The sequence below is a fragment of the Hyperolius riggenbachi genome, chromosome 12 (genome assembly GCF_040937935.1).
Source record: "Hyperolius riggenbachi isolate aHypRig1 chromosome 12, aHypRig1.pri, whole genome shotgun sequence".
Lineage (NCBI taxonomy): Eukaryota > Metazoa > Chordata > Amphibia > Anura > Hyperoliidae > Hyperolius > Hyperolius riggenbachi.
Window position 1 is genome coordinate 152462870 of NC_090657.1, and position 72089 is coordinate 152534958.

Below are 72089 nucleotides of genomic sequence, written 5' to 3' on the forward strand. Positions count from 1 at the left end.
GGTGGCGCACGCATGTTGGAAGCGCCATTGTATGTGCTCCCTGGCAGTGGAAACACACAGACAGCAGGAGGTAAATTTAGCAGCAGGAGGAGGAGGATGAGTGTGTGGCAGCATGCAGTCAATGAGGCAGGCAGCGTGACATAATAGCCCTGGTACCTAGCGGTGATACCATGGCTGTAAATAAACACAACAGGAGGTCCCAGACAGCGGTCGTGCAGCCCACATTGTGTCCAATACACAACTGGGACAACACAGTTTTCAACCCGGGCACCTCAGAAAAATTAAACCTTTTTTTGTAATGGTTTTGTAGTTTTGGTTTTACAACCAATTACACAGATATATAGCTATTTTTTGACGTAATAGCTGGTGGCAGAGTGGCAGCAGAAGGTAAATCTGTGTACCCTGGCGGTGGGAAACACAGACAGACAGCAGCAGCAGCAGGAGGAGGAATGGAGGAGAGTAATTATGTGAGCAGCTATTGTTTGACGTAATAGCTGGTGGCAGTGTGGCAGCAGAAGGTAATTCTGTGTACCCTGGCAGTGGGAAACACAGACAGACAGCAGCAGCAGGAGGAATGGAGGAGTAGTGTGAGTGTGGCAGCAGGTAGGCAGCGTGACATAATAGCCCTGGTACCTAGCGGTGATACCAGGGCCGTAAATAAACACAACAGGAGGTCCCAGACAGCGGTCGTGCAGCCCACATTGTGTCCAATACACAACTGGGACAACACAGTTTTCAACCCGGGCACCTCAGAAAAATTAAACCTTTTTTTTTTTTAATGGTTTTTTGGTTTTTGGTTTTACAACCAATTTAGCTATTTTTGGACGTAATAGCTGGTGGCAGAGTGGCAGCAGAAGAAGGTAATTTTGTGTACCCTGGCAGTGGGAAACACAGACAGACAGCAGCAGCAGGAGGAGGAATGGAGGAGTAGGCGAGCAGCTATTGTTTGACGTAATAGCTGGTGGCAGAGTGGCAGCAGAAGGTAAATCATCTGTGTACCCTGGCAGTGGGAAACACAGACAGACAGCAGCAGCAGCAGCAGGAGGAGGTATGGAGGAGCAGTGTGAGTGTGGCAGCAGGTAGGCAGCGTGACATAATAGCCCTGGTACCTAGCGGTGATACCAGGGCCGTAAATAAACACAACAGGAGGTCCCAGACAGCGGTCGTGCAGCCCACATTGTGTCCAATACACAACTGGGACAACACAGTTTTCAACCCGGGCACCTCAGAAAAATTAAACCTTTTTTTTTTTTAATGGTTTGTTTGGTTTCGGTTTTGCAACCAATATAGCTATTGTTTGACGTAATAGCTGGTGGCAGAGTGGCAGCAGAAGAAGGTCATTCTGTGTACCCTGGCAGTGGGAAACACAGACAGACAGCAGAAGGGCAGTACACAGCAGCCCACTGTAGGTGTAAAATGTGTGGCTGCAGGCGACGTAATAGTCAAAGTGAACCAGGCTGGCTTAGTGAGCAGGAGCCAGGAGGTGGTAAAGGGTGGTAAGGCACATTAACGATGGTTCCGGCAGCCAGTTCATGTCCCCCTCTCGCCGACAACAGGGGCCAGGAACTCGCCTTCCACCCACGCCTGGTTCATCTTGAGAAACGTCAGTCTGTCCACAGACTTGTGAGACAGACGTGAGCGTTTCTCGGTGACCACGCCACCAGCTGCACTGAAGCAGCGCTCGGACAGCACGCTGGAAGGGGGGCAGGACAGCACTTCCAGGGCGTACTGCGCTAGCTCGCTCCAGATCTCCATGCGCTTGACCCAATACTCCATGGGATCAACAGGGGCATCGCTGTCAAGCCCGCTGTACGACCCCATGTAGTCAGCCACCATGCGGGTCAGGCGCTGGCTGTGACCGGAGGAGGATGCTGCTGCATGCATCTCCTCTCTAGTCACTGCTGCCGGAGCCTCTACAGTCCTGTAGAGCTCGTGGCTGAGAGACAGCAGGTCTGTGGGGCGCTTGCTGCTGCTGGATGCAGGCACCTGCTGCTGCCTCTGTGCTGGCTGCTGGACAGTGGGGGTGGAAGGCTGGGGGAAGGCTTCCTCCAAGCGCTCAACAAGGGCCTGCTGCAAGCTCCTTATTTGTTGCGCTGGGTCTCCTCCTGCAGGCGGCAGGAACTGGCTCAACTTCCCCTTGAGGCGTGGGTCCAACATCATGCTGATCCAGATGTCCTCCCTCTGCTTCATCTGGATCACCCTGGGGTCCCTGCGCAGGCACGCCAGCATGTGCGCTGCCATTGGGAAGAGGCGGGCCACGTCTGCTGGCACATCGACGTCAGTGCTGTCCTCATCCTCCTCCTCTGCCGCCTCATCCTCTCTCCACCCCCGCACCAACTCAGCTGCGCTGTGCTGATCCCCCTCATCAGCAGCCAGGTCAGGGACCTCCACCAAGTCCTCCTCCTCCTCCCCCTCAGAGGTGGACTGCGCAGCTGGTTGCCGCTCCTGCTGGTCCAAGGCTGCCGCTCCCTGTTCCAGCAAACCATCGAGGGCCCTGTTCAGCAGAGAAACCAGGGGCACCCACTCGCAGACCATAGCATGGTCCCTGCTCACCATGTTTGTGGCCTGCAGGAAGGGAGCCAGCACAAAGCACACCTGCTGCATGTGCCTCCAGTCATCATCGGGGACGATGGACGGGATGTTGCTGGTCTTGTCCCTTCTCCGAGCTGCGGAAACAGTGGCCAGGGCAAGGTACTGGTTGACAGCGTGCCTCTGTTCAACCATACGCTCCAACATCGCCAGGGTGGAGTTCCAGCGAGTCGGAACGTCAATGATCAGCCGATGGCGTGGCAGATCCAGCTCCTTTTGCACGTCTTCCAGGCTCGCACAGGCTGCAGCCGAGCGCCGGAAGTGACGCACAACATTCCTTGCCGTTTCCAGCAGTTCGCCCATCCCCTGGTAGGTGCGCAGGAACTTCTGCACCACCAGGTTCAGCACGTGGGCAAGACAGGGGATGTGGGTCAGGTTTCCCCTGTCTATGGCAGCAACCAGATTGGCCCCATTGTCGGACACCACCTCTCCGACTCTGAGGCCTCTGGGGGTCAGCCAAATCCTCTCCTGCTCCTGGAGTTTGGCCAACACGTGGGCTGCCGTCAGCTTGGTCTTGCCAAGGCTGACCAAGTGCAGCAGCGCTTGGCAGTGGCGGGCCTTCACGCTGCTGCTGAGGCGGGGGGTTTGGCCAGGTGTGGCGGAGGATGGCAGAGGATCGGAGGAACCCGCTGCAGTTCCCCTGACCCTGCGGGGTGGCACCACCCACTGTGTTGCTGCTGCTGCTGCTGCTGTGCCCGTTGCTGCTCTCCCATCCTCACCCCCTTCCACCAAGCTGACCCAGTGGACAGTGAAGGACAGGTAGCGGCCTGTCCCGAAGCGGCTGCTCCAGGAGTCCATGGTGACGTGGACCCTTTCACCAACCGCGTGCTCCAGCCCTCGCTCCACATTGGCCATCACAAAGCGGTGCAGTGCTGGAATGGCCTTGCGGGAGAAAAAGTGTCTGCTGGGGAGCTGCCAGTCTGGGGCTGCACAAGCAAGCAGCGCCCGCATGTCGCTCCCCTCCTGCACGAGCGTGTACGGCAGGAGTTGGGAGCACATGGCCCGTGCCAGCAAGCCGTTCAGCTGCCGCACGCGACGGCTGCTGGGAGGCAGAGCCCTAACCACCCCCTGGAAGGACTCGCTCAAAAGGCTCTGGCGTGGCCTTTTGCTGACACGGGAATCACCAGACACAGCGGAGGAGGCCACTGAGGACTGGCTGCCAGAACAGGCCTCAGTGTCGGCGGCAGGAGTTGCAGAGGGGGGAGGAGCAGTGCGTTTCCGCACTCCTGCTGGTGCTGCTGGAGGAGCAGGAGGGCGGGTGGCTGCTGTTGCTGCTGCTGAAGGCTGTGCAGTGATGGGTGTGGTGCCACTGCCAGCACCAGATGCCTTCAGCCTCTGGAACTCCTCATGCTGGTGGAAATGTTTAGCCGCAAGGTGGTTGATCAGCGAGCTGGTGCTGAACTTTAAGGGGTCTGCACCTCTGCTCAACTTCCGCTGACAGTGGTTGCAAGTGGCGTACTTGCTGTACACAGTGGGCATGGTGAAAAAGCGCCAGATTTGTGACAGAAACATCCCCCTACGGCATGGAAGCGCTGCTGCCTGTCTCCCTGTGGTGGTTGGGGGGGGGGCTTGGGTGCGGCTGGTGGTGGTACTGGCTGATGCTGCTGCTGCTGCTGCTGAGCCTGAGACACCAGCAGGCTGTGGGTCGCTGCCAATGCTTGCAATGATGCGCCTCCTTGCAAGGCCCACAAGCGCATCCTCCTCCTCCTCCGAGCTGCTGAGGACGACATCCCCTGGAGGTGGTGGCACCCAGTCTCTGTCTGTCACCGGGTCATCAACATCATCCTCCCCCTCCTCAAACATGTCCTGCTGGGATGATGACCCCCCAAACTCCTCTCCTGATGCATGGATGGGCTGCTTGACTGTCGCCACAGTCTTGCTGTCCAATCCCTCATCCCCCAAAGTGCCCATCAGCATCTCCTCCTCAAAATCGCCAACAACAGCAGACAATTGACTCATCATGCCTGGGGTCAAAAGAGTGCTGAATGAGAGGTCGGCGACTGACGGTGAACTGGCCTCCTCCCCAGACCCTGCTGGGCGGCTGCTGCGAACAGGGGTGGTGGTGGTGGTGGTGGTGAGGGTGGAGGCCTCGGATGCAGAGCTGATGGCGGGCTGCTCATCCTCCGTCATGAGTTGCACCACAGTGTCTGCATCCTTTTCCTCAATGGGACGTTTCCGACCCGGCTGGAGGAAAATCGGAGCAGGTGCTACACGCTGCTGCTGCTGTGTCTCTGCAGCGTGAGTTGCAGATGCTCCTGCTGGGCGGCGCCCAAGGCGTCCACGGCCAGTGGCTATGGGAGGAATGTTAGCCACTGACGCTGCTGCTGCTGCTGCGGAACTGTGCATGGTGGCGCGCCCGCGGCCGCGGCTTGCCACAATGCTGCTCCCTCTCCTCCTGATTCCCTTGCTGCCCTTCCCCTTGCCCAAACCGCGCTGGCTGCCACTTCCAGACATCTTAAATGTTTTGGGCGTATAGACAAAAGTTTTGTAAAAGGGCGGGTGAAAAGTGGGGTACTTTAATGGAGTGGGTTGGTTGGTGAGGTGACTGAGTGAGTGTCCCCTAGTACAGTAAGTAAGTAGTAACAGTCAGGAAGTACAACTAGCAGTTACAATAATCAGTAGTAATCACAAGTAAATTTAGTGTGTGTACACTCAGACAGTGAGTGCACGCACGCAGGAGCTAGTAGCCTATGAACACAGTGACTGAGTGTCCTAGACTCCTAGTACAGTAAGAGTAAGTAGTAACAGTAAGTAGAACTAACTAATTACAATAATCAATCAGCGATCAGAAGGAAATGGAGTGTGGGTGGTGTGTGTACACTCAGACAGTGAGTGACCGCACGCAGGAGCTAGTAGCCTATGAACACAGTGACTGAGTGTCCTAGACTCCTAGTACAGTAAGAGTAAGTAGTAACAGTAAGTAGAACTAACTAATTACAATAATCAATCAGCGATCAGAAGGAAATGGAGTGTGGGTGGTGTGTGTACACTCAGACAGTGAGTGACCGCACGCAGGAGCTAGTAGCCTATGAACACAGTGACTGAGTGTCCTAGACTCCTAGTACAGTAAGAGTAAGTAGTAACAGTAAGTAGAACTAACTAATTACAATAATCAATCAGCGATCAGAAGGAAATGGAGTGTGGGTGGTGTGTGTACACTCAGACAGTGAGTGACCGCACGCAGGAGCTAGTAGCCTATGAACACAGTGACTGAGTGTCCTAGACTCCTAGTACAGTAAGAGTAAGTAGTAACAGTAAGTAGAACTAACTAATTACAATAATCAATCAGCGATCAGAAGGAAATGGAGTGTGGGTGGTGTGTGTACACTCAGACAGTGAGTGACCGCACGCAGGAGCTAGTAGCCTATGAACACAGTGACTGAGTGTCCTAGACTCCTAGTACAGTAAGAGTAAGTAGTAACAGTAAGTACAACTAACTAATTACAATAATCAATCAGCGATCAGAAGGAAATGGAGTGTGGGTGGTGTGTGTACACTCAGACAGTGAGTGACCGCACGCAGGAGCTAGTAGCCTATGAACACAGTGACTGAGTGTCCTAGACTCCTAGTACAGTAAGAGTAAGTAGTAACAGTAAGTAGAACTAACTAATTACAATAATCAATCAGCGATCAGAAGGAAATGGAGTGTGGGTGGTGTGTGTACACTCAGACAGTGAGTGACCGCACGCAGGAGCTAGTAGCCTATGAACACAGTGACTGAGTGTCCTAGACTCCTAGTACAGTAAGAGTAAGTAGTAACAGTAAGTAGAACTAACTAATTACAATAATCAATCAGCGATCAGAAGGAAATGGAGTGTGGGTGGTGTGTGTACACTCAGACAGTGAGTGACCGCACGCAGGAGCTAGTAGCCTATGAACACAGTGACTGAGTGTCCTAGACTCCTAGTACAGTAAGAGTAAGTAGTAACAGTAAGTACAACTAACTAATTACAATAATCAATCAGCGATCAGAAGGAAATGGAGTGTGGGTGGTGTGTGTACACTCAGACAGTGAGTGACCGCACGCAGGAGCTAGTAGCCTATGAACACAGTGACTGAGTGTCCTAGACTCCTAGTACAGTAAGAGTAAGTAGTAACAGTAAGTAGAACTAACTAATTACAATAATCAATCAGCGATCAGAAGGAAATGGAGTGTGGGTGGTGTGTGTACACTCAGACAGTGAGTGACCGCACGCAGGAGCTAGTAGCCTATGAACACAGTGACTGAGTGTCCTAGACTCCTAGTACAGTAAGAGTAAGTAGTAACAGTAAGTAGAACTAACTAATTACAATAATCAATCAGCGATCAGAAGGAAATGGAGTGTGGGTGGTGTGTGTACACTCAGACAGTGAGTGACCGCACGCAGGAGCTAGTAGCCTATGAACACAGTGACTGAGTGTCCTAGACTCCTAGTACAGTAAGAGTAAGTAGTAACAGTAAGTACAACTAACTAATTACAATAATCAATCAGCGATCAGAAGGAAATGGAGTGTGGGTGGTGTGTGTACACTCAGACAGTGAGTGACCGCACGCAGGAGCTAGTAGCCTATGAACACAGTGACTGAGTGTCCTAGACTCCTAGTACAGTAAGAGTAAGTAGTAACAGTAAGTAGAACTAACTAATTACAATAATCAATCAGCGATCAGAAGGAAATGGAGTGTGGGTGGTGTGTGTACACTCAGACAGTGAGTGACCGCACGCAGGAGCTAGTAGCCTATGAACACAGTGACTGAGTGTCCTAGACTCCTAGTACAGTAAGAGTAAGTAGTAACAGTAAGTAGAACTAACTAATTACAATAATCAATCAGCGATCAGAAGGAAATGGAGTGTGGGTGGTGTGTGTACACTCAGACAGTGAGTGACCGCACGCAGGAGCTAGTAGCCTATGAACACAGTGACTGTCTGACTGAGTGTCCTAGACTCCTAGTACAGTAAGAGTAAGTAGTAACAGTAAGTACAACTAACTAACAATAATCTATCAGTAATCAGAAGGAAATAGAGTGTGTGTACACACAGACAGTGAGTGAGTGCACACACGCAGGAGCTAGCTAGTAGCCTATAAACAGTGACAGTCAGTGAGTGTCCTACTCCTAGTACAGTATAACTACAATACTATTAGTAAAGGACAGCAGAAATACTGGTATAGATGAGAGAAATAAACAGAGGACAGCTGCCCACAGAGGCAAGGCCCCCCTGAGGCCTAAACCTGTAAGCTTGCAGCAGCTGCCTGTCTCTAATGTAACACACAAGCTACTAACTAAAATACAATGTCTATCTAACTAACAACAATATAGGTGTATATGGCAGGTGTAGGTGAGCAAAAACGCTAGGTAAATGATCACAATAGAGCACTTGCTAAGCCAAAGCACAAAGGAGCAACTCTCTCTCTGTACAAGTCTCAGGCAAGCATGGAGAAACGTAACATGGCGGCCGCTATTTATAGGGTAGGGGCTGGCCAGGGTCCCCCTCTGTGATTGGCTGCCGTCAGAGGGCCTGGGAGCCCTCTGATTGGCTCTAAGGACATCAATCTGGGCTATGACGCTATTCGAGCTCGGTACCGAGCTCGAATAGCGCCGAGTTGCTCGAATAGCTCGAATAGTGAATGGGCTATTCGAGTGTACTCGGATAGCCCATTCGAATAGCTCCAGCTATTCGGAGCTCGAATACCGAGCTCGAATAGCTGAAAAAGAGCTCGAATATTCGAGCTACTCGAATATTCGAGCTCTGCTGAGCACCACTGGTAAAGATGTGCGCTGGACTTTACGTATAGATGGGAAATGTTTTGCACAGAAATCAGACCTTGTCAAACATAAGAGATCACATTATGGTGAGAAGCCAAATCCATGTGCTGAGTGTGGGAAATACTTTGTTTCAAAGTCAGCTCTGTTGTTCCCTTTAAGAAGTAAACCCTCTGGATCCCCCCCCCCCACACACACACATACACCACACTTAAATTAAGTATAGGGGTACTGAAATACCCCTTACCCATTTCCAAAAGGTATCTATTGGGGCAAATCACTTTAGAAAAGTAAAAAAGCGTTTACAAAAAATACATATTTTATGTAAATATTTTGATATGCCCCCCCCTTCCTTTCATGCCACTTACTGGCTTTTTGTACACTTTGTACACCTTTTTTTAAAGAAATTGTGGCTGCAGAGATGCCCTGAAGGTTTTAGAAGTCCCCCTTGTAATGAAAGTCAATGTAGGTCGCCATGAACAATCGTTTTTTATGATGTTCGGCTATCCCTAATCACAGGCAAGTGCCAGCCAGGCTTAGTAATATATGTACCCACTTTTACCTCATCATGTTACCTCAGTTCAGCAACTTTACCAGCTTACAAACCAATACACTGATTAGCATGAAATAGTCCTCTGAATGTAAATTTGCTTCTTTGCACACACACACACACACAAAAAAAAATAGTATATAAGGACACTTATAGCCAATACATTTCCCACATTGAACACAAGTGTCTGATAAGCAGTGACTTATACTGGAAACATTTCCCACACTCAGCACATTAATGTGACTTTTCAATAGTGTGACATCTCTCATGTAGGAGAAGCCGTGATTCAAGGGGAAAAAAAAATTCCCACACTCAGCACACAAATTTGGCTTCTCACCAGCATAAGATCTCATGATCAACATGGTTTGATTAATCCTTAAATATTTCCCACACTCAGCATAGTTTATTGCCAGTGTGAACTCTCTCATGTTTGCCAAGATGTGATTTCCAAAAAAAAGGACTTCTCACAACTAGTGTGTGATCTCGCCAGGGGCGCCTGGTCCACCAGGCCAACCAAGCAGTCGCCTGGCACACCGTGTGGGGCACTGTTGCGGGGGGGGGGGGGGGGGTTACCATGTCCACCCCCCGCCAGATTTTGGGACCACAGGTTTTTTTCACCTGGAGTGACAAAATGGCCCTGGATCTCACACATGCATAGGACTTCTCACAAGTGTGAGATCTTGCATGTGTGACAAAGTCTTATTCCTGGACAGGACATTTCCCACACTAATAACATAAATAGTGCTTTTCCCCTGTTTGAGATTTATTATGCCTGACAAGGTTTGATTTATGCCCAAAATATTTCCAACACTCACCACATGAATAGGACTTCTCACCAGTGTGTGTCCTCTTATGCGTGACAAGAACTGATTTCTGTGCAAAGCATTTTCCCACACATAACAGGACCAGGGCTTCACACCAGCGTGTGACCTCTCATGCCGTACAAGCAGTGATTTATGCTAAAGACATTTCTTTCAGTGAGTACATGAATTATATTATTCCCAGTGTGAAATCTGCCATGTGAAACAAGCTCTGATTTCTGTGCACATCATTTCTCACACTCTGCCCATGACTAGGGTTTATTACCAGTTGAGATCTCACAGTCCTGACAAGAAGTAATTTATGAGCAAATCATTTCCCGCACTCAGCACACAAATGTGGTTTTGCACCAGTGTGAGTTCTCTCATGTTTGACAAGGTTTCCTTTATCACCAAAATATTTCCCACACTCTGAACTTTTCCACAAAGACTTGAAAATAAAAACATAACTGCAAAAAAGTCCTTTAGGCTACTTTCCCATCAGGACATTGCATTTGATGCAACGTTAAGGTCGCACAACGTGCCCATAACGCAACGCATTGTGCACTATAACTTGGACATTATAGTGCATTCTTTAACCCTGCATTTGGTGCGCCGTTTTCGTCGCACAGTGATGGAAAAAAAAAACTGTGCATGTGTATAAGTATAAATATATATATATATATATATAAAAAAAAACATTACTGAGCATGTGCAACACAACTAACGCAGCAGATTCATTGCTAAACGCACAGCATGCAGCACTTTCTAATAATGCCTCATGTTACACACAAACGCAACGTGTGCATTGTGAATGTCACACAGACTTAGTATTGCTGTGCGTTAGTCTGCGTTATAAAATTTTCTAATGTGTGACTTTAACGTCGCAATGTGAAAGAGGCCTTAATGATCTTAATTAACCATAAATGAGCCAACACCAGATTCTCTAGATACCCATCGAAAAATTGAGAACCCCAAATGCGTTGATCTCTGCCCCGAAGACCGATGGACAGCACCGGACATGTTGATTCCATTCCCAGGCCTAGACTTGCTATACTAAGTATAGCAAGCCCCAGAGCAATGACATTCTGAATGCTGCTGCAGAATGTTATTGTGCCAACTGTAAAAAAACAAAAAGGTCTTTTTTCCTGTTCCCACGGCTCTCTTTAACAAACCCTGTGCATTTGGCAATTCTAGCAGTACAGGGGCTTTGCTATAAACCTCATAAGCTTTCGCGTAAAATACATAATTTTGGGACAAATATGTTGCCATTCATCCCATTCCGCAATGCCACTGTCTGGGTATTTGGACACTCTGTTCATCTTTTTTAAAGAAATTATGGCTGCAGAAATGCCCTGAACATTTTCGAAGTCCATCTGCCATTAAAGTAAATAGAGTTCACCGTAAATGTGCAATTGCGTTCCCGAATATTAAATTGTGATGTTCACCCATCACTTGAAATTAGTAGAAATTCTCAGAGTGGCTAATGGGGATATTTTACCTAATGGGTTAGATATCTGTATGTATCTTCAAGCCCTGCTCACAGTGAAACACACAAATTTGCTCACTTTCAGCTTAAGCAATTTCCTACCTTTATCTGGTCAGCAGGCGCCAGTCAGCCAATCAGTTGTACTGTCATACACCCTTTGCCTGCCATACCAAATCTAGCAGGAATTGTATAAATTAACATTTAGGTGGGAGACTTCGGTTGAACTCAATCGTGGATTGCATCTGTTCACAGTGATCAGTTGCATTGCAGAATAATTCTGTATGTTAACTGACTGCCCATACAATTCTTTGGGCCTGTTCACAGTACTGTGCTGTAACAGATTGCGTTATTCTAACAGCCCTCCTAATTTGGGCATTATGCAGGTGACCACTGTGAATCCAGCCTAATAGTTATAGGATAGAGGGTTTAACCAGTTCAGGACCACAGGCTTACACCCCCTAGTGACCAGGCCATTTTTTACAATTCAGTCCTCTGCAGCTTTAAAAGCTTGCTGTAGAGTCATACAACACAAATGATTCATCCCCCCCTTTTCTAGCCGCCAAAAGAGCTTTTTGTTGGTGGCATCTGATTGCTGCTGTGATTTTTTTTTTTTATTAATTTACTTGTCCCTTTTTTTTTTTAAATGTCTATATTATTTAAATGTATGTCTCCCCCCAACATCCAATCATAGAGATCACCTCTCATAAGCATTAAGCATCAGCCTATGAGAGGGATCCGTTTCCATGGCTCTCCTGGGGTATTTTTTGCTTGGTAACAACCTGCTAGCTGCGATCACAGGGTAGCAGGCTGATTGCTGCGGTCGCCTCTCTCCCCCTGCAGGGAACGCGCAAGCGCTCGTTCCTTGCAAATCTCGCCCATCGTGACATGACGCAATCCTGGGTTAGGCGGGCCCAGGAGAGCCACTCTGTGGCCACAATTCTGGGTGAAGCAGTCACAGAGTAGTTAATTAAAAGATAATTGCATTTTTTTCATAATGTTTAATAATTGCTGGGTTCCATGAAAAGAGAAGGACAATGTCAATATTTGGTAATTCCATGACTGCTCAAAGTTTGTTACCTCTTTACCACTCTAAGATGCCTAACCTTAACCCCTAAGATTCCCCCCACAACCCTAACACTAAAGACCCCACTTCCAAACCCCTGATATTTTGCTGCCATAGGTCGGAATGGTAAAAGCAGTGATTAGCAGCTAGAAATGGTAAATAGCGGCTGTAAATGGTAAAAAGTGGCTATAAACCTTGGGCACCTATTGTAAGCTTACCAAGCAGCTGTGACATTGACAATGGATTGAATTGGTCAATGAGATACTAATAATTCCAGTTTGCATGTAAATGTAATGCAAATTCCCACCTTGGAGTACAGCAAGTCAAAATCAGTAGGGAGTGCACATGATTGGCCCAATTTCAGGCTGCATACAATTTACATACAAGATGAAATTATTTGTAGCAGGAAATAAAAGAGAGAGAAACAAATAAGGCATAAACCATTATTTTCTAAGATGTGTTTTATTTTGTATTATTATGTTCCCCGCTGATGACGCTGCTGCTGAGACACAGGCCGCACATTCTGATAGGCGGAGGGCGGGTTCCCAGTACGCCCTCCACAGATGTAAACAATAGTCAGCTGACTCCGGTTATCTGACATTGCGGTGTCAGCTGACGTTACAGCTGGCACCTAGGTAGATGTACCGCTGTGTGATTGGATGTGCGGAGTGTGGCCGGCCACTGATTGGATGAAAGTAGTATTTAAACCTGCAGAGTGCTCCCAGTCATTGCCCATGATAAGCATAGCTGTGGCTAGTTGCTGGGTGCGCATTCACATCGTTGTATTAATGGATTTTGACCTTTGGCTTGTATTTGACTATTCATTTCTGCTGTTATTAACCCTTGCTTTGATTCCTGGATACTCTTGCCTGCTGCCTGGACCCCTCCCCCCCTTCCCCAATAAAAAAAAATTGGAGCAATTTTCTATTTTTATATCCTGTTCAGTTCTTTTTTTACGCTCTTTTAGAGAAGTGTCTGGAATATGTAAGCTCTTGTTCCTTCTGATGATTACGTTTTTATTTATTTTGTCTTAACCAGTTGAGAACCGCAGTGTTAAACCACACCAAAGGCCAGTCTATGTTTTACTTAATTGGCCCCTGCAGCTTTAAGGCCAAGCTGCAGGGCCGCACAACACAGCACATGATGAGTGATTCCCCCCCCCCCCTTTTTTCTCCCCACTAATAGAGCTCTCTGTTGGTGGGGTATGATCGCCCCCCAGTTGTTTATTTATTTTTTATAAATATTTATCTCCTTATTTTTCTATTATTTTTTACTATTTTTTTCCCCAAACAGGTCTATATAGAGTAAAGTACTTTTAAGTAGAGTTGATTTGACCGAGTAGCTACGCATGGGTATGTTAACCCCCTCTCCCATGGTCACATTGGTCTCGTTTCAATTTTGATTCCAAGTAGCTACAAGTACGTAGTTACTCAGTAAAATCAACACTACTCATAAGATCTGGTAACATTTCTAAAGCTAGCCCTACACCGGTAGACAATAGCCTAATATGCCAAGTGGTAGATCCCTGCCTGAATCCATTTATCAAGTTTTACCCCACACGACAAAGTTGCTATATTTCAGCAGAAATCTACTTCAAGGAACCTGAAGCCAGAGGTATATTGAGGCTGCCATGTTTATTTCCTCTTAAACAATACCAGTTCCCGGGTACACCTTCTGATCATTCAGCACCAGTAGTGTCTGAATCACAAGTTCAGTAACACAGCACAGACTGCATTGCAAAGGAGGGGAGCAGAGCATCACCTGTGTATAAATTACAGCTGATCAAGTAAGTAGTAATTGAACCAGAGACTCCCCCCCAAATTCTGCATCATTAGGACAGAGATTGAAACGAAAGGCTTGGTCTTCTTTATTGGAGGTAAAGAACGTACACCTCAAATAACCCCCCCCCCCCCCCCCAAAAAAAGTACATACATCAGTAGTGGGAGGCCTCTGATTGATCCAAATGCTTCCCAGATCCTTCTTCAAACCATCATTTCAACTCAGCACAAATAAATATTTAAATAGGTTTCCTCTGGCTGCGCTCCCAGCTGTTACAAACACATCTGCCTGCAGGCTCCACATGGACAACAATGGCTACTGCAGTGTTCACTCATTAGATCGATCAAATTCCAATTTATTTTGACCTAGAAGTGATTGAATGTATCGTTCAGACAGGCCATGGAGGTGCATTGCATCAAATATTGCAATGCTGCAGTTCCATCCATTTTCAATAGATTTCTTGCTGAAATCCATGTGTGTTTGGAATCAATTCTGATCAGAAAGGGATCAGTCACCTCATTTGGGTGACAATCTATAAATGTTTGGCCAACTTTAGCTGAAACATTTCTGGTAGAAGATTTAGTGACACAAGAGCCCTCATCAGAAATATAACAGCCCCCATGATCCCCACTGTTTTGTGTGTGTGTGTGTGTGTGTGTGTGTGTGTGTGTGTGTGTGTGTGTGTGTGTGTGTGTGTGTTTGTGGGGAGGGGCAGCTCCTGTGTAAATGTAGAGCAGCAGATACATATATTACTGGCTTCTGGTGGCGGAACAGCTCTTCCACACTCTTATTCTCTATGGAAGCGCTGAAGAGCACCACGCAGCATACATCACCATGTGTCATACAGGTGGGAGTCGCATGGTGCTTGTACAGTGAGGTGGAGCTTTCCCATCACCAGAAGCTGGAAATATATGGCTCTACTGTTGCTCTGTGTTTACACAGGAGAAGGCTCCCTTCCCGAAGGGTTAATACTGTTGGGGTTGGGTCGGACCCAGCCAACAAATCTCTGCAGGGGGCCCTTAGAAAGTGAATCCACAGATGTTGCTTAATTAAATTAAACTGAGCAGCTTCTAAGTGGCTCTGTCAAAAAATATATCAAACAAAGCTCCCCCTAAGGGAAGACTACACATGGTGTGGGCTGTTGAAGGAGTGACAAGCATTTACATAACCACCCACCTGTATGGCTCCTCCATCTTCCCTCTCCCAGCCACAGATGCCGGAGATCAGTGTATCCGTGATGATATTACATGACCCCAGGCACTGCAATGCATGCTGGGAGATGCACTTCAGTCTGTGGCATCTGCAGCTGGGAGACGGTGGGGGGACGGTGAACATTTACTTACTTTTGGGGCTCCTTCCTACCCTCTAAATGGTGTGGGTTGTTGAGGGTGTGACAAGCATTTACATAACCACCCACCTGTATAGCTCCTCCATCTTCCCTCTCCCAGCCACAGATGCCGGAGATCAGTGTATCCGTGATATTACATGACCCCAGGCACTGCAATGCATGCTGGGAGATGCACTTCAGTCTGTGGCATCTGCAGCTGGGAGACGGTGTGGGACGGTGAACATTTACTTACTTTTGGGGCTCCTTCCTACCCTCTAAATGGTGTGGGCTGTTGAGGGAGTGACAAGCATTTACATAACCCACCACCTGTATGGGCTCCTCCATCTTCCCTCTCCTAGCCATTTAGAGGGTAGGAAGGAACCCCAAAGGTAAGTAAATGTTCACTGCCCCCCACCACCATCCAACACACGTCACCATAGGAGGTATATAAACCTCCCTGAAGGTGGAGGTTTATTTGATATAGATTTTTGACAGAGCTGATCAGATCCCTTTAATCCCCATACAAATGAGGCACAGGGTCTCTGAGCTCCAGCTACCACCTGCAGGTGGACTATAAATAACCAGCCTGCTCAAAATTTGCAGGAGGCCAACTTCTGGTGGGCATTAAGTTGCATATTTCAGGCACACATTTCCACCCCATAGTCTTACAGGTCCCTCAGTTTCCTCCCAGTCTGTCCTGCAGTGATGTAATGCGCAGAGCACTCCCAGACACGGATGTTGCATGCAGTAAAGCTCGACTCTCACGACTTGGAAGAGGGTCCTGGGAGAAGGAGATTTTAGGTATAATGCGGGTTGTAGAAAGAACGGGGGAGTGACAGGCATCAGGCCAGGTAAGCTTGCCCCCCCCCCCCCCCATTTCTATTATTTGGTATCTGGTATCATTTAAGGATCACTTTTGGTGCAGGGAAATGCAACAGCAATGCAAGGTAATATTGCCTACCACACTTACCATGTGCCTGATCTGCCACTGCCAAAGCTGCCAAAGTCAACATCTCCTTTACGACTGGACTTCCACGGCAGCAATGTAAGTAAATTTCATGATACCAACGTAATTTTTATCTACAAAAAGCAAATAAATATGGATGGCAGAACAGTTCACCAGGTGAACAGTACCTGGTGAATAACGACTCTCTGCATCATAATGTGCATTTTCGTGGTAAAAATTTGCGTTCACATTTACCATTGAAATCAATGGCTGCTCACTTTAGCAGTTAATAGCAGAAGACCCCATATATGGTAAGGTTAAAAAAAATGACATTCTGCAGCAGAATTAATAATATCATTTCTCTAGGGCTTGCTATACTTAGTATAGCAAGTCCAGGGCTGGGTTTGGTTGATGTATGTGGCGCTGTCCGTCACTTGTTGGGGCAGGGATCAATGCGTTCAGCGGGTATCGAGAAGATATGGCACTGGATCATTTCCAAGACTACTGTCATGGCAATAACAAAAGTTAGTATTTATGGTTAATTAAGAACATTATTCCCTATTCATCTTCTGAGTGGGGAAAAGGTTTTGTACATAAATCACACCTTGTCACACATGAGAAATCTCACACTCATGAGAAGCCCTGTTTATGTGCTGAGTGTAGGAAATGTTTTTGGATTAACTTAAACTTTGTCATTCATGAGAGATCTCATACTGATGAGAAGCCCAATTCATGTGCTGAGTGTGGGAAATGCTTTGTTTCAAAATCATCTCTGGGGGCACCCTTTAAGATGGGGACATCCAGATACCCATCCCCATCCCCAGGTGAAATAAGTATAAGGGGTACTGACATACCTCATATCCATTTCCAAAAGGTATCTATTAAGACACATTTCTAAATAAACCATTAAAGAGTTTTCATAAAAAACATTTTTTTGCACATTTTGTTGCCATTGATCCCCTCTGCCATGCCACTGTCTGGGTTTTTGGAAATTTTGTAGACCTTTTTTTAAAATAAATTGTGGCTGTAGAGATGACCTGTTGGTGTTAGAAGTCCACCTGCCATTAAATGGGGCTCACTGTGAACGATCGGTTTGCGATGTTTGGCTATCCCTAATCACAGGCAAGTTCTAACTAGGCTTGGTACTATATGTACCCATGCACCTCATCAGGTCAGGTCAGTTTAGGGACTTCACCACTTTACAAAACCATGAGTAGCATGAAAGAATACTCAGAATGTAAATTTGCTTCCTTGTGAAAAAAAATATGTGTATAAGGACAATTATAGTGAATACATTTACCACATTAAACACAAGTGTCTGATAAGCAGCGCTTATCCTACTTACTATCACCGGAAACATTTCCCAACACTCAGTATATGAAAAGGTCTTTTCACCAGTGTGAGATTTCTTAGTCATGGTAAGGTTTGTTACACTCAAAACATTTCCCACGCTCAGTACATGGATAGGGCTTTTTCCCAGCGTGAAAGCTGCCATGTGAAACAAGCTCTAAATGCTGTGCAAAATATTTCCCACACTCAACACATGAAAAAAATTGTGACAAGTTGTGATTTCTATGCAAAACCATTCCCCCTCTCAGCAGATGAATTGGGATTATCAACAGTGTGGGATCTCTCAGGCCTGAGAAGAAGTGTCTTTATGAACAAAACATTTCCCATACTCAGATCTTTGTAACTTCTAACAAGCTGTGATTTCTGTGCAAAACATTTCTAACACTGAGCACATGAATGTGGTTTTGTAACAGGTGGCGGGCATGTCCGCCGTCTCCGCATGTCAGCCAGCGGCGGTCGCCGCCTCGCTGTCACGGACAGGTCCTTCAGCCGCACACAGGGCACGGGCTACGCGTGCGTGCGCCCAGCGGCAGGACCTTTATGCAGCTAGACAGAGAGTCAGCTGACTCGCCGGTCAGCTGACTCCAGCTAGCTGTCGGATTGGCTGGGCGGCTGGGTGGCGCTGCAGAAGCGCTCCCAGCATATAAGGAGCTGTTTGTCAGTTGCTCCTCGTCTGCTGTCGTGAATACCTCGTGTGCTAGCGCTCAGACCTTAGACTAGATTCCTGGTGTTGATGCTAAGGACTTCACACCAAGACTAGGACATTGCTTATATTGTATTTGATTTCCTGTGTATGATTCTTGGCTAACTCTGACTCTGATCCTGCTTTCTGACTCTGTACTTCTGCCTATCTGCCTTATCTGTTGCTGAACCTTTTGCCTGATTACCGATTACTCTCTTGCCTTACGATTTTGTACCGATACTTACCTCTCTGTTGCCAACTTGATTAGTCTGACCTCTCTACTCTCACCAGAGGGCCCTTGTCTCTGGTGAGGGGCTCTGTACTGTTAGGGCCCTCCAGCTGCTCTGGAGAGGTACAGCTAAGCCTATCAGTACTACTGTTGCACCAAGCACCACATTATTGTAATTCTCTGCTATACTAGTATTATTGGTGATTCTGCAGGTCACCACATAATCTGGTATAGAGTCTGCATTATCGGTGATTCTGCAGATCACCGTATAATCTGACATTTGAGTCGCTACACAGTACCTTTACAGGTTTCTCACCAGTGTGAGTTCTCTCATATTTCACAAGATTTCCTTTGTCACCAAAACATTTCCCACACTCTGAACATTTCTACAAACACTTAAAATGAAATAAAAATGCAAAGTCTAATTAACCAGAAATACTTACATTTCATTACTCCAATAACAGTATCCTCAGAAATGGTCCAGTGCTATATCCTTTTGATACTCGAACGACAGTACAGCAAATGCGTTGATCCCTGCCTGATGACTGGTGGACAGTGACACACATCTATCCCTTTTCCAGCCCTGGACTTGCTATACTAAGCATAGCAAACCCCACAGCAATTACATTTTGAATTCTGCTGCAGAAATTAATTTTGCTGACAGCCGGGTCAGCCAGAGGATATTGGCAGCACGCTAACTTATGATGCGGATCAGAGGATGAACCCAAGGACCTTGTTTACATTAGGATTTAAGAGCTTGATGGGGGGTGGAGTTTACAGTGGCAGAACGTCTGTGCCTAAAAGCTCCCAAGATGTAAAATCAGCCCTGTGTGGGCAGGGAAGAGCAAATGCTGGAGCAGGCTGCTGGGGAGTAAATGACAATAGCGATCATGCATGGGTTTCCAACATACTTGAACACAGTCATCAGGGAAAGCGTACATGTAAAAAGGCACTCAGTAAAAAGGGCACCGGAGATAGCGGCTTGTAGAAGATCAGTAAAATTACTGATTTTCGACTACTTATTAATTATAATAGTAAAATATTGGTAATATTTCCTGATATGTTACTATGACCTAACCTAACCCTACTCTGACACAGAGTCCTCCCTCTACCGATGTCTAACCCTAAGACCCCACTGGTAGTACCTAGCCTTAACCCCTTCCTGGAGGTGACTAGCCTTAACCCCCCTCCCCCTGGTGGTGCTTAACTTTAACCCTTGTGCATAACATTCTCCCCTGGGTATCTAACCTTAACACCGAAGTATCTCCCCACACCCCTAACACTAGAGACCCCGCCTCCTTACCCCAACCCCATGATATATTTGCTGTCATAGGCAGCAATATTAAAAGCAGTGATTGGCTTCTATAAATGGTAAATAGCAGCTGTCAATGGCTATAAATGGTAAATAGTGGTTATAAACCTTGGGTGCCTCTGGGTCGGCACAGTGTTTAACAGGGCCTCCGGAGCCTTTTTTTATCTGCTTTTCTGGGAAAAGAAAGTCTAAAACCATCACAATTGTTTTAAAGCACAGCTGAACTTAGAACTTCCTCCGTGCTTTAAAAGATAAACAATAGCATAATAACCTTTAAAGAAAAACATTTCTCACCAAGCAGCTGTGACATTGACAAAGGATAGAATTGGTCAATGAGATTCCAACAGTTCCAGCTTGCATGTAAATCTAATGCAAATTGTCACTTTAGAATACAACAAATTAAAATCAGTAGGAAGTGCCCAATTTCAGGCTGCATAAAATTTACATACAAGATGGAATGATTAGTATCAGAAGATAAAAAAAAGAGATATTAACAGTATCAGACATAAACCATCATTTTTCATAATGTAAGTTGACACATTGCCTAACGCAGTCCCCTCCACTGTGCTGTCCCTAGAGAGATGTGTTTTTGTCATGTATGTCTTAAGCTAAGTACTCACGGGGGGACAATTGTAGCTGTCGCTAGCACACGGGAGCGTGTGCGCGACAGTTCGGCGACAGCTCGTCGCCAAGTCCCTCTGCATCCACACGGCAGCAGAGGGATTAGCGATGCGGCGGAAGCTGTCGCCGAGGTTCCTCCCCCTGCCGGAAGCTCCGTGTGCTGTGTGTGGGTAGCTGTCGCTAGCCCGCATACACATGCGGGACTAGCGACAGTTCCGGCGAGGTTGCGGCGACAGCTGTAGCCGGCGATTGAACATGTCAATCGCCTGGCGACAGCTCCGACGGGTGACGGTTCGGGGCGCGCACGTCATACACACGGGCGAACTGTCGCCGCAACAGCGCGTGCCATGCGGTTGCGGCGACGGCCGTCCCCCGTGAGTATGGACCTTTAGTGGTGTCTTTTTTCTTACCTTGCAGGTTGCGCGGATAACCAAATCTTCTACCTGGCTGGCCACTGAATGAGAAGTCTGTGGTGGAACTCTTCTGAGTGGCCGGTCATGTTGATTGGTCAATACAGGGACCTATGGAAAAGAGGGAGAGAACTATTATAAATAAGGGCTCAGTCAGGTGATGTCACAGTTCTGTGAGGAGAAATCATCGGAGCAGCACTGCACTAATTGTTATCCCACCATCCTTCCCCTTATTTTGAACGTTTGTCGCATCGCAGGCCCCTTTATGGGGCGTGTGTCACCCGCATTTCAGTGAGCTGGAAGCAGTTGTTTTTTACTGGACTGGGTTTTTGCTCTGGGCTAAATGGCCGGGCAAAGTTGGACTTTTATGGACTTATTATTATAGTGTTTTTATATGGTTATTAACTATATAATTTGTTATTCATGGTATTTATCCCTATCCACCTTTTATAAAAATATTAAACCCTAATAAAGGGCCACAGCCATTTTTAAAACCATTTACTAGTTGTGTGTTTATTCTTCAAACTAAGTGCTAACATTTTATTCACAGGTAGTAAATGTAACAATATCGCAGTACATCACCGTGTATATTATTTAATAATCATATGTAATACGGCATAAACAAAAATTAATTGACATCAACCTGGACCATACCATACAACTGTTACATATAAGTAAGAAGGGTGTTTTGAATTTTGGATAATTAGGCACTGTACAGCAGAGGTGTGTCTGGGGTACAGCTGGCATGGCTTATGAATGACTGTGAGTGATTGAGGAAGGGGGGGAGGCACAAGTCTGCCATACCCCAAGCTTAGTTGCAGTGCAGCATGTATTATATTTGGGAGGAAGTATTTTTAGACAAAAAGCAAAAGGTTCCCTACACCCAACTTGAACTCTTGTTGTACTTAGGATGGCATAGTTCACAATAAACCACAAAAATAATTTGTACAATTTCAGCTTTCTTGCACCAAAATAAAAAACAAATGTTTAATTAGATTTGATCATCAATCATTCAGTCTAATGAATTGCAAAGGCTTGTTTGTGAATCAAACTAATTCATATCAACTAATTCCTCTTGAAGATAATGTGATAGATGGTGTGGCTTTCACATTTTCATCTTTATTTTACATGCATCACATTATCATTATGCAGAATCGGTAGATCTGAATTATTTTGATGGTCAAACTAGCCTGTGGTATTTATTTAGACTGACTGTTTAATGATCAAATTCCGTTGAAACAGTTTTTCTATTTTGGTGCAATAAATTTGAAATTCATTTTTGGACTGCAGCATATCTTGTGGTTTCTTAAAGCGGACCTGAACTCAGAACTTCTCTGCTCTAAAAAAATCTGCAACAGCATAAAAACCTTAAAAGAAAAACTTGTTTTTGTTACAGCTGATACAAATTCTGCAATCAATCTCCAGTGGTTCTACTTCCTGCTTTCATGGAAGCAGACATATTGTTTACATTCTGTGTTTTAAAATGAGTTTATCTGCCTTATCTGCCATGCCAGTTAACTGATCCAGGGGAGGGATCTAATTACAACTTGTGAATAGAAACAGCTGAGAGGGAATTAGAGAGGCTAAACTCTCTAAATACATACAGGGTACATTTCTCTATGTTTTTCTTTTGTCTTGTACAAGAGTTCAGGTCTATTTTAAGAAATATGCTATTTTAAGTACAAGCAGTGTAGCCATCTACCATGACAGATCGCTACACAACACCATGAGGAAACCATGCACGAGACAGATAATTAAAAAGGACGCCGCATGGCCAAGAACATTTTGGCGCCCCGGAGGCTGCAATGTGAATTACAGCTATAGTAATTTGAATGCCTGCAGAAGACAGAGACAAAATTATGATAAAAATTGTGCAACTCAGCCCCCGGCAACAGCTGGAAGCTGAATTGTGTTTTATAACCACTGTACAGCGGTTTGGAGGGGAATAGAAATTACTCCATAGGAGAATTAGAAATTTACTTCACTGAGGGCTCGTTCCCACTGTTGCGACGCGATTTCGGCCGCATTCCGACGCTTGTAAAAACGCATGCGGATGCGTTTCCACATGCGTTTTTACCCGCGATTTCGCATGCGATTTCGCATGGCAGGGTGCCATGCGAAATTAACCATGACACTGCCAGGGCTAAATAAAATTGAAAAAGGTGCGAAATCGCACGCGAAATCGCGGGTAAAAACGCATGTAACAAACGCATGCGTTTTTACTATTAAATACATTAGCGGCGATTCGCACGGATTCCCGACGCAGGCGAAATCGTTGGCTCTTTTGTGCGTTTTTTTCACGCTGAAAAAAACGCACCTCAACAACGCTACAGTGGAAACAGGCCCATCCACTTGCATTACATGTGCGGATCTGCATGCGTTGGACGCATGCAGATTCGCAATAGTGGGAACGAGCCCTGAGAAATTTGCCAAAAACAGGGTGAGCTTTTTTTTACTTTTTCCTGGCGCCCTTTTTACAATTTGCAGAAAGGGGTGGAGCTTACCAACAGTCACTCAACACGATGTGCCTTGGTCATTGCAGCAGCACTCAGGATCGAATGGCGCCTGTTTTACATGCATGAACTGTTAAGACAGTAGTTTTCTCAGCCAAGATGGCCCCAGATGATCGTCTAAGCTGAAGATAGCGGAAAATTGAATACTTACCTAACGGTAATTTTCCTTTCCCAATGCATCCATGGCAGCACTACGGGGTATTGGTCCCACCCCCCAATACCCCACAGGACAATTAACTATAAAGGTGTAACTGCCACTCCCCTTCGTGTCTTGTAACCAGTACTTCACCGAACAATGGGTGGGTCCCTCGTGCTGACATGGATGCATTGGGAAAGGAAAATTACCGTTAGGTAAGTATTCAATTTTCCGCTTTCCCCATGCCTCCATGGCAGCACTACGGGACTTAACTAGAACCCAAAACAAAACGGGAGGGCAACTGGAGCAGGTAAAACAGATTATCACTTTAATTATTCAATTTCAAATAACAGAAGATGAAACACTGGAAGATAAAACTGCTCTTCCAAATTCTAAACTCGTTAAAGTGGATGTATCAACTTGATAGTGTCTAATGAAGGTATTAATAGTACTCCAATTAGCTGCCTGGCATATTTTTGCTGCCGAGACATTGGCATGTGCTGCCCATGAAGCCGCCACCCCTCTGGTTGAATGTGCGTTGACCTCTGCTGGCGGTTTCTTATTTTTTTACTTATAGGCATCTCGAATAGTCCTGGTGAGCCAAGCAGCTATGGTCCTTGAGGAAGCTGCCTCCCCTTTGCGATAACCTGCTGGAACTATGAAGAGTCTATCTGACTTTCTAATTTCTTCTGTGGATTTGATATAGTCCCTCAGTGCTCTTGCCACATCTAGGGGGTGAAGCATTACTGAATCCTCCTGGTTGAAAACAGGTAGTGACCACTCTTGGTTGATATGTAGAAAAGTTGGGACTTTTGGTAGAAATCCTTGAACCGGCCTAATCTGTACTCTATCTTGAAAAAATGTTAGTGTGATGATTTGCTCAGCTGCCTGTGCAGGCAGCCAGCCCTTTGACCATTGTGTAGGTTTGCATGCTGCAGGACTCTGGAAAGAACAGCTTCTGTCAGTTTTGCAGCTTGTGCTTGCAGAGGAATTTGCATACGTTGTCATGCAAATTGCCTGGCCACATTCATTGGAGGCGTGTACTATAAGTACTATGTCTTTCCCACAATGCTTCGCTGTTCATAAGGATTTCGTCCTATGTAACACTCCTGCTGGGGTGTCAGCCTTGCTCTCTGTTTGAACATCAGTTTAGAGTAATTCCTAAATCTGCGCTAGGCAGATTTCCCTAGTGCTGTTAGGATTGTATTATCTGTATTGCCTGTTCTGTCTTGTCTTGCCTGTTTGCCATTGTCCTGTCCCTATGGTGGTTGACAGGAAATGGTTCTGATCTCTGTTCTTGGAGTATAGCTGGTGCAGCGGTTGCTACCAGCTATCTCTCCTGTTCTGTCTCCTGGGATCGCACTAGCTACTTTTTGCTAGCGCTGGGGATCCTTCTGTTCTGTCTCCTGGGATCGCACTAGCTACTTTTTGCTAGCGCCGGGGATCCTTCTGTTCTGTCTCCTGGGATCGCGCTAGCTACTTTTCGCTAGCGCTGGGGATCCTTCTGTTCTGTCTTCTGGGATCGCGCTGGCCACTTTTCGCTGGCGCTGGGGATCCTTCTGTTCTGCTACTCTGTACTTGGATCGCGCTAGCCACTTTTCGCTAGTGCTGTGGATCCTATTTCTCGCTTGTCCCTGTTTTCGTGTGTCTGTCTGCTACGCTTGCTGGAGGCTCGGTGAGGTAACCGTTAAGCAAGCGCTCGCGTCCTCTGTTTCATGTTTGTCTGTTAATGGTTAGTTAGGCGTGCTTGTCTCTATTGTGCTTATCACGTGGAGACCGCGCATAACCGCGTGCACTGTTGCGAATGAGTGCGGTGTTCGCGGTTAGCTAGCATTTGTTATTTTCCGTATCTCCTCATTGTATTATTTGCTGTGCCTTTGCTAACCTCGTATTCTGTTCTGATCTGCCTTGTGTCTTGTCTGGCGATCGCACCTTTCGCGTTCCTATTTCATATCTGCTGTTGTGTGTGTGCGGTTGCGGGGTGGCGACTGGATTGGCACACACACATACAACCTGTCCCTTTGCTCATTCTCATTCGCAATCGCCTCTCTTGCGATTGCGTTCTGCGTTTTGTACAATTCCTGTCTGGCATTTGTGGAGGTACAGAGGATTGGTTCCTCTGCACTCCCCAGCGCCATCTGCCGACAGGAATTTTCCCTCTACGGGTGTGTAGCACCTTTTGCTGGGTTCCTGCAAATTATACGCTTGTGGAGGATTTCCGTCGTGTCAGCGCACACGTTGTGCGCTGATCACGGGGAAAGTTCCACAATCGTTACAGTTAGGTAAGGTTCTTTGTGACTTAAGGCGTGTAGCTCTGACACCCTTCTGGCCGATGTTATTGCCACAAGGAACGCTACTTTCAAAGTTTTGAACCATAGTGGACATTCCTGGATTGGTTCAAAGGGAGCTCCCGATAAGTATTCTAGGACTAGTGGTAGGTCCCATTTAGGGAATATAGATTTTGAGGGTGGACGTAGCCTCATTACTCCTGCCACAAACTGCTTAATTAAAGGGTTGAAGGCCCATTTATGACCTGAAAGAGCAGAAATTGCCGAGATTTGCACCTTGATGGAGTGGAATGAGAGTCCCTTATCCACCCCTGTCTGTAGAAACGATAGAACGTGATGAACTGGAGGTTGCACCGGATCAAATTCTTTATTAGCCGCAAATTCTAAGAAGATTTTCCAAATCCTGTGGTAAGTTTGATTTGTGGTTGATTTCCTTGACTTCAGTAAGGTGGTAATTACTGACTCAGAGCAACCTAACTCTTGCAGTCTCCTCCTCTCAATTTCCATGCCTCCAGCTTGAGCCGAGAGGGATTGGGGTGTAGTATCGGACCTTGGGACAGTAATGTTCTGGTGACTGGGATTGACAGTGGTTGGTCCATCGCCATCTGAAGAGTCATAGGAAACCAAGGCCTTTTGGGCCATGACGGTAAGATTGCTATTAATGTCACTGGTTCTGATCTCAGTCTTTTTAGTAATCTGAGAATTAAAGGTATCGGGGGAAACACGTACCCCGTTTGAAACTGCCACTGGGCTGTCAGAGCATCGTGTGCTTCCGCCTCCTTTTCCGGATATCGGCTCATGTATCTGAGACATTTCCGATTCACTTTCGTAGCCATCAGGTCTATTTCCGGGACCTGCCAGTGTGTACAGACTTTCCTGAATGCCGACTCTTCCAATTCCCATTCGTTGTTGGAAAATTTCGTCCTGCTGAGATAGTCCGGAACTATATTTGTGCAGCCTGGAATGTAGATCGCCGCTAAGGATTCCACCAATGGTATTGCCAGTGTGAAGATTAATTCTGACTCCTCCAAGAGTGACTGGCTGCGTGACCCACCCTGATTTTGGATATAGGCCACCGCAGTCTTGTTGTCCATTTTCAACAGAACTGGTTTCCCCACTATTAAACTCCGTAGGTGACTGAGAGCGCAGAACGCTGCCCTCATTTCCAACTTGTTGGCAGGCCAAGTTTTCATAAATGGGGCCCAAGTCCCTTGTATGACCTGAGTCCCACAGACTGCTCCCCAACCTTTTGTACTGGCATCCGTACTGATCACTAACTGTGGTCTTGGCTGTAATGGGATGCTCTTTTCTAGGTTTGTGGAATTCATCCACCAGTGAAGCTGTTTCTTCATCCGAGGAGTCAGCAGTATAGTCTGGTACAAGTCCTCTCCATCCCACTGGGCCAGAAACCCGACTTGTAGGGACCTGAGATGCCAATGTGCCCATGGCGTCATTGGTATTGTGGAAGACATGGTGCCCAATATTTGCAGACAGAGTCTCGCCTGACACTGAGATGCCAGTAGTACCTGAAGAATTCTTTCCTGTATAATCGGGATCTTCTCTTGGGGAAGACAGACTTCGTTGGTTTTTGTCTTGAATCTGGCTCCCAGGTATATTAAGTCTTGTGTTGGCTGGAGATGACTTTTGGTGTAATTTATTAGCCATCCAAAACTCGTTAGCATGCGTATCAGAATGTCTCTGTGCGCCAGACACTCCTCGGCTGAATTCGCCAACAGTAGTACATCGTCCAGATAGTGATAGGTCCGGATGTTTTGAAGTCTTACAAGGGCTATTATTTCTAGTAGCAATTTCGAGAAGGTCCTGGGGGCTGTACATATGCCGAAAGGCAGGCACACAAATTGGAAGTGTGAATCTCCCACTGAGAACCTGAGGTACTTTTGCATATTTTGTTGTATCGGGACGTGTAGATACGCGTCCTCCAAATCGATGGAGAGCATGAAGTCGTGAGGTTTTACTGACATAATTATAGTATTTAGTGACTCCATCTTGAACTTGTCTAGAGTGATGTATGAATTTAGGTTCTTCAGGTCTAAAACCGGGCGGAGATCTCCCGTCTTTTTCTGAACGAAGAAGAGCCTGGAGTAGAAGCCCTGATACCTTTCCGTAGGGGGAACCGAGACTATAGCTCGCTTGTCCAGTAGGTCCTGTAAGTATTTTCCCAGTATGAGTCTTTTCTCCTGAGATACCGGAATATTTGTAGCTATGAAGTGATCTTTTGGTGGGGTTACCTTGAATGTCCAAAAGTGACCCGAGGTTATCGTTCTTAGGATCCAGGGTGACTTTATATGTTGTCTCCATGTGTTGCTGAATTCTTTCAGTCTGCCCCCTACCGGGCTCTTTTGGACAGGCATCTTGTCAAAAGGACTTTTTGCTGTTTTGAGAGGGCTGCGTGGTCTTTTGCTTTGTAACTCTATTGCCGGTAGCTTGTGTCGATTGCCAGTTATTACGGAAGTTCCGACCCGGACGATATGATCTGGCATTTCTATATCTTGAACCTTGAACTCTTTCCTGTGGCGGGTTATATTGCTTCTTAGGGCGTCTGTCTTGCGGCAGCAGTCCCGACTTTCCGCCGGTAACCCTGGAAATAGCTTCTTCCAACTTCTCTCCAAAAAGTGCTTTCCCGTCGTATGGGATTTTGCACCATAACTGGCGTGAAGTGGGGTCGGCCGACCACGACTTTAACCATAGTGCTCTTTTTCCTGTGACGGAATAGAGCATGGACCTTGCTGTGCCTCGGACCACATCGATGGCTGCCTCTCCGACAAAGTCTGCAGAGACTTTAAGATCTTCCAATTTTAAGATTAGCTCTTCTTTGTCCATATCGTCTAATATTGCTTGTTCAATTTTATCCACCCAGACTCTGATAGCTTTCCCTACTGCTGTTAGTGCTATGGCTGGTCTGCATGCGCCACCGGCTGACGTGTATATCTTTTTGTAGTCTTGATCCATTTTCCGGTCTAGGGAATTAATGAAGGTAACCGAGTCCTCAATTGGTAAGGTTACGTGTTTCGCCAGTCTTGTAACTGCAGCGTCTACAGTTGGGGCGGTATCTAATAGTTTTGTCTGCTCTTGTGGAAGTGGGTATAATTTTGTGAGTCTGTTGCCTAGGTGAGGTTTTTTCTCGACCCTTTGCCATTCTTCTTGAATGATGTTCAGTATTTCTTCCATAACCGGGAATGTCAGCCTTGTTTTGTCCAGGTGTTTGTAATAAGTTTTCTTTACTTTCTTTTTGCCCGCCTCCTCCCCCTCTTCATCTTCCCATTCGAGAGCCTCTCTCACGGCTCTAATAAATGGGTCTACAAGAGTGAAGTCAAATCCCACGTCTATGTCGTCTGGCGCAGATTTGCCTGCCGATGTAGAAGGTTGATCTTGAACAGGGGGAGCTGGAAGGGTAGCGATGTAGTTGCTAACTGATTCTTGCACAGCTTTTTGTATCATATTTGTGACATCAATTGGATCAGTCGACGGTTCCTTCCCAATTTCCTGAAAGCATTTGGCACAGACCAGTTTTCCCGGCATGATCTGGGTTTCCACATGCCCAGCAGAGTTTTTCCTTTTTTCGGTATTCCGGAGATCGGGATCTTTCCCTAGGTTTATAATGCGGTGATCTGCTCCTTGAGCGTCTTCGATAATAGTCCCTGGAGGTAGAGCGGTAGGACCTCTCATTTCTTCTCCACGTCGGGCTGAAATACAGTAAAGATGCCGCATAATCACTCCAGATCATATGTCAGTGCACCAAACTTACCAATCACCTCCTTACCATGATAGTGATCGCTGGTCTGTGAAGGAAGGGCAGTGAGGCATCCATAGAGGTGGCAAAAGACAGCCACACGCTAGAAAGGAGAGATACGAAAAGACTCTTAAGTGTTTAGCTACAAGAAGTTAAAGAGGCTACAGCATTGAGGGCTGTCTAGTACCTGTAGTGCAAATGTATCTAATTTACAGAGGGCTCCTTGCTTCCGGGGCGCAGCCAAAACGTCCTGCTTGGTGTTAGTCTGAAGCAAACTGACAGCACTGTGTGCCTCCGTCCGGCGCTTTAAGTAGCGCTGACGTCATCAGGCCACGCCCCCTCCGTCGCCCCTTTGTGTTTCATTGCGGATCTCCAATAGGAGATCCGCGCTGAGCGGAAGTGGTCACTAACCTTCTGCTTCCTGTGTGTGAGACGCAGAGAGGGCTTCCTGGAGCGCACGCTGATCCCGGTTGAAGGAGGGAGAAGGGAGGAAGGATGCTCACGCCAGCCACCCGCATCGAGTGGCATATAAAACGGCAGCTGATCTTTGTCCCAGGTACACAGTTTAGTGCTTAGGGCTGCAGCCCAAAAACGGACCCCCAAGGCCAGCAGAACGGGGTCCCCACCAGCCAGTCCGATTTACAGACTTCTTGAGGTGGCAACGCAGCAGGGGAGGCAGCCTGCGCGGTAGGCCACCTGATGCGGCCGGTAAGGAGGGAAAACAAAAATTAATCTGCAGGAATCTCCTGCGAAAGTCCTGTGAGGTGAAGGACAGGAAAAAAAGACACGAAGGGGAGTGGCAGTTACACCTTTATAGTTAATTGTCCTGTGGGGTATTGGGGGGTGGGACCAATACCCCGTAGTGCTGCCATGGAGGCATGGGGAAAATAGTTTCCCAACCCTGTCCTCAAGGCCCACCAACAGTACCTATTTTGTAGGAAACCACAAACATTCACAGGTGAGGTATTTAGTGTCTCAGAACAGGTAATAACTACCTCTGTGGATTTCCACAAAACATGCACTGTTGGTGTGTATTGAGGATAGGGTTGGGGAACACTAGTGTGTATATGAAGATTGCATGTGGATGGTAGATTTCCTCACATTCAGGTGAAGCAGAATCACTAGCATTGTGGAAAATACATGCATTTTTTCTGATGAGGAATGTCTATGGGCTGCATGAAAAAATGCATATATGCGTATTTTACAATGTGCATTTTTTCAAAACGCACAACTTGCTGCATATTTCTCAAAAATGCATGTAAAACAAACAATGTTTTTCAATGGAGATACAAAGGACTGCTTTTTAACATGCTTTTGTGATGAGTTTTTTTTAATTAAATAACTAATATACTGCATTTTACTCTATTGAAAAAGGGAAATACAGTATCATTAAAAAGTAAAATTCCGTTTTCTGCACTGTCTAGTGTGCTTGAAGCCTCATGGAATCACCCAGTAACCCATTACTGCCAGCACAATCTATTAACCTCTGATGGCTATAAGATGTACACACAAACCTCTAATCAAATTGAATTAAAGATAAAAGGTGTGAATAACAGGCACCTTCAAATGTAATTAAGCTAATAGGGAACAAATACACTTTATCGTCTGGCCAGAGCTTGCACCAGCTGCTTAGCTTGCTTAAGTTGCTAGCTAGCATTATTATTACTATGATTGTATTTATTATATTTATTATTAGTTGTCTATAGTGCTGACGTTTTTGTTGGTGCTTTATAGAAAACATTCAACAATTCACATCTCTCTATGAGCGCTCAGTCTATACCCCACCAGCCGTATGTCGCTTCCATAATCCTTGGCTGACTTGGGGGAACTAATTAAATTATCAGAATGTTTTTAAACAGATGTCTTGTATCATTTCTTTCTTCTTTCTTCTGTAGTTATCACTGGTACAGAGCCCAGGTATGAGTGTTATTTCACTAATGACTGATGAATTATTAATATTTATTTATTATATACTATTATATGCATGTATTTTGTATATATATGCATATATTTCTTATGAATTGGTAATATCTATTTATTTATCTTGCGCTATTATATTTTATATATGCATATATTTCTTATGGCAGACAACCACTAGTAGCTCTATAATATACGCTAAGGTTTATAATCTCCTGATATACATAATGCAACGTATCCACCTAAAATACAGCTATTATGGCTCTTGGCGCTTCTAAGTGCCAAGAGCTATGGTATCCCAAATGTTAAACAATATAATGATCTAAATGCATGTGTGACACTGATGTTATAAATGTATGTACCCTACTAGTACTGGTATATTGAGGAGTCTTGTTTTTGCTGATGTAGGCACTTGTATTGGCCTGAGGAAGCGGGCTTGGACCCGCGAAACGCGTTGCCTGTGCTATAATAAATCTTTTGTTTATTACAAAGATTTGTCGTCATTGAGGTAAGCTACCTCACGTTTTTGTCACTTTTAAATTGTTTTTAGATGCTTTTAGCTACAATTAGGGCGCCTCTTTACAATTGTCTAGTGCATTTTGTACCCCCATACGTGTCCCGTTTGAGGGGTGGAGACAGACCACGCGTGGTGTACACCACGGTGGACACCTGTCCCCCTTTTTTTCCAAGGAGTGCGACCGCATCCAGGTCCTCGGCGACCTCCCCGAGTGGAGTCGGGTTTATTGTCTCCACCTGCTTCCTACGGTCGGTTGCCCCTCTGCAACCTACCTTTGTGAGTAGATTTTCACTTACTACAATTACCCGATTGTATTGACGTACTGCACCATTGGGCTCCCCGTTTTTGTTCCCTGTGTCCTTTTTCAGAAGGTGTCCTGACACCCACTACCCACTTCACTAATGAGTTATTTATTTCATATTATACCTATATATGTGACTTTTCAGTGGCAGAGACCGTGTAATAGTGCCCCCTCTAGACAGGTGTTGATAATAATCACGTAATCTCTGTCCACACCCACAACAGCTATAGAAGGTGATAGAACAATACAGTCATACTGTATTGTTCTGATTTTTTAGGGAGACAATAACTTCTTAGTATGTTTTAGGAATAGGTCTTATATGTATTATATAACGAATTTTCATTTATTATAGTCAGATCAGCGCAGGTCATCGGTAAGTATGAAATTCAATTCTACCGTACTGACTTCTCAAAACATCAGGCAAACATTAGTGAATACTGGCCTACCAGCCACTTACAACCCACATTATAATGGTGTATATACTTGAGACTCCCAAGGGTCACGTGAAGTCTTTAGTGCTATGAGGTCATCCAGATAACATCAGTATAGTGGCAGAGATGTACCATAAAAAATAATAAGAAGCAGTACAAAGTGTAAACTGCTTTATTAAAATATTTTAAATTGAATGACCCATAATACAGCACGGTGGGGTAGTGGTTAGCGCTCTCGCCTTGCAATGCTGAGTTCCATTCCCAGCCAGGTCCGCATCTGCAAGGAGTTTATATGTTCTCCCTGTGTCTGTGTGGGTTTCCTCCAGGCACTCCGCTTTCCTCCAACATCCAAAAAACCTACAGATAAGTTAATTGGCTTCCCCCTGAAATTGGCCCTAGACTACGATACATACGCTACATGATACATACATAAACATAAGACTATGGTAAGATTAGATTGCACCTCTGAGGGACAGTTAGTGATAAGACAATATATACTCTGTACAGCGCTGCATAAGATGTTGGCGCTATTTAAGTACTAAATAATAATAATAATGCCGTAAAAGGAACACTTACATATGGGGCCCACACCATGGGTAACCCCAAATCAAAACATACTGGCCAGTAATAGGTTCAAAGGAATAAAAGGTGTTGCCCGTCTCCTTCCTTTCCTCCTTTTTCATTTATTTACAGTAATTACTTGTGAGTCTTATTTCACAGAACAGTTATGCATGTCATGTCACCTATGTGACTTTACAATGACAGAGACAGTTGTGCTCCCTGTAGACAGGTGTTGCAATGAATCAGCTCTGCCCACACCCACAACTACAGAAGGAGATAGAACAATGGCATATGCTAACAAATCTCTTTTCCATATCACTAGAGCTTTGCTTACCCCAACTCACACCATTTAGTAGCTGGTAGCCAGGTCATTCAATGTTAAATAGATATTTTAATTAGAAAAATGCAGCCAGATAATGTTTTGCCAGAAACTAAAGGCAGCCATACATCTAGCAATTTTAGTGGCCAATCAACAAAGAGACAGATCTCTCGCTTATCTAATCTGATTGGAGAGAGATCTTTTGGCGCTATAAACCACAGGCCAATTCCCGATCGATTTCTGCATGAAGTCTTGCGGGAATCTACCTTATGATGTCGCTAAGCCACCTCGTCCCTCTAATGCTAGGTACACACCATACAATTTTCTGGCAGATTTACCTGCCAGATCGATTAATTCCAACATGTCCAATCGATTCTTAGTTTTTTTGATCGTTTTTTTAAATCGTTCTTTCAATCGCTTTTCTGATCGATTTTCATAGAAGAGAACAATATCAAGCGGGAAAACGATTAAAAAAACAGTTAAAAAAATATAAAATAGAAACAATTGAAATTCAGATCGGACATGTTGGAAATAATCGATCTGGCAGGTAAATCTGCCAGAAAATTGTATGGTGTGTACCTAGCATCATGTTTTATGTCCCCCACCCGGTAATCCTTGTGGTTTCTGGCATTTTAGCACACACACGCTCCACTTGTTATATGCCTGTTGTCTAGAGAGGCCCGAATTGAAATAGGGCACGGACGCCCGGGGGGCGGGATGGGGTTGGGAAATATAAAACGTTAGAGGGGAAAGCAGTTGGGGGTTGCCGTCACATTTGTGATTATAACATATAATGTGCATGAGCTGGACCCCATGCATGCTCCAGCACGTGCACTTAATCATGTACCCTCCTCTTCATGCATGTGTTAAACTAAAATTTAAAGTGACATGGTCCCAATAAAATAAAAAGTGTTTTTTTTAATCCCCAGTTAATTTTTAACCCCAGCCTAGCCTATTAACCCAATAGTAACCCCTTCAATACCTATACTTGTTTATAAACTTTTAAAGACTGCTGCCTGTAGTGATCGGATGTGATCGATAGGACAAAAGTCTGGGGCCCCAATGCTCCACAGATGTATCGCTCTGCCGTTACCTAGCGATGCATCTGTACAGAACTGTAGCCCCCGAACGCATCCAATCACCACAGATGCGCAGGCTGGGGATAACGGTCTGCCATATGATCAGCTAGTAATAAAATATGGCATAAGGGATTTTGTTTTAACCAGGAAGAGTCAAAGAATTCATTTTTATGTGTTCTGATAGGTGAAAAATGAAAAAACAAGTTATATTTCACTAAGATGGCATAAGAAATTAAAAAGTTACTGCTGTATCACAACGACACAGCTAAAGCGTCAAAAATGTCAAGAACCTTAAGGCTGGATTCACAGTGGTCAGGTGCATAACGCACGCATTTAAATGTGTGTGAGCTACAATGGAGACTGGGCATAGACTTTAATACAAAGCCTGCATGCAGCAAGTTAGAAAAACGCGATCAGTTACAACGCTTTACTGTGAACAGCCCCATAGAATTGTATGGACAGCGAGTTAGCATGCAGAATTATTCTGCAATGCAACTAAGCACTGTGAACCCAGCCTAAGGGCTAAAAACCGTGGAACGCGAATCTGTTAAACACTTAAAAAAATTGATTATTTAGCTGCAGTTATGGCATAAAAGCATTGTGATCATAGAATCACGCGATACAGAGCTTACCCCAGCTGCTAATTGCTGGGCTTACTAAAGTTTCTTCATACTCTGAGCATTATTATTATAAATTTTTATATAGTAATGAAATTTTTGTAAATGCTTTACAGATTACATTGAACAATTTACATCTTTCAAAGAGCTCTCAGTCTAAAGCAGGCCATACACACACCGATAATTCCGTTCTGTCGCCAGAAGATTCAATAAATTCTGCTGGGACTCTATGCCACAAAAATGCCTGATCAATCAATTTCCTTTGAATTTTGGCCTAAAATATATAGAAGTAGTGATCAGACTGGATGGAAAACTTTGATCAAGGAGAGGCAGTCTATCGGTGGCCTCTAGTGTTGCACTACATCAGACGCAGAAAAAAGCGGTTTAATACATTTTATATAGACTTCATGCAGAAATCTATTGAAAATCTATGTGCAGTGTGTGCAAGGATTCTATACCTCTCCAATCATATTCAAATCAGAGCTCCATACACATGCCAGATGAAACTCGGGTGAGGCAGCTGATAATGACAGCCTCAGCCAATAATTCAGTTTCACAATATTGTGTAGTAGTAAAATGGTTAATTAGATACTAATGGTTTTTAGCGGCTGCAAATTTTAAGTTAATTTAATGCAGCTTGGACTTATACTTCACTTGTCAGTATGAAAAAAAATGCCATCTGTATCACATCATTTATCCATTTTCTCTGCCCTGCAATAATCCATCAAATACCAAATTAAATACTGCACGATTCCTTAAAGGACAAATGTAATAAGAGAGATATGGAGGCTGTCGTATTTATTTCCTTTCAAGTAACACCAGTTGCCTTGTAGCCTGCTGGCCCTCTGCCTCTAATACTTGCAATTGTATTTTGTAATCCGAGAGTGAACCAGGCCTTACTGCATTGAAGCCAATACGTTGCATGGCTATAGCTCTGGACCCAGAAATGTCACCTAAGAGCATGCATGCGTGTGTATATCTCTGCCCCCATTACAGTCATATGTCACTTCTATAGACCTAGGGTGATTTGAAGAAGAGCCGATAACTTATGTAATACAACAAGACCTATTCCTTAAACATACTAATAACTACTTTTAATTTTTTTACAGTGCAGAGCTCAGGTATGATTCTTATTTCTGTTATACAGTGCCACAGAAGATGCTGGCCGCTACCTAACTCAATAATAATAATAATATTAATATTATTTCTCTAAAGAGTAATTCATGTCATGTCACCAATGTGACTTTACATTAACAGAGACAGTAATAGTGCCCCCTGTAGACAGGTGTTACAATGAATGTGCTCTGTCCACACCCACTACAAGGATACAAGGTGATAGAACAATAGCGTATGCTAACCAATACATTTCCATACAAGTAGAGCTTTGCTTACCCCAACTCACACCATTGAATAGCTGGTAGCCAGTTTATTCAATTTCAAATAGATATTTTAATTAACAAAAATACAATTCAAGTTAGAAAACTGTTCATTTCAGAGATAGAGCCAATCAGTAGTTCCCATTCAAACATAGCTCCTCCCTTATCACTTGGAGAAGGCAGGGTGAGGGGGTATATATACTGTATGCCAAGGTGTCAGTCACCTATATGACAGATCTTACTGCTTGAAACAAGTGACATCTTGGAGACCCAGAAAGACCTGGAAGTTTGAACACCAGGAAACTATTGAATATAAGCATACAGAAGGCATCACTTTTCCAGAGCCAGCATGAAAAGTAAGTTTTTATATATGATGGCAGCAATTAATTAATTGCTTGTAATTAGGGAATTGAGGCTTTAGATCTGCAGTGGGTGAGGTTGTACAGATGAGCCTCATCTGCTGGTGTGGGGGATGCAGCACTGGGGTGATCCTGTATCTGGCAGCTTAATCATTTTGTTGTGTTTTTCCTTTGTTTATTGTTTACAGTTGGTAGCATAATAGATAGCACTCTTGCCTTGCAGCGCTGGGTCCCCAGTTTGAGTACTAGCCAGGGCACTAACAACTTGGAGTTTATATGCGCTTCCTATGTCTGTGTGGGTTTCTTCTGGGCACACCAGTTTCCTCCCACAGCTCAAAATCATACAAATAAATGAATTGGCTTCACTCTAAAAAAAATTCCCACCTACGTTGCAGAGCAATTAGAGATTGTGCCTGGGCCCTAACTGCATAATACATGTGGTGCATGATCATTAACTTTCTATAGTTATATACTTAACCTATATGAGTTGTACTACAACACTGAAACCTACACAACTAACTTACAGCTCTTTATTTTATATTGTATATATTTACTTTCCTTTTTTATTGCTCTGCTTTGTTTTAATATGGTTTGGTTGCCAAGTCATTTATTCTATTATAGAAATCTCCACCGGTCCAGGGAGGAAATTTCATTTAGCCAATCAACGCCACCATCTGTAGATTAAATAACTGGCTAACTGTTCAATTAGTGGCATTGATTGACAAAATTCATTCCCTTCCCTAAGTCAGAGGAGACCATCATGTGAGGGTTCTCTCATGGGGCCATATTAGGTTCATGCTGCACCAGGGCCCACTGTTTTGCCACTGAGGGTTAGGTCTTTTTCATACTTGCAAAGCTTGTTGGACAAATTAGAAGGTGTAACCTAAAACTTGTTTTCATCTCATACTTAATATTTTACTTAAATAGATGGTAAGAGTGCATATGGCACATTATTGCCCCCTGCAATACTGGATCTTGCAAGTAAGGGGCTCTTTTTCCACATCTGACCTCTGCCTGTCATCCACATCCACATCCACACTATAGCCAAAAGCTTAGCAGAGGGCATGTGTAGAGGGCTTAGCTGTAATTCGAAACTAGGATGTGCCTGAAAATACAGTAATCTTGGGGGAGCTGCATTGTATGTTTTTATTCCTTTAGCTCAGTATGTGGCAATGCAATTCTGATGAATGTGTATGTTCTATGTCCAAAGGAAAAGTGACACATGACCAGGATGTGGAGAATTCACCAGAGAGAAGAAAAAGAGAAAATTTGCCAAAAGAAGCCACTGATTTTCTAAGGAACTGGCTCTTTGAACATCTCGATGATCCATTCCCGACAACTGAAGAAAAGGAGTTTATGCTTGAGAAGACTGGCCTCACAGCAACCCAGGTATGTCACTTCTGGTTATACAGCTCCTTGGGGTCAGCTGAGGTTGAAGGATTTGGGATGAAGCCCAAATGAACCGAAATGTAACAAAGGCAATGAGGTTAATAACTGTATACAAATAGAACATAAAAGCCAATTAGATCCAAAATGTAACCAGACAAGTTCTAATTACGACAATAAGGTTGAGGAGAGAAGCAAAAAATGGTGGACAGAATACCTGTTTCATGGGTCAAATTATACACTTGGTAAACTGCACTACAGCTATCTTCCTCTCCACATACTCCATTTTCCTGGCTGTGTATGGCGGCAATTTAAACATCACATCGCCAGGTTTTGCAGATCTAAGGAATGGGTGAATGTCAAACCAATTTAACTAACCTTGCATTTTTTTGTGACCAGACTTCTATTCTGTCTGGCCATTACTGGATATACGTTTTTCTGACTTCATTTGAATAACGGACAGTGTTTTTTACTGGCAGGGAGCTTAACCTTCTGCCGACCGTGTCACGCCAATGGGCGTGGCCACGGCGGCAGCCCCAGGACCGCCTAACACTGATTGGCGTAAAGTCCTGGGGTTCTCTTCTGCAGGAGATCGCGCGCAAGCTCCGCGCGCAACTCCTGCTTGGGGGGGCGGAGCTCCGCCCCACCTTCAGTCTCCAAGCGGCTATTGCCGCTCGGGAGACTGTCAGACAGCGTGATCGCTGTCTATTTACATGATGCAGCGATGCGATCAGCAGCAGCGCTGCACTGGGGACAGCCGTGTGACACGGCTGTCCCTCTGGGGGACAAGAGAGCGATCGGCTCTCATAGGCAGAAGCCTATGACAGCCGATCGCCATAATTGGCTGGCTGGGGGGAGGGAGGGAGGCAGGGTTTTTAAAGAACAAGAAACACTAATATTTATTACAAAAAAATAAACATGGGGGGAGCGATCAGACCCCACCAACAGAGAGCTCTGTTGGTGGGGAGAAAAGGGGGGGGGGATCACTTGTGTGCTGTGTTGTGCGGCCCTGCAGCTTAGCCTCAAAGCTGCAGTGGCCAATTTTACTAAAAATGGCCTGGTCACTAAGGGGGTTTAGCCCTGCAGTCCTCAAGTGGTTGACAGATAGCTGCCACTGAAAGACATTCTTTTTAAACACTATGATCGCTCTGTATTTGTTCAATTTTCACTATAGAGGGTTTTTTGTTTTGCAGTTCTAGTGCACAAAAAGCTTTGCATAACCACAGGTGAGCTTCATTTTTTTTTTTACAAAAACACAGTTACAGATGCATTGTATTATATACTGTATTCAGGTAATGACATTCTATGAGCATGGGGGACTTGAGAACACAGCAATACATGCATGCAGCTACATTTGAGTCGTCAGCAGGTTCTATTGCTTGTGTGTGTCGAATTTAGCATTCAGTATGGAGGCAGTGTTGGTGGGTTTTCTGGATGTGAGAGGTCCAGAGCCTGGGTGTGAGAGGTCCAGGCCCACCTGCACTCCCCTCCAGGTATCGCGCATTGGCCTTGGGGCCCCGGCCAGTGAGAGAGGTCCGGGGCCCCTGGCCATCGTGCGAACCAATCGTGTGTTTTTAAACGTTTTTTTTTCAGCTCTAGGACATGGCAGACAGGTGAGCGGTTAGGGAGGGACCCCTGTGGGAGGGATGCCTGCACGGGGTGGTCCTGCTAGCGACGCAATCTTGCGATTTGCGTCCAACTGAAGCCTCCCACCTGAATGCTAATGGCTGCTAGATGTGGTATGGCAGGTAAAGGGTGTATGACAGTGCATCCTGATTGGCTGACGAGCACCTGCTGACGACTTAAATGTAGCTGCATGCATGTATTGCTGTGTTCTATTGCTTGTGTGTGTCGAGCATGGGGGACTTGACACAGATGACATTACTTGAGGACAAAAAGCAACTGTATGGGCAATAAAGAGTAAGGAATCAAGTTTTTTATTGTGTGCCATGCCAGACCATACTTCCCCTTTATGCAGGTAGTGGCCATTTATTTGACAACTGCTTCCTTTATTTGTCTTTATTTAGTCTTTATTTCCCTTTCTGGATCAGTGGAAATTTAATATTCAGTAAAGATTAATCCACTTTCCTACAGTTCATGTGCTGTGAGTTAAACTTCAGCACCACCTGCTGGTGAAGTTGGTTAATGAGGCTTCAACTGGATACTGGGATGGGGAATGCGCAGAATCAATAATTTATTTGGAGACCAGTGTGGCAGCAAACCACCAGATTCTGTCTTATCTCCTTGGATATAGATAGGTGAAATGTTGGCAGATGACATGACTCCATGTGAAGAAGTTTACATTGTCTGGAAAAGGAATGGGTGATTAACCAGTACTTGCAAATCATAGGAGGAGATGCTGATTTATTTATTTTTTTTTTCTTTGCATTTAGCTGAATAATTGGTTCATTAATGCTCGCCGCCGTTATGCACCAAAAATGCGCAAGGATGCAGAGAATCCCACTGAAGCTCAGAACGGAAACACCCCTCTACCAGATGCTACAGAAAATCCCTCAACATCTGGCACATTCGTACTGCCGGTTGTACTTGTGTGTCCTGTGAGTTCACCAGTACAACCCTATGCTGATCCTCAGGCCACACGACCACTTGCAGCACCTGCCACTAAAAAAGGATATGGAAATGATTCCAATCGCAGCGATGATGCTGGACACACAGCAGCGACTGCATCTTCTGCTGGGATTTCCCAAGCTGGACCATCCAGCAGCATCTCAGCTCAGGAGGCAAGTGTTCCCCAAGAGCGATTTAGTGCAATGTACATACTGGGATTAGTATGTGGACGTGAACTGGAGATACTGGAACGTGAGGCTAAGCAGATGAAATCTCTACATGCCTAAATATCAGCTTTAAGCTTATTTATGTGGCACTTTACATTTACAAGCCAAATAATGAAGATGAGATTGTTTTAAATACTTCAATACAGATGTTATTTACATTAAATGTAATATTGAGCTCCGTTAGTTTAATGTTGTGCTGCCTGGAGACACTGTGAGTGGGGTGGCAATGTTCCCTGAACACTTGCAGCTCAGTATTCTACAGATATGCTGCTACCCCACTCTTGCATTTCATTGCAATCAGTAAGGGCCAGCCTATGGAGTCCTCCTCCACACATAGCACCCCATCCTTCTCTAAATCTCCTGGCACCCTCTTGGATTGCTGCTTGGCTACTATCTAGTGTTTGGATGGGGGATAATCAAGCACTTTTGACACTCTTCCTTTGGTTTCAAGTTTTCAATCTTCCATTGTGTGATGATTTTTAGTGTTGCTCTATCCTATTATGTTTGTAGGGGAAGAGCAATGGGGAGGGGTGTCATATTAAAATTTATAAACTGTAAATGTATTGCACTTTTGGACAGCTTTATTATCATTCTGAGTTGTTTTCCGCCAAATCAATTGGGGGTTTTAGATGTGGGGAAGCAACATTCTGAGCAAAAAGAAGGCCGGGTGAGTGAGTCATATCACTCTCCTCAATGGAGTTTTTTGAGGCCCCTTTAAACATAAGAGGACCCCAAAATTATAATAATAATAATAATAATACAAAAATTTAATTTTCATATCCTGTTCAGTTTTTTGTTTTTTTTTTCAGTTTTTTTTTTTTTTTTTCTATTATTTTTTTCTATTTTTTTTTTTAGAACCTCTTTTGGAGAACTGTCTGGTATATGTAAGCACTTCTTCAGTGAAATGGTTAAGCGCTCTTCTCTGCCTGTTCCTTCTTAAACACAGCGGATATGTCATATAATGAAAAAGCCCCCCCCTTCGGGGAAAGACTCACCAGACTTCTAGGCCTCCAAGGCCAATGCTCGCATTCGGGGTATTGGCAGAGCCGCAGCCTCTCTGGCAGTCCTCTCTCGGCTATTCCCAGTCTGTGTAATCAAAAAAACGAATTCCACATTGCGTAAAAGCGTACCAGTTTATTAAAAAAATGGTTAAAAACAGATCAGTGGTGTATACGGAGTGACGTCATAGCGCACGACGCTCGCTGGACGCGGCGGGATTGTCTGTGTGCAGTAGGCTCGGTATCTTTTAGAGCACTAGCCAGTAAGATATTGCGGAGAGGGACGCTAGATGACAGAGGCGTGCGCCTTGTCACAAGCTTAGTGCATCTCACCTCTGCATACCCCTGTACCTGGAATCAGGTAGCTTGTCAAACAAGGGGCTGGCTGTGTTTCATTTTTTTGATGAAGTTTTTTGACCTAATGAGTGGTTATACACCACTGATCTGTTTTTAACCATTTTTTAAATAAACTGGTACGCTTTTACGCGATGTGGAATTCGTTTTTTTGATTACACAGACTGGGAATAGCCGAGAGAGGACTGCCAGAGAGGCTGCGGGGTGGCCAATACCCCGAATGCGAGCATTGGCCTTGGAGGCCTAGAAGTCTGGTGAGTCTTTCCCCGAAGGGGGGGCTTTTTCATTATATGACATATTCGCTGTGTTTAAGAAGGAACAGGCAGAGAAGAGCGCTTAACCATTTCACTGAAGAACTCTATTTTTGATGGCTGCAGGCATCTAGGAAGAGCGCTCCCACATGATAACCATTATATGAGCAAGGACATTATACATGTGGTTACTACCTGCCAATGTGTTTTATTTAGAATTTAAGCACCTGTAATATGAATGTTTGATGAACGTTTGATTCATTATCTTTTATAAAATTTTAGAGGTGACACACTTAACACCTGACTCAGCATATGAGCGCAGTATCAGGGTGCTGTAATTGTTGTGAATATGTAAGCACTTGTTATTTGATGATTGGGTTTTAATTTACTTTACTTATTTATTTGGCCTTGAATGTATTAAATGGAAAAAACTTACCTCAAAATTGTATTACTTTTTTCTATTGAATAATAAAAAATAGTCATTTATGTTCCAGTGTATTATTTTTCTTAATTTCTTGTAACAGTATTTAAGAATGCAGCTGCATAAAAGTGCATAGCAGACCAAAGAGAAAATGTACATTGGTGATTGTTTGTCTGTCTGTTTAGTATAAAGTATTCATAAGATCTGGTAACATTTCTATAGCTAGCCATACACGGGTAGATTATAATTTATAACCCGATATGCCAAGTGGATAGATTCCTGCTTGATTTCAGTTGTCAATTTTCCCCCACATGACAAAGCAGAAATTTACTTAAAAGGAACCTGAAGGGAGAGGTCTATGGAGGCTGCCATATTTATTTCCTTTTAAACAGTACCAGTTGTCTGGCAGTCCTGTTGAGCTTTCAGCATCAGTAGAGTCTGAACCACACACCTGAAACAAGCAGATAATCTTGTAATTTGAAACATCTGATCTGTATGCTTATTCAGGGTCTATGGCTAAAACAATTTGAAGCAATGGATCAACAGGGCAGCCAGGCAACTAGCATTAATAAAAGAGAATACATTTGGCAGCCTTCATATCCCTCTCATTTCAGGTGTATTAATATATTTATTTTCCAGCTCTGCATAATATGTTGGCGCTTTATAAATGCAATAACTAATAATAGGTGTCCTTTTACATTGATTGAATCACAAGTGTTGTTCACTCTTCTCTCTCTAAAGGCCCATTAACACTTAAAAAGCGCAAAACCGTAGTGCTTAATGCTAGAGTTTTGAGGATGTGCGATTAGCATGGTAAAATCATTGTATACTTCCGTGATTCCCGTCGATTGCGATCAGTGCTTGTAAAAGCACTGTACCACAGTCACTCGAGAACCATGGCAAAATGCTGCTGGTAACACATTTTGTGATTGGCGTTAATTGCGAATCGCTCAGGATTGGGGGCAATCGCGGCTGTGAAGTCACTGCCATATACTTAATATTGCGCTAGTGCTTCGATGGTTAGCGGGAATCATCTGCTAATCGCCTAGATGTGAATGAGCCCTAACTCTAACCTCTCCTCTGCCTAATACTAACCTCACCTCTACTCTTCCCAACACTAACCTCTCCTCTTCCTAACACTAACCTCTTCTCTGCCTAACGTTAGCCACTCCTTTCCTCTGCCTAACACTAACCCTACCTCTTCCTAGCGTTAATCTCCCGTCTGCTCTGCCCAACACTACCCAGCTGCCGTCAAGTCAGCCGTTCGGTCAGATGGCAAATACATACGTACCAAAGTGGTTTTTGTGTAACCAACTTAAAGAGTACTGTCACGGAACAGCCGTGAGAAACGAAAACGCAACCGCAATCGGTTTCCTGCCTCGATTGCTGTTGCGCTGCCAAATCAGAATCTCATTTCTGTGGATACCAGGCAGTCCAGCCTGGAGGGTCTCTGCTGTCTTCATAAGAGCAGCAGAGTTCTTTTCATGAAACCTGGTGCTTGTGACCTGTTAGCAAGAGGTGTAAACTCAAAGCTTGTCCAAGCTGATTTCACATTCAGATGTTAATTAAAGGAACCAAAAGGTGTTCGCCACTGTTCGGGTTCTGCAGAACATCACCCTGTTCGGGTGATGTTCGAGTTCGGCCGAACACCTGATGGTGTTCGGCCAAACCGTTCGGCCACATGGCCGAACTAAGAGCTCATGGCCGAACGTTCCCCGAACGTTCGGCTAGCGCTGTGATTGGCCAAACGGGTCACGTGGTTCGGACCTGAACGCGCTCTGATTGGCCGAACTGTCACGTGGTTCGGGTAAATAAATACCCGAACCACGTCATATCTCCGCCATTTGTCTGTGGGTTTAGCTTTGGGTAGGCAGGCAGGGTAGTTCGCGCTCCAGCCACGCTAGCCAGGGTCCCCCCAGTCATTGTGTCACTGCTGGGAATAGTAGTACACCGCTCGCTCAGCCACACTATATAGCATTCTGTTTACTGCCACTCTGTGTACCTCGCTCAGCCACACTATATAGGATTCTGTTTACTGCCACTCTGTGTCTGCTGGGAATAGTAGTACACCGCTCGCTCAGCCACACTATATAGCATTGTGTTTACTGCCACTCTGTGCACCTCGCTCAGCCACACTATATAGCATTGTGTTTACTGCCACTCTGTGTACCTCGCTCAGCCACACTATATAGCATTCTGTTTACTGCCACTCTGTGTACCTCGCTCAGCCACACTATAAAGCATTCTGTTTACTGCCACTCTGTGTCTGCTGGGAATAGTAGTACACCGCTCGCTCTGCCACACTATATAGCATTCTGTTTACTGCCACTCTGTGTACCTCGCTCAGCCACAGTATATAGCATTGTGTTTACTGCCACTTTGTGTCTGCTGGGAATAGTAGTACACCGCTCGCTCAGCCACACTATATAGCATTGTGTTTACTGCCACTCTGTGTACCTCGCTCAGCCACACTATATAGCATTGTGTTTACTGCCACTCTGTGTCTGCTGGAAATAGTAGTACACCGCTCGCTCAGCCACACTATATAGCATTGTGTTTACTGCCACTCTGTGTACCTTGCTCAGCCACACTATATAGCATTGTGTTTACTGCCACTCTGTGTCTGCTGGGAACAGTAGTACACTGCTCACCCGCCACTGTATAGCATTGTGCTCTGTGTCGCTGCTGGGAATAGTGGTACACCGCTCACCCGCCACTGTATAGCATTGTGCTCTGTGTCGCTGCTGGGAATAGTGGTACACCGCTCACCCACCACTGTATAGCATTTCTGTACTGCCACTGTACTGCTGCCAGTCAGCGTGTACTTTAAGGATAAGTGAAATGAGGAAGAAATCCGGTGAAAGAGGGAGGGGCAAGGGAAGAGGTGTTTCCCCTGATGGTTCACGTACAGGCCACAGGGGAGCACCCAAGAAAACCCACTCAATACCGCCCATGTTGTCCAGGACAACAACCCTCACAAATCCAAAAGAACAGGACCAGATAATTACTTGGATGACCTCTCAAGCGTCCAGCAGTGGGTTAAGCAGCACCAGCACATCACGCACGAGGTCCGAGTCCTCAGCCAGTTACAAGGAGCCAGTGGGCACAAAGCTGACACAACCGGCAGCGTCACCACGCACACAATTGCCAGATAACCAGTCCGATGAATTACCTCAGGACACAATGGGGTATTCGCAGGAGCTATTCCCAGCCCAACAAACTTCCACCTTTCAAAGGTCAATGGAGGAACAGCCAGAAATGTTGTGCCCGGATTCACAACCATTAACTGTGGGAAATGCACCGCACACTGAAATACAAGGCGAGTCCGAGGAGGACTCGGAAACCCAAATCCCAGAGCAAGTTGGGCAGGAGGGGTTGCAATTGCAGGAGGTCGGCCGACAAGATCTGGAAGATGACGTTGGAGTGAGCTGCGCAGAGGTTGTTCTGGGGAGCTCTACTCCACGGCGGCGGCCCCCCACAATGACATATGACGAGTTTCAGGAGATGGAAGAGGAGGGTATGGACAATGTGGACATAGACCCAGATTTTGTTTGCGAACGAGAACATCGCCGTCGTAGCAGCAGCACAGATGAGTCTGTTGAAGAACCCACTGCTGCACGAGTTTGCCTTGTGCCACAAGGTAGGCGGCGCGCAATTTCAGGCACCACAAGCGTGGAAGTTCAAGGGAGAGGCAAAAGAGGCGCAAACAGAAATCGCCAGCAAGGCAGGTGCTCCAAAGTCTGGGCTTTCTTTGAAGACTGCACTGAGGATGGTACTATGGCGATTTGCAAGGTGTGCAAGACCCGCCTGAGCAGGGGGAAAAGTATTAACAACCTCTCCACCACCAGCATGAGCCGCCACATGCTATCCAAACATCCCACTCTGTGGGCAAACGCGGCAGGACAGGGTACCAGCAACACTGCCTCCCTTGGGGTCACCAGACTCACCACCAGACCTGCCTCAGCAGCAGCAGTAGCCCAGCCATTGCGTGGTTCACAACATTCACAAACATCAGACGCTGACACTGTCACTTTCCGGAGTAGTGCTCTTGAGGTCTCCCAGTGTTCATCAAACACAACAACCAACAGCCCTTCAGTGTGCAGCCCTACGATTCAGTTGTCTGTCTCGGAGATGTTTGATCGCAAGAGGAAATTGCCAGCAAATGACCCCCGGGCCGTGGCAGTAACAGCCAGCATAGCCAAGCTTCTGGCCTGCGAAATGCTGCCATATCGAGTGGTGGAGACAAACAGCTTCAAGGGCATGATGTCAGTGGCCATCCCACGTTACATGGTTCCCAGCCGCTACCACTTTGCGCGCTCTGCAGTGCCTGAGTTAAATGAGCACGTGGTCAGCAAAATAACCCGAAAGCTTGAAGAATGCCGTTGCCTGCAAGGTTCACCTCACCACTGACACCTGGACGAGTGCGTTCGGCCAGGGTCGATACATCTCCCTTACCGCGCACTGGGTGAACCTTGTGGAGCCTGGCAGCGATTCCTCACCTGCTACGGCGCGGGTGTTGCCCACGCCGCAAACAGCTGCACCGCCCTCCCTACCACTGGATAACAACAGCAGCACCTACCTCTCTGACTCCTTCTCCTCCAACGCATCTCAAAGCTGTACCTCATCCGGAAACGCTAACCCAGCAGCAGTAGGATCGTGGAAGCAGTGCAGCACAGCTGTTGGCATGCGTCAGCAAGCGTTGCTGAAGCTGATCTGCCTTGGGGATAAGCAGCACACACGGGAGGAGATTTGGAGGGGAATAAAGGAACAGACGGATTTGTGGCTGGCACCGCTGGACCTGAAACCGGGCATGGTTGTGTGTGATAATGGGAGTAATCTCATTCGCGCTTTAAAGAAAACCTGAACTGAAAATTAAAAGTCAAAATAAGCATACACAAGTCATACTTACCTTCCATGTAGTCTACTCCTCGGGGTCTTTCTCCTCTCCCGCGTCCTGTTTGTTCACTGTGATCAAGGGAATTTTCCGTCCTCCATTTTGAAAATGGCCATTACCCATAACAGCTTTCTGGTCAGCACACAGTTAAACTGTAACATCGCCCACTTGAGCCATAGGGAAACATGGACATTACCTGGTACATCAGTTTTCCTCTCAGCTATAACTGACAGCAACTGATATTTTACTGACAGCAACTGATATATTTCAGATCTGACAAAATATTGTCAGAACTGGAAGGGATAATTGTCAGAAGAAAATGGTGAGCTTCTGAGAGAAACTGATGGCAAGGTAACTATGTAATGTTCATTTAAAATTACCTCATGTGTTTATTTTAAATATTATTACTCAGTACAGGTTCTCTTTAAGGTTGGCTAAGCTGACACACATCCCTTGCCTGGCGCACGTGATGAACCTAGTAGTTCAGCGGTTCCTGAGGACATACCCAGGCGTGGCCGATCTTCTGTTGAAGGTGCGACGAGTGGCCAAACATTGCAGAAATTCCAGTACTGCTTCGGGGGCACTCGCCAAGATGCAGGAGCGCTTCAAACTCCCCCACCATCACTTGCTGTGTGATGTCCCTACGCGCTGGAATTCTACGCTGCACATGCTAGCCCGCTTTTGCGAGCAGAAGAGTGCAGTGGTCCAGTACATGACGGCACAGTACCGAGGCGCATCCGGACAGCTGCCAAGCTTCTGTGGATCCGATTGGGCCAACATGTTGGACCTCTGCCAAGTCCTCCAAAATTTTGAGCAATCCACGTTGCTTGTGAGCAGTGACAACTCTTCAGTCAGCATTACCATACCACTGCTGTGTTTACTGAAGAGGTCAATGTTGAAAATCAAGGAAACAGCTGTCATGATGCAACTGGGGGTATCTGAAGGAGAAAACGATCAGCATGATGGTACCAACATCAGGCCATCCGCATCAGGAAACGCTGGCCCCAGCAGCTATGACGAAGAAGAGGAGGAGGAACAGCTGGAGTTGGAGCAGGAATTTCCTGCCACCACTGACGAGGGCCAGAGCGGTGCACGTTGGACTTCCACAATTCAGCGCGAATGGTCAGCAGAAGCAGACCAGGAAGAAGGTGACGGCTATGATGCATCACAACAACTATCACAACGCTCACAAGAGGATGATGAGGATTCTGGCAGGACTCTGGCACATATGGCTCAATTCATGCTAGTCTGCATTGAACGCGACCCACGCATTTTGCGCATTCTGGACAACACCAATTACTGGGTTTATACCCTTCTGGATCCACGGTACAAACACAATGTTCCAAAACTGCTTGAAGAAAGAGTCAGACAGGTCAAAATGGAAGAATACCAGCAGGCCCTTGTGGAGACTTTAGAGAGGAGATTGACATCCTCCCCCTCCTCTAGCCAGTTGTACGCCAACAGACTGACTTCCGCAAACCCAAGACGACCAGGAGGGCAGCAAACAACGCAAGCCGCAGCTAGTGCCCAAAAGGGAATGGTATCGGCAGTGTCCTTGGAGTGGGAAAATTTTATGACACCCATGCAGCAGCAGCCCACAGAACAGCAAGCGTGCAGATCCACCTCCAACACCGATCGCCTGGAGAAGATGGTCAAGGACTACATGTCAGATGGCGTAGCTGTGTTGAACAATCCATCTGCACCCTTCAACTATTGGGTATCGAAGCTAGACACCTGGCACGAACTGGCAATGTACGCAATAGAGGTGCTGGCTTGCCCGGCAGCCAGCGTTATGTCGGAACGCTGTTTCAGTGCTGCCGGAGGCATCGTCACAGATCGGCGTATCCGCCTCTCCACAGAAAATGCAGACCGTCTGACTCAAATTAAAATGAATCAATCCTGGATTGGAAACGACTACGCAACACTCCTGGACCCCAACCAAGTAACATGAACAATGACCATCTGTGATGGGTTAGCGTTTCCGGTCCCTGTTTATTGAACCTCTCATCTTTATTACATTTATGACTGCATGGCGGAAAAAAGCATTGCTATATCCGCACGCTATTTGTCCTCATGCAAGGCCTGGGATGCTGTGTCTCAAAAAGCGTGGCCTTCTCCTCCTGCGCCTCCTCCTGTTCCATCACGTGTGCTGCTGCTGCTGCTGCTGGGTTAGCGTTTCCGGTCCCTGTTTATTGAACCTCTCCTCTTTATTACATTTATGACTGCATGGCGGAAAAAAGCATTGCTATATCCGCACGCTATTTGTCCTCATGCAAGGCCTGGGATGTTGTGTCTCAAAAAGCGTGGCCTTCTCCTCCTGCGCCTCCTCCTGTTCCATCACGTGTTGTGCTGCTGCTGCTGCTGCTGGGTTAGCGTTTCCGGTCCCTGTTTATTGAACCTCTCATCTTTATTACATTTATGACTGCATGGCGGCAAAAAGCATTGCTATATCCGCACGCTATTTGTCCTCATGCAAGGCCTGGGATGCTGTGTCTCAAAAAGCGTGGCCTTCTCCTCCTGCGCCTCCTCCTGTTCCATCACGTGTTCTGCTGCTTGTGCTGGGTTAGCGTTACCGGTCCCTTTTCCTGGAACCTCTTCTCTGTATTACATTTATGACTGCATGGCGACAAAAAGCATGTTACCTGTGCAAAGAAACATGACCTTTTCCACATTTAAAAGACAGTTTTTCCTTTGAAACTTTACAATCAATTTTCTCAAAAACTATAAGCTCTTTTTCAAATATTTTTTTTTCTCTTGTACCCACTCCCAAGGTGCACATACCCTGCAAATTTGGGGTATGTAGCATGTAAGGAAGCTTTACAAAGCACGAAAGTTCGGGTCCCCATTGACTTCCATTATGTTCGGAGTTCACCCGAACATCGCGGCCATGTTCGGCCCGAACCCGAACATCTAGATGCATGTTGCATCTCAGCATGTTGCGTCTTAGCGTGTTGCATCTTAGCGTGTTGCGTCTTAGCGTGTTGCGTGTTAGCGTGTTTTGTCTTAGCGTGTTTTGTCTTAGCGTGTTTTGTCTTAGCGTGTTTTGTCTTAGCGTGTTGCGTCTTAGCGTGTTGTGTCTTAGCGTGTTAGTGTGTTTTGTCTTAGCATGTTGCGTCTTAGCGTGTTGCGTCTTAGTGTGTTTTGTCTTAGCGTGTTGCTTCTTAGCGTGTTGCATCTTAGCATGTTGCATCTTAGCGTGTTGCGTGTTTTGTCTTAGCGTGTTTTGTCTTAGCGTGTTTTGTCTTAGCGTGTTTTGTCTTAGCGTGTTGCGTCTTAGCGTGTTGCGTCTTAGCATGTTGCATCTTAGCATGTTGCATCTTAGCGTGTTGTGTGTTTTGTCTTAGCGTGTTTTGTCTTAGCGTGTTTTGTTTTAGCGTGTTTTGTCCTAACGTGTTGTGTCTAAGCGTGTTAGTGTGTTTTGTCTTAGCGTGTTGCGTCTTAGCATGTTAGTGTTAGCGTGTTTTGTCTTAGCATGTTGCGTCTTAGCGTGTTGAGTGTTAGCGTGTTAGCGTGTTTTGTCTTACCGTGTTGCGTCTTAGCGTGTTGCGTCTTAGCGTGTTTTGTCTTAGCGTGTTTTGTCTTAGCGTGTTGTGTCTTAGCGTGTTGTGTCTTAGCATCTTAGCGTGTTTTGTCTTAGCGTGTTTTGTCTTAGCGTGTTGTGTCTTAGCGTGTTTTGTCTTAGCGTGTTGTGTTTTAGCTTGTTGCATCTCAGCATGTTGCGTCTTAGCGTGTTGCGTCTTAGCGTGTTTTGTCTTAGCGTGTTGCGTCTTAGCGTGTTGCATCTTAGCATGTTGCATCTTAGCATGTTGCATCTTAGCGTGTTGCGTGTTTTGTCTTAGCGTGTTTTGTCTTAGCGCGTTGCGTCTTAGCGTGTTGCATCTTAGCGTGTTGTGTCTTAGCGTGCTAGCGTGTTTTGTCTTAGCGTGTTGTGTTAGCGTGTTGCATCTTAGCATGTTGCATCTTAGCGTGTTGTGTGTTAGCGTGTTTAGTCTCAGCGTGTTTTGTCTTAGCGTTTTTTGTCTTAGCGTGTTGCGTCTTAGCGTGTTGTGTCTTAGCGTGTTAGTGTGTTTTGTCTTAGCGTGTTGTGTCTTAGCATGTTGTGTCTTAGCGTGTTAGCGTGTTTTGTCTTAGCGTGTTGCGTCTTAGCGTGTTTTGTCTTGGCGTGTTGCATGTTAGCGTGTTAGCGTGTTTTGTCTTAGCGTGTTGCGTCTTAGCATGTTGTGTCTTAGCATGTTAGCGTGTTTTGTCTTAGCGTGTTGTTTCTTAGCGTGTTTTGTCTTAGCGTGTTGTCTTAGCGTGTTAGCGTGTTTTGTCTTAACGTGTTGCATGTTAGCGTGTTAGCGTGTTTTGTCTTAGCGTGTTGCGTCTTAGCGTGTTGCATCTCAGCATGTTGCGTCTTAGCGTGTTGCATCTTAGCGTGTTGCATCTTAGCGTGTTGCGTCTCAGCGTGTTTTGTCTTAGCGTGTTGCGTCTTAGCGCGTTGCGTCTTAGCGTGTTGCATCTTAGCGTGTTGTGTCTTAGCGTGCTAGCGTGTTTTGTCTTAGCGTGTTGTGTTAGCGTGTTGCATCTTAGCATGTTGCATCTTAGCGTGTTGTGTGTTAGCGTGTTTAGTCTCAGCGTGTTTTGTCTTAGCGTTTTTTGTCTTAGCGTGTTGCGTCTTAGCGTGTTGTGTCTTAGCGTGTTAGTGTGTTTTGTCTTAGCGTGTTGCGTCTTAGCATGTTGTGTCTTAGCGTGTTAGCGTGTTTTGTCTTAGCGTGTTGCGTCTTAGCGTGTTTTGTCTTGGCTTGTTGCATGTTAGCGTGTTAGCGTGTTTTGTCTTAGCGTGTTGCGTCTTAGCATGTTGTGTCTTAGCATGTTAGCGTGTTTTGTCTTAGCGTGTTGTTTCTTAGCGTGTTTTGTCTTAGCGTGTTGTCTTAGCGTGTTAGCGTGTTTTGTCTTAACGTGTTGCATGTTAGCGTGTTAGCGTGTTTTGTCTTAGCGTGTTGCGTCTTAGCGTGTTGCATCTCAGCATGTTGCGTCTTAGCGTGTTGCATCTTAGCGTGTTGCATCTTAGCGTGTTGCGTCTCAGCGTGTTTTGTCTTAGCGTGTTGCGTCTTAGCGTGTTGCGTCTTAGCATGTTGCATCTTAGCATGTTGCATCTTAGCGTGTTGTGTCTTAGCGTGCTAGCGTGTTTTGTCTTAGCGTGTTGTGTTAGCGTGTTGCATCTTAGCATGTTGCATCTTAGCGTGTTGTGTGTTAGCGTGTTTAGTCTCAGCGTGTTTTGTCTTAGCGTTTTTTGTCTTAGCGTGTTGCATCTTAGCGTGTTGCATCTTAGCGTGTTTTGTCTTAGCGTGTTTTGTCTTAGCGCGTTGCGTCTTAGCGTGTTGCATCTTAGCGTGTTGTGTGTTAGAGTGTTTAGTCTCAGCGTGTTTTGTCTTAGCATTTTTTGTCTTAGCGTGTTGCGTCTTAGCGTGTTGTGTCTTAGCGTGTTAGTGTGTTTTGTCTTAGCGTGTTGCGTCTTAGCATGTTGTGTCTTAGCGTGTTAGCGTGTTTTGTCTTAGCGTGTTGCGTCTTAGCGTGTTTTGTCTTGGCGTGTTGCATGTTAGCGTGTTAGCGTGTTTTGTCTTAGCGTGTTGCGTCTTAGCATGTTGTGTCTTAGCATGTTAGCGTGTTTTGTCTTAGCGTGTTGTTTCTTAGCGTGTTTTGTCTTAGCGTGTTGTCTTAGCGTGTTAGCGTGTTTTGTCTTAACGTGTTGCATGTTAGCGTGTTAGCGTGTTTTGTCTTAGCGTGTTGCGTCTTAGCGTGTTGCATCTCAGCATGTTGCATCTTAGCGTGTTGCATCTTAGCGTGTTGCATCTTAGCGTGTTGCGTCTCAGCGTGTTTTGTCTTAGCGTGTTGCGTCTTAGCGTGTTGCGTCTTAGCATGTTGCATCTTAGCATGTTGCATCTTAGCGTCTTGCGTGTTTTGTCTTAGCGTGTTTTGTCTTAGCGTGTTTTGTCTTAGCGTGTTTTGTCTTAGCGTGTTGTGTCTTAGCGTGTTAGCGTGTTGCGTCTTAGCGTGTTGCGTCTTAGTATGTTGCATCTTAGCATGTTGCATCTTAGCGTGTTGTGTGTTTTGTCTTAGCGTGTTTTGTCTTAGCGTGTTTTGTTTTAGCGTGTTTTGTCCTAACGTGTTGTGTCTTAGCGTGTTAGTGTGTTTTGTCTTAGCATGTTGTGTCTTAGCATGTTAGTGTTAGCGTGTTTTGTCTTAGCATGTTGCGTCTTAGCGTGTTGTGTCTTAGCGTGTTAGCGTGTTTTGTCTTAGCGTGTTGCATCTTAGCATGTTGCGTCTTAGCGTGTTGTGTCTTAGCATGTCAGCGTGTTGTGTCTTAGCGTGTCTTGTCTTAGCGTGTTGCGTCTTAGCTTGTTGCATCTCAGCATGTTGTGTCTTAGCGTGTTGCACCTTAGCGTGTTTTGTCTTAGCGTGTTTCATCTTAGCATGTTTCATCTTAGCATGTTGCATCTTAGCGTGTTGCGTGTTTTGTCTTAGCGTGTTTTGTCTTAGCGTGTTTTGTATTGTCGTGTTTTGTCTTAGCGCATTGCGTCTTAGCGTGTTGCGTCTTAGCGTGTTGTGTCTTAGCGTGTTAGCGTGTTTTGTCTTAGCGTGTTGCGTCTTAGCGTGTTTTGTCTTAGCGTTTTTTTTAGCGTGTTGTGTTAGCGTGTTAGCGTGTTGCATCTTAGCATGTTGCGTCTTAGCGTGTTGCGTGTTAGCGTGTTTTGTCTTAGTGTGTTTTGTCTTAGCGTGTTTTGTCTTAGCGTGTTGCGTCTTAGCGTGTTGTGTCTTAGCATGTTAGTGTGTTTTGTCTTAGCGTGTTGCGTCTTAGCGTGTTGTGTCGTAGCGTGTTAGCGTGTTTTGTCTTAGCGTGTTGCGTCTTAGCGTGTTTTGTCTTAGCGTGTTGTCTTAGCGTGTTAGCGTGTTTTGTCTTAGCATGTTGCATGTTAGCGTGTTAGCGTGTTTTGTCTTAGCGTGTTGCATCTTAGCGTGTTTTGTCTTAGCGTGTTGTCTTAGCGTGTTAGCGTGTTTTGTCTTAGCGTGTTGCATGTTAGCGTGTTTTGTCTTAGCGTGTTGCGTCTTAGCGTGTTGCATCTCAGCATGTTGCGTCTTAGCGTGTTGCATCTCAGCGTGTTACGTCTTAGCGTGTTGCGTCTTAGCGTGTTGCGTCTTAGCGTGTTCTGTCTTAGCGTGTTAGCATGTTTTGTCTTAGCGTGTTGCGTCTTAGCGTGTTTTGTCTTAGCGTGTTTTGTCTTAGCGTGTTGTGTTAGCGTGTTAGCGTGTTGCATCTTAGCATGTTGCGTCTTAGCGTGTTGCGTGTTAGCGTGTTTTGTCTTAGTGTGTTTTGTCTTAGCGTGTTTTGTCTTAGCGTGTTGTGTTAGCGTGTTAGCGTGTTGCATCTTAGTCTTAGCAGCCGGCCTCAACACGTCTCTTAGTCGATCGGACTCCTCCTCACTCATCTCATCACCACAGCCAGCCAGCCACCACTAGGTATTATTAACTTTACGCAAACTTTTTTATGGGGAAGCGGGCAGAGGGGGGAGCGCTAGCGGAGGGGGTGGGGGGAATTTCCGACCCCCCCCCCCCACGATCGGGGCATGCTCCCCCTTTCTGCCTGCGACCCCATAGGGGGGCCGTATTCGGGCGAACAGGGCCCTGTTCGGCCGAACAGGGGCACTGTTCGGCCCTGTTCGGCGGGCATTGAGTAGTTCGGGCGAACCCGAACTAAAAAGGCCGAACACCATTAGGTGTTCGGCCGAACTCGAACATCACCCGAACAGGGTGATGTTCTGCAGAACCCGAACAGTGGCGAACACTGTTCGCCCAACACTAGTTCCCACTATTCCACTTAACATTCCCAACAATTTTGGTGTTTCTACATGCCTGATATTTAACTCTTTCAGGCAGAGAAAGAAAAAAAGGAACACAGCATAGTTATTTGTGTGCTAGGCACTGTACATTCACATGTCTATCTCATGATGTCACATGTCCCCTCGGGTATCCTTTAAGAATATTGGCATTTTCGCTCATCACTCTTAGTAATGGTAGTGCTTCCCTTAAGGGAACCTTAATTGAGAGGGATATGGAGGTTTCCTTTTAAACAATACCGGTTCTTTTGGCAAATCCTAATCCTAATCACTGATGAGGTGAGTATCCCTTTTCCTTTCCTCAGATTTACTACAAAAAATATACTTACCTCAATGATATATGAGGTGTCCAGCCACCTCTAGGCTCTTTATTGCATCTGGCCTCCTCTCCATTTTGCGCTGTAGCCCCATTCGGACCTTCCATCCACACGCCCTCTCTGTATGCATGGCTGTGTGTAGCAGCACTGACTGGAAGCATCATGGGCATGCGTAGTGCGAGTTATTTCTGTACGTACCCAGAACACTCTTGATCCATGAGGGCATGGTTCCAACAAGTCCCAGTTGGAACTATGAACTGGGGCTACAGCAGCAAGATGAAGGGAAGGCCTGGCACAATAAGGATGTATCTTTGAGGTATGTTTATCTTTTAATATTTTTTCCCACTCATGTACACGTTAATGGAGGTATGACTAGAGGTCTACTCTAGGACTTTCCTCTGCCCATGGCATGACAAAAATGACTGATTTCTTCAATGTGTAGGAAGCAGCTATTCATCTTTTCACAACTGCATCTATGGGTGGGGTAGAAGGCAACAGCCCAGCCAATCAAATGCACTCCTTATCTTGGACAAGCAAGAGGATGTTCTTGTTCTCCTCTGTAGAGTAAGACCAAGAAGCATCCTATGCAGAGTAGAGTTATGCCTGGTACACACCTCGTAATTACCCATCAGATAGATGGGTCGATAGATAATTTCTGACAGATCCGATTGGATTTCCAATCGATTTTCTGATCAATTCTATACAAATCAATTGAAAAAATATTGGAAATCAGATCAGACAACCTGTTGGAAATTTCTATTCGACACATCTATCTGACTGGTAATTGCATGGTGTGTACCAGACTTTAGACCAGGAAGCATCCTCTGCAGAGTAGAGTAAAGCTGGCCGCTAAAGGTGGCCACTAATGGTCCAATTTCTAGCGAAAAATCATTAGAGCGATCAGAATTTGTGATTGGATTGGTTGTAAATAATCTCCATTGGTGTACACAATCAATTATGAATGAGTGAAGAAAATGTCCGAATGAATTTTCGTCAAAACCAAAATTTGGATTTTCTTGTTGGTTGTGATAGATAGGAAGCAAAGATTGGTTCGTTGATGGTGTAGTGAACGATGTATTACAATATTTCACTTCCGTTCAGAATTTCTGATTGCTTGAATGATTTTTCGCTGGAAATTGGACCGTTAGTGGCCAGCTTAACTGTCCAATTTCTATCGAAAAATCGTTCGAACGATCAGAAATTCTGATCGGAAGTGAACATTGTAATACATCGTTCACTACACCATCAACGAACTAATCTTTACTTCCTATCTATCACAACCAACAAGAAAATCCAAATTTTGGTTCGACGAGAATTCATTCGGACGACATTTTTTTCCACTCGTTCATAATCGATTGTGTCCACCAATGGAGATTATTTACAACCAATCCGATCAGAATTTCTGATCGCTCGAATGATTTTTCGCTAGAAATTGGACCGTTAGTGGCAACCTTAAGTCCAGAAAGCACCAAACACCTTAATGAAGAGATAAAAATGAGGTTCCACAGAATTTATGTTAGGTGCCTGAAGTTCTGCTTTATAACAGATAATCTTCTCAGGCAAGTTCACACCTAAGAGAAATCGAGGCATTTTGGGATTCTCCAAAAATGTGATCACCACACATGTAATGTATTTCAATGCATTTAATTTTTTGTGTGTGTTGTAGGGGACATCACGGCTGGGCTGGGTTCTGGAATCTGGATGGGAGATATTTTTCTCCATTATTTGGGCTGAGGTCCCTTTAAGAGCTACCTAGAAAAATGTGTGGGTATTGTTTAGCAGCAAGCCACTTGCTGTCTTTGTTAGGTTTTTTTTCAGGGCCGGACTCTGGAATGAGAGGGAAGGAAAGGTGGGCCTAAACTCTGCTAAAATTTGCATATAGAGGCAGCACAGGTGCGGTATGAGGTTGGATGTTGTGCAGGCAGCAGGTGTGCTGCTGACCTCCTGTACAAGAGTGTTTGGATGCATTGCGAGAGGCAAAACCACACAGTGAACTGTTGATTTGGATGGTTTTGGTCCAAGGAACTGGACTGTATTGAATAACTTGGGCTTTAATATTTCTAAGGACTCCAAAGCTGAAGTAAGCCTTGCATTTACTTTCAATTTTATGCTGGAGCAGAGCTGTTTGTTACTTCTGCAAATAAACAGACTTTTGTCTGTTTATTCACATGTGTGTGTCTGATTGTGATGTTTCAGAGTTTAAAATTCATACTTTTTAAGCAGATCGGCCTATTTCTGTGGGCAATGTGCATTTTGTCTTAGCGTGTTGCGTCTTAGCGTGTTTTGTCTTACCGTGTTTATTCTTAGCGTGTTGTGTCTTAGCATGTTAGCGTGTTGTGTCTTAGCGTGTTGTGTCTTAGCGTGTTAGCATGTTTTGTCTTAGCGTGTTGTGTCTTAGCGTGTTGTCTTAGCGTGTTGTGTCTTAGCGTGTTAGCGTGTTTTGTCTTAGCGTGTTTTGTCTTAGCGTGTTTTGTCTTAGCGTGTTTTGTCTTAGCGTGTTTTGTCTTAGCGTCTTGCGTTTTAGCGTCTTAGCGTGTTTTGTCTTAGCGTGTTTTGTCTTAGCGTGTTGCGTCTTAGCGTGTTAGCGTGTTAGCGTGTTTTGTCTTAGCGTGTTTTGTCTTGTCTTAGCGTGTTTTATCTTAGCATGATGCGTCTTAGCGTGTTGCGTCTTAGCATGTTAGCGTGTTTTGTCTTAGCGTGTTGTGTTTTAGCGTGTTAGCGTGTTTTGTCTTAGTGTGTTGCGTCTTAGCGTGTTGTGTCTTAGCATGTTTTGTCTTAGCGTGTTGTCTTAGCATGTTAGCGTGTTGCGTCTTAACGTGTTTTGTCTTAGCATGTTGCGTGTTAGCGTGTTTTGTCTTAGCATGTTCTGTTTTAGCGTGTTGTCTTAGCGTGTTAGCGTGTTTTGTCTTAGCGTGTTGCGTCTTAGCATGTTGTGTCTTAGCGTGTTAGCGTGTTGTGTCTTAGCATCTTAGCGTGTTGCGTCTTAGCGTGTTGCGTCTTAGCGTGTTGCGTCTTAGCGTGTTAGCATGTTTTGTCTTAGCGTGTTGCATCTTAGCGTGTTAGCATGTTTTGTCTTAGCGTGTTGCGTGTTGTGTCTTAGCGTGTTAGCGTGTTTTGTATTAGCGTGTTGCGTCTTAGCGTGTTTTGTCTTAGCGTGTTTTTATGTTCCGGATATAAAGGTCCCCCCCTTATGTGTTTTTATGTTCCGGATATAAGGGTCCCCCCTTATGAGTTTTTATGTCTCGGATATAAGGGTCCCCCCTTATGTGTTTTTATGTTCCGGATATAAGGGTCCCCCCTTATGTGTTTTTATGTTCCGGATATAAGGGTCCCCCCTTACGTGTTTTTATGTCCCGGATATAAGGGTCTGCCCATTATGTGTTTCATGTCCCAAATATAAGGGGCCCCCATTATGTGTATCATGTTCCGGATATAAGGGTCCCCCCTTATGTGTTTTTATGTCCCAGATATTAGGGTCCCCCCTTATGTGTTTTTATGTTCCGGATATAAGGTTCCCCCCTTATGTGTTTTTATGTTCCGGATATAAGGTTCCCCTCTTATGTGTTTTTATGTTCCGGATATAAGGGTCCCCCCTTATGTGTTTTTATGTCCCGGATATAAGGGTCCCCCCTTACGTGTTTTTATGTCCCGGATATAAGGGTCCCCCCTTATGTGTTTTTATGTTCTGGGTATAAGGGTCCCCCCTTATGTGTTTTTATGTTCCGGATATAAGGGTCCCCCCTTATGTGTTTTTATGTTTCGGATATAAGGGTCCCCGTTATGTGTTTTTATGTCCCGGATATAAGGGTCCCCCCTTATGTGTTCTTATGTAGAGATGTCGCGAACCTCCGATTTTCGGTTCGCGAACCGGGTTCGCGAACTACCGCAGAAGGTTCGGTTCGCGGAAAAATTCGCGAACCGCAATAGACTTCAATGGGGAGGCGAACTTTGAAAAATAGAAAAAATTATGCTGGCCACAAAAGTGATGGAAAAGATGTTTCAAGGGGTCTAACACCTGGAGGGGGGCATGGCGGAGTGGGATACATGCCAAAAGTCTCGGTGAAAAATCTGGATGTGACGCAAAGCAGCGTTTTAAGGCCAGAAATCACATTGAATGCTAAATTGCAGGCCTAACGTGCTTTCAAACATCTTGCATGTGTATACATCAAACAGGGAGTGTAATTAGAGTACTGCTTCACACTGACACACCAAACTCACTGTGTAACGCACCGCAAACAGCTGTTTGTGTAGTGACGGCCATGCTGGACTACTGCGCAACATGGCGTGATTGCTCTTCCTCACTCAGTGATGTCAGGTAATGTGTGACTTCCTTCTCAACTTTCCATGGCATTGTTAAAAAGCTTACGTTTTGTTTTTAATTTACATTTTCTACTTGCTGTGTACTTGTTCAGTACCGCTACAATGAGAATCCTGTGGAGGCGGGCAAGTCTGCCATTGTGACCCTGGGTAATGGCCGGGGAATGAGAGGTTTGAATCCGGTGTGGAGCCTGAGCAACGGCTACCACTACACATCCAAGGAGGGCAGCGGGCAGGCATGCACGCCCACCCGCCCCGAGGTAGTGACCAAAAATAACAATACAGGAGGAGGACTTTCGAGGCCCTGCTGTGTATTTGAAATGAATGTACTTTAAATCCTTTAACGAGAACCAGTTATGGCGGGCAAAGATGACACCACATTCCTTTCACGAGAATCATATGGAGGCGGGCAAGTCTGTCATTTGTGACCCCGGGTAATGGCCGGGGAATGAGGGATGGAATCCGGTGTGGAGCCTGAGAAACGGCTACCACTACGCATCCAAGGAGGGCAGCAGGTAGGCATGCACGCCCGCCCCGAGGTAGTGACCAAAAATAACAATACAGGAGGCGGACTTTCGAGGCCCTGCTGTGTATTTGAAATGAATTAACTTTAAATCCTTTAACGAGAATCCGTTATGGAGGGCAAGTCTGCCATTGTCACCGCGGGGAATGAAGGTTGGATTGCGGCCCGAAGAGGGAGCCTGCTGAGACCCATGCTGTAGCTGCCCTGACCGTGCTTTGCAGACCAGGCATCTGTGGTCAGATGGACCCTTGAGCCAGCGGAAGACAAACCAAGTCGAAAGCATTTGCCAAGAATGTTTTACGGAGGGCAAGTTTTTTTGCCCTTTTTTTTTAAATTTTTTTGAAAATGATAGATGGTTGTATTTTTAAATTGTTAGAAAGTTTAGATGGTTGTATTTTTAAATTGTTTGAAAGTGTATCCATTCAAGTGCAAGTTATGCACTGACTGCCAGGTATAATGTGCAGTCACAGATGCAGTGAAAGGTATGCAGTGACTGCAAACAGCCATTTGTGTAGTGACGGCCGTGCTGGACTGGTGCGCACCGTGACGAGAGTGCAGGTGATGGTGGCTTTTCAGCCCATATGCTTGCCCGGCTGATGTAGCTGAATGACAGAACAGTGACTTTCCAGCTGATCAAATTTGGTCTGACCACAATGAAGCAACGACCTTAATATCTTTTGTGTGCCACCCCCACCCGAGACACTCAAATATTGCTTCATTGTGATGCGCAAGCCCCTTCACCGCGGCAAGGTAATGATCACGAAGGGGGATGGGCACATGTACACGCACCAGAAAAATTAGCGTAGCGGCCGCTGCTAGCAGCAGCCTTAAAAATTCAGGAATCCGCCTAGAGTCCTGGACCCTGTTGGTAGTGGCGGAGAAGGCAGTCAAGCGGCCTGCAGGCAGAGATGCTGTGTGTGGGGAGTGGACTGACTTAGTCTTCGGTCGTGCAGTAGCCCTCCGTGATCCGTTCCTCATTCATTTTGATAAAGGTCAGGTATACTGAACATTGTCGTGACTTAGGCGACTTCTCTTCTCAGTAACTATGCCTCCAGCTGCACTGAAGGTCCTTTCTGACAGGACGCTTGCGGCAGAGCAAGAGAGAAGTTGTATGGCAAATTGGGACAGCTCTGGCCACAGGTCAAGCCTGCGCAACCAGTAGTCCAAGTGTTCATCGTCGCTTTTCGCAGAGTCTACATCCACACTCAATGCCAGGTAGGCGGCTACCTGCCGGTCCAGGCGTTGGTGGAGGGTGGATCCGGAAGGACTATGGCGAGGAGTTGGACTAAAGAACGTCCGCATGTCCGAAATCACCCTGAGATCGCTGGAGCGTCCTGTTCTTGCCTGCGTGGACTTGGGAGGAGGAGGGTTACTGCCAGTGGTACCTTGATTGCGTTGTGCAGCCACATCACCCTTAAACGCATTGTAAAGCATCATCGACAGCTTGTGCTGCATCCTTTCCGCCTTTTGTTGAGTTGGTAAGAGGTCCGCCACTTTGTGCCTGTACCGAGGGTCTAGTAGCGTGGCCACCCAGTACAGGTCATTCGTCTTGAGTTTTTTGATATGGGGGTCCCTCAACAGGCTGGACAACATGAAAGAGGACATCTGCACAAAGCTGGATGCAGAGGTACTCTCCATCTCCTCTTGCTCTTCCTCAGTGACGGGACGCAACTCCTCTTCCTCCCCCCAGCCACGAACAATACCACGGGAACGTGGAGCAGCAGAAGCACCCTGTGATGGCTGCCGCGGTTGTTCTCCTTCCGCCGCCTCTTCCTCCTCCACAGAAACACCTTCCTCATCATCACCATCATCAGAGTCTGACTCCTCTCCTTCCCCACACGACTCCTCTTCTTCCGCCTCCTCCCCCCTCTGTGCTGCCGCCGGTGTTGTGGAAACATCGGGTTCGTGTGTAAATGGCTCCAATGAATCCTACTGCCCTAACTCTTCTTGTTCATGCTCCTCCACAGCTGTATCCACCACTCTACGCATGGCACGCTCCAGGAAGTAGGCGTAGGGGATCAAGTCGCTGATGGTGCCCTCATCGCGACTCACCAGTTTGGTCACCTCCTCAAAGGGCTCCATGACCCTGCATGCATTTCGCATCAGTGTCCAGTTGTTGGGCCACAACATCCCCATCCTCCCAGATTTTGTCCTTGTACTGTAATGATACAGGTAGTGGGTGACGGCTTTCTCCTGGTCTAGCAGGCGAGAGAACATCGGCAGGGTGGAATTCCAGCGAGTCGGGCTATCGCAAATCAGGCGTCTCACCGGCAAGTTGTTTCTACGCTGAATCTCTGCAAAGCGTGCCATGGCCTTGTAAGAGCGCCTGAAATGCCCACACAACTTCCTGGTCTGCTTCAGGACGTCCTCTAAGCCTGGGTACTTGGACACAAATCTTTGCACGACCAGATTCAGCACATGTGCCATGCAGGGTATGTGTGTCAGCTTTCCCAAATTCAACGCAGCAATGAGATTGCTGCCGTTGTCACACACCACGTTGCCGATCTCAAGCTTGTGCGGGGTCAGCCATTGCTCCACCTGTTTGTTAAGAGCAGCCAGGAGAGCTGCTCCAGTGTGACTCTCCGCTTTCAGGCAAGACATGTCTAACACTGCATGACACCGTCGCACCTGGCATGCAGCATAGGCCCTGGGGTGCTGGGGCTGTGTAGCTGGGGAGGAGATGGCGGCACCAGCCAAGGAGGAGGAGGAGGAGGATGACAACAGCGAAGCGGTGATAGCAGGTGGAGAGGAGGTGGCTGGAGGCCTGCCTGCAAGCTGTGGAGGTGTGACAAGTCGGTCCTCTGCACAGCCACGTACTCCCTGCTTGCTGCCATCGGTCACCAGGTTGACCCAATGGGCTGTGTATGTAATGTAGTGGCCCTGCCCGTGCTTGGCAGACCAGGCATCCGTGGTCAGGTGGACCCTTGACCCAACGCTGTGTGCCAGAGATGACACCACTTGCCTCTCAACTGCACGGTACAGTTTGGGTATGGCCTTTTGAGAAAAATAATTGCGGCCTGGTATCTTCCACTGCGGTGTACCAATGGCCACAAACTTACGGAAAGCCTCCGACTCCACCAGCTTGTATGGTAATAGCTGGCGAGCTAATAGTTCCGCCACGCCAGCTGTCAGACGCCGGGCAAGAGGGTGACTGGCAGACATTTGCTTCTTCCGCTCAAATACTTCCTTCACGGACAGCTGGGTACTGCTGTGGGCAGAGGAGAAGGAACCGCTCAAGGGAAGAGGCGGTGTGGAGGAGGGTGGCTGTGAAGGTGCAAGGGAGAAAGTGGATGAAGACGATGCACCTGAAGGAGGAAGAGGAGAAGGAGTTTGGCTTGTCTTTTGAGGAGTGCTGCTTTTACTCAGGTGTTCTTGCCATAGCTGTTTGTGCCTTCTCTCCAGGTGCCTTCGTAAGGCACTTGTCCCTACGTGAGAGTTGGCCTTTCCACAGCTCAATTTTTGCTGGCAGAGACAACAGATGGCTTTGCTCCGATCTGAGACACACACGTGAAAAAATTTCCAAACCGCTGAGCCCCCCTGGGGTGATGACGCTACGGTGGCATCAGCAGCAGCTGACGTTGAAGGGCATGTGTGCTCCCTGGCCATAGCTGGCGATACATGGCACCGGACACTGCCCCCAGCTGTTTATGAGTAGTGTTGGGCGAACATCTAGATGTTCGGGTTCGGGCCGAACAGGCCGAACATGGCCGCGATGTTCGGGTGTTCGACCCGAACTCCGAACATAATGGAAGTCAATGGGGACCCGAACTTTTGTGCTTTGTAAAGCCTCCTTACATGCTACATACCCCAAATTTACAGGGTATGTGCACCTTGGGAGTGGGTACAAGAGGGAAAAAAAATTTAGCAAAAAGAGCTTATAGTTTTTGAGAAAATCGATTTTAAAGTTTCAAAGGGAAAACTGTCTTTTAAATGCGGGAAATGTCTGTTTTCTTTGCACAGGTAACATGCTTTTTGTCAGCATGCAGTCATAAATGTAATACATATAAGAGGTTCCAGGAAAAGGGACCGGTAACGCTAACCCAGCAGCAGCACACGTGATGGAACAAGAGGAGGGTGGCGCAGGAGGAGAAGGCCACGCTTTGAGACACAACAACCCAGGCCTTGCATGAGGACAAGAAGCGTGCAGATAGCAATTTGCATTTTGTCGCCATGCAGTCATAAATGTAATACAGATGAGAGGTTCAATAAACAGGGACCGGAAACGCTAACCCATCACAGATGTTCATTGTTCATGTTACTTGGTTGGGGTCCGGGAGTGTTGCGTAGTCGTTTCCAATCCAGGATTGATTCATTTTAATTTGAGTCAGACGGTCTGCATTTTCTGTGGAGAGGTGGATACGCCGCCGATCTGTGACGATGCCTCCGGCAGCACTGAAACAGCGTTCCGACATAACGCTGGCTGCCGGGCAAGCCAGCACCTCTATTGCGTACATTGCCAGTTTGTGCCAGGTGTCTAGCTTCGATACCCAATAGTTGAAGGGTGCAGATGGATTGTTCAACACAGCTACGCCATCTGACATGTAGTCCTTGACCATCTTCTCCAGGCGATCGGTGTTGGAGGTGGATCTGCACGCTTGCTGTTCTGTGTGCTGCTGCATGGGTGTCAGAAAATTTTCCCACTCCAAGGACACTGCCATTACCATTCCCTTTTGGGCACTAGCTGCGGCTTGTGTTTGCTGCCCTCCTGGTCGTCCTGGGTTTGCGGAAGTCAGTCTGTCGGCGTACAACTGGCTAGAGGAGGGGGAGGATGTCAATCTCCTCTCTAAAGTCTCCACAAGGGCCTGCTGGTATTCTTCCATTTTGACCTGTCTGGCTCTTTCTTCAAGCAGTTTTGGAACATTGTGTTTGTACCGTGGATCCAGAAGGGTATAAACCCAGTAATTGGTGTTGTCCAGAATGCGCACAATGCGTGGGTCGCGTTCAATGCAGTCCAAGGCCAAAGAGGTCATAGCCTAGGGTCACAAAACCTGTTTATTGGGCAATTTCAATGGTGGCGAGTCTGACGTACATTAATCGCAGCAATGGCCGTTAGCAACGTCTGAATCTCACGAAATGTCTCATGCAGGTAGAAGACATATTGTTAGACTTGGGCTCCAAAGATGGGTTCCCTACATCTCTGCAAACCAGAGTTACAGGGCTCCAAATTTGGTAAAATCCCCCATAGGCTTTCATTGGGCCTCCTATTTACAGTTCCAAAATCTCACATCTTTTCAAAGGGCAATTACTCAGCAGTGGCAAATTTTCTAGCATTGTAGGGACCCTTAGGGGGAACATGACTGGTGAGTTTCGGGCCCCTAGGCCGAAGAGGTCATAGCCTAGGGTCACAAAAACCTGTTTATTGGGGCTATTTCAATGGTAGTGATGGTGACGTACATAAATCGCAGCAATGGCCGTTAGCAAAGTCTGAATCTCACGAAATGTCTCATGCAGGTAGAAGACATATTGTTAGTTTTGGATTCCAAAGATGGGGTCCCTACATCTCTGCAAACCAGAGTTACAGGGGTCCAAAATTGGTAAAATCCCCCATAGGATTTCATTGGCTCCCTATTTCACTTTCCAAAATCTCACAGCTTTTCAAAGGGCAATGGCTCAGCAGTACCAAATTTTCTAGCATTGTAGGGACCCTTAGGGGGAACATGACTGGTGAGTTTCGGGCCCCTAGGCCGAAGAGGTCATAGCCTAGGGTCACAAAAACCTGTTTATTGGGGCTATTTCAATGGTAGTGATGGTGACGTACATAAATCGCAGCAATGGCCGTTAGCAAAGTCTGAATCTCACGAAATGTCTCATGCAGGTAGAAGACATATTGTTAGACTTGGATTCCAAAGATGGGGTCCCTACATCTCTGCAAACCAGAGTTACAGGGGTCCAAAATTGGTAAAATCCCCCATAGGATTTCATTGGCTCCCTATTTCACTTTCCAAAATCTCACATCTTTTCAAAGGGCAATGGCTCAGCAGTGGCAAAACTCACCAGTCATGATCCCCCTAAGGGTCCCTACAATGCTAGAAAATTTGGTACTGCTGAGCCATTACCCTTTGAAAAGATGTGAGATTTTGGAAAGTGAAATAGGGAGCCAATGAAATCCTATGGGGGATTTTACCAATTTTGGACCCCTGTAACTCTGGTTTGCAGAGATGTAGGGACCCCATCTTTGGAATCCAAGTCTAACAATATGTCTTCTACCTGCATGAGACATTTCGTGAGATTCAGACTTTGCTAACGGCCATTGCTGCGATTTATGTACGTCACCATCGCTACCATTGAAATAGCCCCAATAAACAGGTTTTTGTGACCCTAGGCTATGACCTCTTCGGCCTAGGGGCCCGAAACTCACCAGTCATGTTCCCCCTAAGGGTCCCTACAATGCTAGAAAATTTGCCACTGCTGAGTAATTGCCCTTTGAAAAGATGTGAGATTTTGGAACTGTAAATAGGAGGCCCAATGAAAGCCTATGGGGGATTTTACCAAATTTGGAGCCCTGTAACTCTGGTTTGCAGAGATGTAGGGAACCCATCTTTGGAGCCCAAGTCTAACAATATGTCTTCTACCTGCATGAGACATTTCGTGAGATTCAGACGTTGCTAACGGCCATTGCTGCGATTTATGTACGTCAGACTCGCCACCATTAAAATTGCCCAATAAACAGGTTTTGTGACCCTAGGCTATGACCTCTTCGGCCTAGTGTCACAGACCGCGAGCCGGTCTGCGGGTGGGGTAAATCGATCAGCGTCAGAAATCCTCTTACACGGTCATTTGTTCATCACGAAGGGTAACCCGCATTCGCAATTTGATGAACTGACTCGCGAAGGGAGCGTTCTGATACCAACCGAATCACTCCACACACATATACAATTCAAAGATCTGCCACCAAGCGAGTTACACAGCCCGCTACTGTAATTTTACTAGGACTTCGAGAACACTTTAGTAACCCCTAGCAGTATGCAAGAATCTGGGCCAGATCGTTATGTCTGGGTCGGGTTCTCGCATACGGGTTATAAATGTATACTTCTATTAAACACAGGGTAGCGAGTTCAGGAGAATAGGTACGATTGTGTATGTTCAGCAACAGGTCATAACCGCTAAACGATTTTTAAACGTTTAATAACACAAATGCATTACATACAGTTATATACACCTATTAACATATAAAACACAGAGCTTAAAAATAAAAGGAATAAAACAGAAAGTTCTTACTTAGTTAGCTGAGCCGTCCATTTGAAGCATGAAGAAAATAGTCCAGTTTAAACGTAGGCATTCAGCTTAAAAGTCCTTTGTACACAACATGCGCCCGGTTCTTCCGTGAGCACGTCTGGACTTCCCTAGTCGATGTAAATTGAAGAACTGGGTGGAGTTCCTTGCAAACGCTTTTTACTGACCAGAGTTTTGGGGCGGTCACTACCTGGAAAGTAGGTGTGTTTGAGGCAGGGTTACCTCCTAGCAGGCAAGTTACCACCCACAGACTTGGAGCAAGGAATGTACCAATTATTAATAATTTGTGTAATTCCGCCCCAGATGGGTGCAACGCAAATCCGAGACCATATTCATAAGCAGCATGCGACTCTGTATTAAATGAGACTATACACGTCTAGTCTAATGAATTGGCTCTACGCATGCCGGATAAAGGGGTCTGTCTATTGATTCCTGATAGCCAGAAAATTATAAATCATGTGAGTGGTAGAACTGATTTCTGGGTATCAGGAAATGTGTGTGTTGTCTTTCTGTGCCAAACCCATCTTGAATTATTAATAAAGTAAAGGTTCTCATTGTGTGAACTATGAGCTTGGAGGGAAATTTTGAATCTCAACCAGTGTGAGCTGGTTTTCCTTTTGGGGAAAGCTGAGCTATGTAACCAAATGGCTTCTCCCCAGGGAAGCTAGCCAAGTGTGAATTCTTTCCTGACCTGAACAGGATGTGGGGGGAAGGTTACTGTACTCAGTAAGAGAGAGAGAAATTGACATCTGTTGTGCATTTACCCAAGACTGACAGGAACTGTGCACGATTATGCGAAAGTCGATGGCGCTAGCGCACGGCTTTTCCGTAATGTTCGTCACACCTAGGACTGCATTGAACAAGACCCACGCATTGTGCGCATTCTGGACAACACCAATTACTGGGTTTATACCCTTCTGGATCCACGGTACAAACACAAGCCGCAGCTAGTGCCCAAAAGGGAATGGTATCGGCAGTGTCCTTGGAGTGGGAAAATTTTCTGACACCCATGCAGCAGCACACAGAACAGCAAGCGTGCAGATCCACCTCCAACACCGATCGCCTGGAGAAGATGGTCAAGGACTACATGTCAGATGGCGTAGCTGTGTTGAACAATCCATCTGCACCCTTCAACTATTGGGTATCGAAGCTAGACACCTGGCACAAACTGGCAATGTACGCAATAGAGGTGCTGGCTTGCCCGGCAGCCAGCGTTATGTCGGAACGCTGTTTCAGTGCTGCCGGAGGCATCGTCACAGATCGGCGGCGTATCCGCCTCTCCACAGAAAATGCAGACCGTCTGACTCAAATTAAAATGAATCAATCCTGGATTGGAAACGACTACGCAACACTCCCGGACCCCAACCAAGTAACATGAACAATGAACATCTGTGATGGGTTAGCGTTTCCGGTCCCTGTTTATTGAACCTCTCATCTGTATTACATTTATGACTGCATGGCGACAAAATGCAAAATGCTATCCGCACGCTTCTTGTCCTCATGCAAGGCCTGGGTTGTTGTGTCTCAAAGCGTGGCCTTCTCCTCCTGCGCCACCCTCCTCTTGTTCCATCACGTGTGCTGCTGCTGGGTTAGCGTTACCGGTCCCTTTTCCTGGAACCTCTTATATGTATTACATTTATGACTGCATGCCGACAAAAAGCATGTTACCTGTGCAAAGAAAACAGACATTTCCCGCATTTAAAAGACAGTTTTCCCTTTGAAACTTTAAAATCGATTTTCTCAAAAACTATAAGCTCTTTTTGCTAAATTTTTTTTTCCTCTTGTACCCACTCCCAAGGTGCACATACCCTGTAAATTTGGGGTATGTAGCATGTAAGGAGGCTTTACAAAGCACGAAAGTTCGGGTCCCCATTGACTTCCATTATGTTCGGAGTTCGGCCATGTTCGGCCCGAACCCGAACATCTAGATGTTCGCCCAACACTACACGTGACCCGTTCGGCCAATCACAGCGCTAGCCGAACGTTCGGGTAACGTTCGGCCATGCGCTCTTAGTTCGGCCATATGGCCGAACAGTTTGGCCGAACACCATCAGGTGTTCGGCCGAACCCGAACATCACCCGAACAGGGTGATGTTCTGCAGAACCCGAACAGTGGCGAACACTGTTCGCCCAACACTATTTATGAGGACGAGCTCCCTCTGCTTCTATCATGGAGTCGTCTCCTCCTACTCCTCTCTGACTCCTCCTCTGAACTGTCCCCCTGGTCATCTCCTCTACCGGGAACATATGTGGTATCCGTATAATCGTCATCATAATCCTCCTGGCCAGCTGCGCTTTCCTCAGACACCTCCTCAAGTGCACCAACTTCAGGTGGTCCACCATCATCCCCATCCACACACGTTACGTCCATACTATCGCCACCTAACTCAGACGTATGAGGTGGTGTACCTGCGCCTTCTTGTTGTTGTTGCAGTAGTGGCTGGGAATCAGTGATTTCACCACCACCACCAAATAACTCCTGCGAAGTGTCAAATGCAGCGGATGTGGTGCTTGTTGTAGCGCTGGTGGCTGCGGGAGATGAGGTGTTCTGTGTTAAATACTCAATCACCTCCTCACAATTTTGGGAAGTGATGGCACGTGCCTTCTTCTGAGCACTGTATTTTGGGGCAGGTCCGCATGAAATCACAGCAACACCACCTCGCACAGCCACAGACCTGCCGGTGCCTGGTGGCCTTCCTCTGGGTCTGCCTCTACCTCTTCCTCTACCTGGTTTGTCCATTTTGTCCATCTTGGGGGTATGCTAGCTATATGCAGTGAGGTGGGTTCTCACTCAACACAACAGATAGTTAGATGCAGTGAGCTGGGTTCACTCAACACAAGGCTAGGTATATGCAGTGATGAGGTGGGTTAAGTAAACACAACAGGTACTGGGTAGTTAGATGCAGTGAGCTGGGTTCACTCAACAGTAAAGGTACTTAAGATGCAGTTAGCTGGGTTCTCACTCAACACAACAGGTAGTTAGATGCAGTGAGGTGGCCAGGTGGGTTCACACTCAACACAACAGGTAGTTAGATGCAGTGAGCTGGGGTCACTCAACACAAAGCTAGGTATATGCAGTGATGAGGTGGGTTAAGTAAACACAACAGGTACTGGGGTATATGCAGTACTGGGTAGTACAATGTGCAGCTCCCTGTCACACACACAGGCAGTCAGTCACTGAATGTGCTGGGCTGCTGGCAGTGGCACACACACTATCAATTAGCAAGGCTGTGCATGCAACAAAAGTGTCAGAAAAAAAATGTACAGGTTGAGCTCTGAAAAGAGCTGTTGCTGGGTGCTTTAAAAGCAATATTAACCTCCTTAGCGGTAACCCCGTGCTGGACACGGGGTAAGCCGCCGGAGGGTGCCGCTCAGGCCCTGCTGGGCCGATTTTCATAATTTTTTTTTTTTGCTGGACGCAGCTAGCACTTTGCTAGCTGTGCCAGCACTCTGATCGCCGCCGGCCCCCGCCCGATCGCCGCTATCTGCTGCGGCGCGCGGCCCCCCCCCCCCCCCCCCAGACCCCAGCGCTGCCTGGCCATGGCGACGGGGGAAGCCCTCCAGGAAATCCCGTTCTATGAACGGGATTTCCTGATCGGAGATCGCCGAAGGCGATCGAAGCGGGCGGGGGGATGCCGCTCAGCAGCGGCTATCATGTAGCGAGCCCTCGGCTC

General features: G+C 46.1%; 1 protein-coding gene across 1 annotated transcript; it reads left to right on the forward strand.

Annotated features, from left to right (window-relative positions):
- The first annotated feature begins 34140 nt into the window (after positions 1-34140).
- LOC137540997 (homeobox protein TGIF2-like) lies at positions 34141-41290 on the forward strand. Its single transcript, XM_068262151.1, has 3 exons — positions 34141-34165; positions 38260-38438; positions 40829-41290. Exons 1-3 carry the CDS (start codon positions 34141-34143, stop codon positions 41288-41290), a joined length of 666 nt encoding a protein of 221 aa, XP_068118252.1.
- Positions 41291-72089: the final 30799 nt, after the last annotated feature.

What these genes read in the sequence shown, in the direction of transcription:
- LOC137540997 (XM_068262151.1), top strand. Translation starts at nt 34,141, where the DNA reads ATGTTGGAAATAATCGATCTGGCAG. An exon ending in GGAAATAATCGATCTGGCAG is followed by an intron (nt 34,166 to 38,259) that starts GTAAATCTGCCA and finishes CTATGTCCAAAG; the next exon opens with GAAAAGTGACACATGACCAG. An exon ending in CTGGCCTCACAGCAACCCAG is followed by an intron (nt 38,439 to 40,828) that starts GTATGTCACTTC and finishes CTTTGCATTTAG; the next exon opens with CTGAATAATTGGTTCATTAA.